The sequence below is a fragment of the Natator depressus genome, chromosome 25 (assembly GCF_965152275.1).
Source record: "Natator depressus isolate rNatDep1 chromosome 25, rNatDep2.hap1, whole genome shotgun sequence".
Lineage (NCBI taxonomy): Eukaryota > Metazoa > Chordata > Testudines > Cheloniidae > Natator > Natator depressus.
The window spans coordinates 3,352,541-3,413,488 of record NC_134258.1 but is presented as its reverse complement, the minus strand read 5'-3'; the positions used below and the strand labels follow the sequence as shown (position 1 = coordinate 3,413,488).

The 60,948-nt window shown below is 49.0% G+C and overlaps 1 protein-coding gene across 1 annotated transcript; it reads left to right on the top strand.

Moving 5' to 3' along the window:
• Nucleotides 1-892: 892 nt before the first annotated feature.
• LOC141977800 (mucosa-associated lymphoid tissue lymphoma translocation protein 1-like) lies at nt 893-16,112 on the top strand. The gene is made up of 16 exons (XM_074939485.1): nt 893-1,106; nt 2,679-2,845; nt 3,678-3,808; nt 4,234-4,384; nt 5,238-5,416; nt 5,716-5,812; nt 6,778-6,825; nt 7,172-7,210; nt 7,990-8,193; nt 9,683-9,860; nt 11,122-11,196; nt 12,514-12,641; nt 12,770-12,919; nt 13,495-13,652; nt 14,658-14,792; nt 15,753-16,112. Exons 1-16 carry the CDS (start codon nt 970-972, stop codon nt 16,110-16,112), a joined length of 2,337 nt encoding a protein of 778 aa, XP_074795586.1. The 5' UTR covers nt 893-969.
• The last annotated feature ends 44,836 nt before the right edge of the window (nt 16,113-60,948 follow it).

Here is a 60,948-nt window from a genome sequence, read left to right as displayed (position 1 = left end):
GAGAAGGAAGCAGGGAAGGAGCTGTGAGGGGCGTGGGTGGGGACAAGGTGGTGCCAGCTTGGAGGGGTCTGGGGGGCGCAGGGGAGTGGGAAAGGGACCAGATGCGACACTTGGGTCAGTCACATGCCCCCCCAAACCTTTAAATTGTGCCTTTCCCCCCAGAAAGAGTTACGGGTGGTCTCTGTCTAGCACCAGAGTGTAAGCCCCACGTGCCCAAGTCTTCAGACCCAGGCTTTGAGCTCGTTGCCGTGTGGATGTACTCTGTCTTCTGGTCTGCGCCCTACGGCCCCATCAGAGGGCTTGAAACTCCTTGGGTATCGGCTTATTTTGTGCTAGAGTGTTTTGTGCTAAAGTAGCTAGAGATCCTTTGATAACTTCTGTATCTCCTGAATGTACCAGCTAGGAGGAGTTTGGCATTTTAGCTGTCATGGCCTTCCAGAACAGGTAGTAAGTGGCAATGGACCTCATGTTCAGTCAGATTATTTTGTTGCCTTTTGATCATTCCTTTGGGGGTGGGGGACAAAGGAGGGAGGGGTTGTACCCCAGCAGAATGGGCTGTGGGTTCAGCCTCCTAACCCACGCTGCCGCCCTGTTGGCACTTCCCCTGGTTGCAGGCTTGCTTGACTCTCCCCCCTTGCGGGCCCCCGGGCTATGGGATAGGGAGCTGCTGCTCCAAACAGCCCACACTCCTGAGGGGCACTTTGATGGGCGATTTGTGGGAGCAGGGATGGGTGTCAGGCCAGGGAGGGCGGCTGCCCGTGGGAGATGCCTAGCTATTTTGCCCCCTGCTCTCAGTTCAGACAGGAGCTATTCAGGAGCCGTTGGCTGTGTTGCCCTCCTCAAAATGATTCTCCACCAATGCTCGCTGTGCTTTCTGTGCCCAGGTGGATGCTGGTTCGGGATCAGCGGGGAACAGGCCACCTGACACCTCCCAGGGCTTGAGGCAGAAGGAAGGGGCCAAGCGGGCCAATGGCTGATGGGAGTGTGCCCATCGGCACCCTGGGAGATGGTGCCTTGGCCAGGCTCTGTGAGCTCCTGGACAACTGCAGCCGGGGCTGGAGGAAACTGGCTGAAATTGCCGGTGCCGAGAAACGCTTCAAATGCAGGTGGAGGAAGTGTGGGGGCACAACAGGCTTCGGGCACCGATCTGGGCAGCGCATCCGCGGGCGACATGTCAGTGCAGCGGCCTCGCCAGCCTGCCTGTCCCAGTGCATGTGCTTGTGTGCAGAGGGGGCTGGTGTGGGGAGTGCACATGTGTGTGTGTACGTGCAGACGCAGGGGGGTGATGTAGGGAATGCTCCTGGGTATGAGTGGTCACACTCTGTGTGTGTGTGTGTCTGAGAGGGTAGGGGTGTCATCGCAGTGTAGGCTGTGGTATGAAGTGTGTGTGTGTGTGTATACAGTGTGCGCTGTTCCAGTGAAGGTTGTGGGGGGGGGGGAGTGAGAGAGAGAGAGAGAGAGAGAGAGAGAAAGAGAGAGCTGTCCCAGTGTAGGCCCCATGTGTGTGAATGTGTGTAGATGTCACAGGGCAGGCTGTGGGGTATGTGTAGAGTGTTTTCTGTCCCAGTGGAGGGTGTGTGCTGTCCCAGTTCAGGCTGCGGGGGGTATAGGTTGTGTGCTGTCCCAGTGCAGGTTCTGTGTGTGTGTCTGTGTGTGTAGGGAGTGCGGTGTCCCAGTGCAGGCTGTGGAAGGTGTAGGGTGTGTGCTGTCCCAGTGCAGGCTGCGGGGGGTATAGGGTGTGTGCTGTCCCAGTGCAGGCTGTGTGTGTGTGTCTGTCTGTGTGTGTAGGGTGTGTGCTGTCCCAGTGCAGGCTCTGTGTGTGTGTCTGTGTGTGTAGGGGGTGCGGTGTCCCAGTGCAGGCTGGGGGGGGTGTAGGGTGTGTGCCGTCCCAGTTCAGGCTGCGGGGGGTATAGGGTGTGTGCTGTCCCAGTGCAGGCTCTGTGTGTGTGTCTGTCTGTGTAGGGGGTGCGGTGTCCCAGTGCAGGCTGGGGGGGGTGTAGGGGGTGCGGTGTCCCAGTGCAGGCTGTGGAAGGTGTAGGGTGTGTGCTGTCCCAGTTCAGGTTGCGGGGGGTATAGGGTGTGTGCTGTCCCAGTGCAGGCTGGGGGGGGTGTAGGGTGTGTGCCGTCCCAGTTCAGGCTGCGGGGGGTATAGGGTGTGTGCTGTCCCAGTGCAGGCTCTGTGTGTGTGTCTGTCTGTGTGTGTAGGGGGTGTGCTGTCCCAGTGCAGGCTGTTGGGAGTGTAGGGGGTGGGGTGTCCCAGTGCAGGCTGCGGGGGATGTAGGGGGTGCGGTGTCCCAGTGCAGGCTGTGGGGGGTGTAGGCGCAGGATCTGATGGTCATGGTTGTGCCAGTGAATGTAAGTATGGGGTGAAGAGAAAAGGCCCCCGAGGTGCTCTAAGGATGGTGGGTGTCTCAGCCTGGATCCCCTACCCGGGAACGTTACCCTGGCTGTAGCACATCTCCTGCGTAGATCTCAAGGTGGGTTAGGATCATTATCCCTGAGACACAGGCCATCCCGCAGGGCAGAGCCGGGCTGAGCTGAGCACCTGGGTCTCCTGCATCCCCATTCCCCGCCCTCTCCACCAGACCACGCGGCCTCCCACTCAGAAGCTGAGGCTGTCTCCCCAGCCACAGGATTGAAAGGGTTAATGTTGTTTTGTGTTTGCTGTGGGTTCCCAGCGAGGAGGAGCTGGAGATGTGTTCCCTGAAGGTCCTGGAGCCCTGCGGGAGCCCCAGCCAGTGCCTCCTGCAGCTGCTGTCAGAGCGGGACTGCACCCTCAAGTACCTGCTCTGCTGCCTGGATAAGATGGGACACACCGAGGCCTTCCAGTTTCTCTCCAGTGTTGGTACGGGCTGGTGGTTGGAGCAGGGACTGGGGGTCAAGATGCTGGGGTTCTGCTCCCCGCTCTAGGGTGAGAGTGAGGCTTGGTGGCTGGGTCTGGGGGTCAGGGAGCAGGGGTTCTTCTCCTGCTCTAGGGTGGGCGTGGGGTCTGGTGGCTGGGTCTGGGGGTCAGGGTGTGAGGTTCTGCTCCCTGCTCTAGGATGGGAGCAGGGTCTGGTGGCTGGGTCTGGGGGTTCTGCTCCCCGCTCTAGGATGGGAGTGGGGTCTGGTGGCTGTCACTGGTGGTCAGGACTCCTGGGTTCTAAGCCCCGCTGTGGGAAGGTGTGGGAGGGCTCTGCTGGAGCAGGGAGCAGCAAGGCAGAATGGCTGGATTCCAGAGAGTGTGAGCTGATGGCTGGAGCTGGGAGCCAGGACTCCTGATGGTGGTTGGAGTGGGGGCCCCAGGAATTTACAGGTGAAGGGAAATTGTGTGAGGGGAGTGTAATGGGAACTATCTAAAACTACGGCAACTTACACACAAGCCGGATTCTTGCCCGAGGCTACGTCTACACCGGAAACGCTGCAGCCCCTCTAGTGCTTCAGCAGCAGGGGGTTCTCCCGTGGGGGAGCTAATCCCTCTCCCGCAGGGGCGGAGCTGTGTTGCTGGAAGAATTCTCCCCTTGGCTTAGCGCTAGCTGTGCTGGGTGTTTGGTCAGCTTCACTGTGATGCTCAGCGTGTGGATTTTTCACATCCCTGAGCAACGCAACTGGGTTAACGTCTGAGTGTAGACCAGGCCTGTGACATGTTCTTGGGGGGGGCCTGATTGCTCAGGGGTTTGTTCTTTCCTCTCTTGCAGTCCAAGAGTCCATCAGGATCGTGGTGCAGCCCGAATCTCAGGTGGTTACAGAAGGGACCACAGCGTCTTTCACTTGCTGGGCGACGGGGCCCCCGGGACTCAATTACCAGTGGTTCTGTGGGAAGCAGGAGGTGAGGCTTGGGGAGGGAGGAGGGAAAAGGGAAAATCTCCAGGCTTAATAAATTAATCAGTCAATAAATCTGCAGCAGCAGCATGGTCTAGTGGGAGGAAAACAAGTCCCAAGGCTTGGCTGTGCCACTGACACACTGAGTGGCCTTGGGCGAGTCAAATTCGGGGGGGCCCAGCTTGAGAGACAAAGGGCCAAGAGAAGCATCCCCAGCTCCAGCTGAAGCCGATGGGTGCATTGGTGCCTGGACAGTGCAGGCAATGCTCAGAGCTCTGTGTCAATGTTAGGTGGTGTTATTAGACCATGCAGCCTCCCAGCACAGCCCCCGTGGAGGGCGGGACACTTGGGGATGGATGGAGGGCGCAGTACCAGGAGGCTGCATGGTTTCTGCTCCCTTCAACCTGGCATGTTTTATTTTGTGCCTGTTAGGTGCCCGGTGCCACCTACCCTGAGCTGGTGATTGACCCAGCTACTCTGCAGACCCCGGACTGGTACATCTGCCGCGTTAACCACAGGGCCAGCTTCACGTTCTCCAGGTGGGCCCGGCTCCAGGTCAAGCGAAGCAGCAGCCCTGCCTCAGGTAGGAGGGCAAGTCGCAGGGCTGTTTGCAGCAGCGGCAGGGAAAGCAGCTGGCAGGGCCAGCCAGGCAGTTGAGCTGTCTGGGGGCAGCTCCAGTCTCGGCACTGTGTTGACTTGCAGATCCTGCCCTCTGGGCCTGGCCGAACCAGGAGGGCCGTGTACCGTCGATGTGGGTTTCATGCTTGTGCCTGGGATGGGCCTGCTGCCCAGTGGTACCAGCTGTGTCCTGTCCTGCAGTCCTTTCGCATGCCGAACTCTCATTGACTTCTGTGGGAGCTGTATATATGATCCCAGCCCTTAAACAGACTGCCTAACAGGCTGAGATCACCAGGGCCTTCCTGCCAGTGTATTACAGCTGGGGAAGGCAGTGTGGTCTAGTGGGTAGTGCACTGGACTGGGACTTAGGAGTCCTGGATGCTATTCCTGGCTCTACCAGTGGCCTGCAGGGTGACTTTGCCTCTGTGCCTCAGTGTCCCCATCTGTGGCCCACTGGGGGGCTCCTGCCCTCAATTCTTAAAGCACCGTGAGCTCTGTGGATATAAAGTGCTAGATAAGGGCTCAGGACTGCTGTTATGATGATTAACTGGAGGGGCCGGACAGTCTGGTCAATGCCCCAAGTGGTGCTGTGAGCAAAGGGCGATCTGGGTTCTGGTGTGACAGAGTGCGCCGCTGCTCAGACTGAGATGGGGCAGTGCCTGCTGGATATGTAGTCTCCACTGGCTGTGCCTCTGTATTGCCCACTGCAGCCTTGGCTGCCCCTGCTTGAGCCTGCCCTGGGGCCTGGTCCCACATGAGGACTCCTGTGCCTGTGTTGTCCTGCCCAGGCTAGCGCTCTGTTCTCCACCCCCCTCCAGCGAGTGGCTATTGTTCAACAATGGTGGGACTGCAGATCCTCTGTCAGCCCCAGCCCTGCACCTTGGATGAAGGGGATTCCCTCCAGCTGCGGTGCGTGGCCATCGGGAACCCACCACCCCAGTACCAGTGGTTCCGAAACGGGAGTCCGATTGAGGGGGCGCGGAACTCCCACCTCCAGGTACCCTCCCTTGGGGTCTGGGCAAGGGCTGCAGGCTGGGCAGGAGGCCTGTAATGGGTTGCAGACTCTCGGTAAGGGGCTGTGGGCTCAGCAGCCCAAGGTGGGGGGGATCTGCAGTGCAGGACAGTGAGCGAGGGGTAATCCCTGGTTCAGCTCTCCAAGCCTAGCCCACCCGGGCACATTCTATTGCATTCAGTGCCTGCAGCCCCCAGCTCACCAAAGGCAGATTCCTGGGGCCTCTAGCCCAGAGTGCAGGGTCCACCAGCTGGAGCTTGCCTCTTCCTTTCCCCTCGCTGCAGGTGAAGCTGGTGACAACCGCAGAGAGAGGCCGCTATGCCTGCAAGGTATTTAACCTCTTCCAGGAGCTGTGGAGCCAGGACACAGAGGTGGAGATTGGTGAGGACTCATGTCAGGACTCGGGATCTGTAGCCACCCCCACTGCAGGCCATTGGCAGGCTTGGAATGGGGGCCTTCAGAACCAAAGCTCAGTCCTCCATTACTCGAGCTAAAGGAGCAACTCTGTGCACGGGTAGCAGTAGTAGGCTGTTACCCTCTGTCGACCAGCCACTAGAGAACAGAAGCAACATTTTGCTCGCGTGTTGGACCCTTGGCACACTGAGCCTGCAGGCAGTCCCCACCCCACCACCCTGCCCTTTGCCCTCCAGGTTTGTTGCCTGTTTAACAAGTCCTCAGCAATCCCTGCAGGAGAGCTCTGAGGCTGCTGGGCAGGCTGTGAAGTGATGTGGTCAGTCCTATGTGAAAATCAGATAATCATGTGGGTTACATGCTAGTCACATGGCTTGGTGCAGCGAGGGAAGGTGCTTGATATCACAATGATGGGCCTAGGCTGCCTTTTAAACCCAGGGAGCTCAGCAGGGGTCTCATGAACAGGTACTGGGGGTCACGACCACACTGGCTTGCTCATATTGTTAAATGGATGGGCCCCAGCTGCGTCCTGGCTAGACTGCAAGCGGGGGTGGGGGAGGAGTTGGAGGCCCTTATTAAAATAATCCTCTGCCATGTTGGCCTGGAGTTCCCACCCCGGCATGGCCAGGGTCAGAGGGCACCCCCTGCCCACCCTGGGCATTCCTGCCTCTAATACCTTCCTTGAGGCGTTGTGCGGGGAGCGGTCCCACCAAGCCTCGCCGAGGCCTGGGGGTGGGGGAAGAGACCACAGCGCCTCCTTATGGTGCTTCCTGTGCCTGTCTGCCAGCCCTACAGGGAGGACGGGGTTTGGGGCAAGGACTGTGGCATGAATGATCTCGGGTGTCTGTGGCCCCAATCAGCAGCCGGAGCTGGTGCTCACAGGCAGCCCTGCTCATCTCACCAGCCTCACTGCTTCACCCTTTGTTTTGTTCCAGGCCCACAGCTGTTTGCCTCCGGAGGCTCCTGGCGGGAGGAGGACACAGGTAGGTGAGGCCCACATGGGTCCCACCCGGACCTAGGAGCTCCTATCTGAACACAGCTCCTCTGGGGCAGGTTAGGAGTTGTCATGGCAGGCGTGGCTTTTACATGTGCTAGTTAGTGGACTGGACTTCTTCTTTGTCCTCAACCAGCTTAGATGGCTGCTGGGGGCCGAGTGCCTGCCCTATGGCCCAGGGGAGTGCTGCTCTCAGCATCTCTCCATGGGCAAGGGAGCTCCTGGGACTTGTGTTGTGTTGCTGGGGTTCCCTCCCCGCCAAGGGGGGCAGGGTCTACCAGCCATGGTGCCTGTGTGGCGCTCAGAGAGGTGATCATGTGTCCCATTCTTTCCAGGGAGTGCTCCAGAGCACAGCGGCCCCAGCCAGCTGTACGGTAAGCGGCTGCATCCAAATCCCCAGGCCAGACCTCCACTTAGAAATGGATCGAGAGATACAGCTCTCGGCCTTCCCCGCTTCATACGTGGATCCTCCTCCCGGGTGCCAATGCAGGGACCCATTCCAGACTGTTCTCCCAGCCAGCCCCTGTCTCAGCTGGCCTGTGGAGAAACATGTCTCCCACAACCAGGTCAGCTGAGCCATCCTCACACGGGCTCCTCCCCGTGGATTGGGCATTGAACCAATGTGGATCCAGCCCTGCCCGTGGACGTGAGAGATGGAGAAGAGCCATCAGACCAGCCCTAGGATTGGCCTGGCAATGCAATCTCCAGGGCTCTGTCCATCTCCCACCTCCTCCACGACTTTGCAGCATGTCCTACTGCCCCAAAGATGCACCACCACCCCCCCCCCCCGCAGACCTGGCACCCACTGACAGGCAGCGAGGGCAGCGTGCTGGCTATTTTAGGCAAAGCGTGGCCTTCAAGGGAGAGCCAAAGGCTTGTCTGGAGGGATGAGCCAGCTGGAGGGAGGACTCTGCCTTCGTTTGGAGTAGAGGTTTAGGCCCAGGACTAAAACTTGGGTCCGACTAGTTACATCCCTGCTCTAGAGAGCCCATCCACAGCAGGTGGGGCAAGAAGCTGTCTGGGGTGGTGCTGAGCGTGAAGGGGAGATAGAAGCAGGGAGAGGATGAACATTCATCCCAAAGGGCCCAGGAGGGTTCCCCTCGTTCCCTCCCCATGCCCTTAACGTGTTCCTCTTGTCCTTCTCCTGGGGCAGCCACAGACAAAGTGGCCCTCCTGATGGGCAACATGAACTACCTGCACCACAAGCACCTGAAAGCACCCATGGTGGACGTACATGAGCTGACCAACCTGCTGCGCCAGCTGGATTTCAAGGTGGTCTCCCTGCTGGACCTGAGCAAGGACGAGATGCAGATGGCCGTCAACGAGTTCCTTCTCCTCTTGGACAAAGGAGTGTACGGTACAGAGGGAGCTCCCTATGTTGCTGGGTAGGGGTAGGAGAACCCCTTCTTTACTGGAGGAGAGGATGTCTATGTGGTGTACATTGGTCTACGCTGGAATAGGCCATTTCCTTCCGGGGCCCCGGCCCCTCTGGGCAGACTAGTGCAGGCTGGGAAGGGCAGGACTTCTTCACCAGTAAATACACAGGAAGGTTTTCATGAACATTTCAAAGTTTTCCCCCAATTTTAAACTTAAAAAATGTTACCCCCTCGGTGGAGGCACCCGTTTCCTACCCTTCTTGTGGCTGGGAGGTTGGGCAGCATCTCGGGGGCTCAGGCAATAAAAGCAGAAGGTGATACGGTGTGATAGAGCGGGTGTATTTTAGATAGTTGTACCATTTCTCGTAATCACCCTCATTCACTTGTCCAAGTGCCAGAAGGGAGTTAGCACTGAGTGATTGTCACCAACTTTAGACTGTCTGGGAGGTGTGGGATTGGTAACAGCCCGGTGGTGGTCACAGACTCACCATGGGGTGGCGAGGAGCACTGGTGAATGCCCTTCCTTGCTCTCACTAATGCTCAGCACTAGCCTGGCCCACTGCACCTGTTCAGCATGCCATGCAGCCCAGGGACTGGCGTCATGATAACTCAGCGTTATTATTAAACATGTCAATGGAGGTGGCGCCTGGGCCAGTGCTGGGCGCTGTACAGACATACAGAGGGTGCGGAGCTTACGGTCTGAATGACAGGAAGGTAATGGGGCCATAAGGAGAAGTGAGTGAGCAGGAGGGAGGGATGGGGCGACAGGAAGACAAATGTAACAAGAGCTGGGTATCCCCTAGCTCGACAGGTGCAGTGGTCACAGCAGCAACCTAGGAGATGCCCACAGGAAAGTGCCCCAGCAGACACGGGGGCGAGGAGGGACTTGGAGGGACCAAGGGATGGCTGGGTGCCTCCCCCTCGGGACAGGAGCGAGCACACAGATGCCTGTGGGAGAAGCCAAGCATGGGGTCCTGGAGGCTGGATTGTTAGCAGCTCAGTGGGAGCTGCCCGGAGATCAGGCCCAGCATGCTGGGTGAGGCCGAGCTGTGGAAGGCTCTGTCATTAAGGACAGGGTTTGGATTAGCAGGCGTTGGCGGGGTGGCATAGCCAGAACCTGGCTCCTGCTGAAGGCCTAAGGCAGGACATTTCTGGGCTTCTCCTCCTACAGTCTGGCCAAGAGAGGATCCCACAGTCCATTGCCGCAAGCAGGAGAGGGAACTCCAGTCAGTATGTCCCCAGGGACGGGCGGGAGGAACATGGTGAGCAGAGGAGGGTTGTGTGTAGGTCAGACGGAGAAATGAGTGGGAAGGAGGAGGAGAACCTGAGCCCCTCCGGAATGGACTTTGCAGCCCTGGATGCAGTGGGCTGCAAGGCCAGCATTAGGAGGGTGGCAGAGACGGAGAAGGTGTGAGAGCAGCACAGACCGGTGCAGGTTGACGTGCTCTGCTCCTGCTCTCCCTCCCCCAGGTTTGCTCTACTACGCTGGCCACGGCTACGAGAACTTTGGAAACAGCTTTATGGTTCCTATTGATGCACCAAGATCCTACACTTCGGAGCACTGCCTGTGCGTGCAGAGTGTGCTGCAAAGCATGCAGCAGCGGCAAACCGGCCTCAACATCTTCCTGCTGGACATGTGCCGCAAGAGGTGAGCACACCAGAGCCAGCCGCCCAGGAGCGGCAGGGCCAGGATGCGGCACTCGGCACGGTGCATACGCTTTCCCGTACCGCGGACGCAGAGGGGGGCACAGTTCTTGGCTGCCTGCTTTGAGGGCCTTGGCTGGAAGGTACTGTGTAAGTGCAAGGGACGTACACAGCACGGGCGTGTGAAAGCAGTCCTTTGGCTTGCCAAAACAGCAACACTCTCACATATACAGACACTGGTGCAAGCACACATGTGACCATGCTATCAGGTGTGAAATATTATAGCCACACACACTGAGGTCATGCACACCATGTGTGTCCATGTGCACATGTAGCTGCCTGCGGGCATGTGTATACCCAGGGGTTCCTACCCAGACGCACACAAGAACATGCACGCAGAGGCAGCCACCATGCATTCTCACCCACAGGTGCATCGCCTCACTGCCCAGTGAAACCAGCCGTGATTACTCATTGAAGGGGATGCCTGACAGAGAGAGAGAGAGAGGTCCCTTGTCAGAACTAACTCCAGTGCTTCCCCGGAGAGCAGCCATCCCCAGGGTAACCCCTGTGGAAAGGAGAACAGCAATAAATCCACAGCCAGGGGGCCAGAGTTCTTCTCCAGATACTCTGTCCTCTAGCCCAGTGTCCCGTTGGCGGCTGCCTGGGCTCCCAGCCCACACAGATGTTCTGCAAGGGCATGCCAGGCACCTGCTGTAGGGCACTGAGTAGCTAAATACTCTTGGCCATTGAACCAGCAGTGCAGCCTGGCTGCTGCTAAGCTGGCAAGTGCCATGTTGCCCCATCACTGGCAAATGACGCTATTCAACCAAGTAAAGACATTGTAGCCTCCAGGCGCAGACAGATTTAGATCTAGGCGCCCGCTTTTAGTATCCCGCTCGTTCGCCGATCTAACAGGTCTTCCCCAGCTAGGAGTACTGCATTGCTGCCAGTTGGTGTCTCCTTGCGTTGGCACAGTGGCTTAATGCTAACCAATCCATCGGGCTTGCATTGTTTCCAGCCCAGTCCACGTTTGTTCCTTACAGCATGTTTTGCAGGGCTTTGTCCTGTCTGGGCCTGGGGGGCCCAAGCAACAGGACTCCCACCTGAGGGACTAGTCCACTACCTCCCAGAGCTCACTAAGAGGCAAGGCTTTCCTCTGCTCTTCTGATCAGAGCCCATTGGCATGGCCCAAGCCCGGAGGTCCAGAGCGACCATGGACTGTGTAGGTTTCATGCCCCTTATGAGGTGCTTCCATTTCTTTCCAGGAACCTGAACGACGACATCATCCCACAGGTGGGGGCGCTGCAGGTCACGGCCAACATCGTCTTCGGCTACGCCACGTAGGTGCTCCCTGTCACCTCCTGCTGGCCACAGTCACTCCTCATCTGTGTCCTCCTGGGGCTTGAGTGGGGGAACGGGCGCAGGGTCCATTACAGGGAACTGAACCCACCAGTCACTCTGCTTTTGGAGAGCTGCTAGCAGGGATGTGTCCTGCATGGGCCTCCTGGGAAAAAGGGCAATAATGCAGCATACCTCCATATTGCCTCTCACCCCAAGCTCTCCAAGAGGCAGCCTGGTCTAGAGGTTAGAGCACAGGGAGTCAGCGTCAAAAGAGCTGGGTTCGGTACCCCATTCTGCAGCAGCTTGGGCATGTCAGGTCCCTGCTCTGTGGCTCAGGCTCCTTCCTCCATCTATAATGTGGCCGTAACAATTCTTGGCCACCTGCTTTGAGCTCCTTGGCTGGAAGGTGCTAAGGGACTGTGGCAGAGCACTTTTAATTCATTACGCATCACAGTCCTCTTTGAAGAAGGTAGAGTTATCATCCCCCATTTAGAGATGTGGAAACTGAGGCACAGCAAGCCAAGCTGGCATTCCACCGCCCACATGGCTAATCCATGCCAAGCTGGACAGAGAACCCAAGTGTCCTGCCTCCCAGTCCTGGGCTTCGTTCTCCAAACAGCACTTCCCCCCAGCTGCATGTGCTGTGTATTTTGTTCAGCTCCACGTCTCTGTCCCAAGCCAGAATTTCTCCCCTCTGTAACTTGAGGGGAGGGGGCAACTTTCTGGGGCTGCTGCTGCTTTGGGGGGGTAGGTACGTCTGTCTCTCAGGCCTGCTGAGCTCTCGTGGTGGGGAGCTGTGTCATGAGCAGGCTCTGCAGGAGTGGAGAGCAGGGGGAATCCCCCCTCAGACTGGCCTTGGAGAGCAAAGCAAGGGGCCGGCTCCGGGGCCGGGGGCTCCACGAGAAGCGAGGCTCTGGTTCCCATTGAACCACAAGGGCAGCAAAGTCCCTGCAGCCCTGTGAAAAACCCAGCTTTAGAACACAAGAGGATCCAAACTCTCTTCCCCCCTCATCTTAGCTATTAGGCTGCCTTGATAGGCCCTAGGCCCAGACCCAAACCTGAACTTCCCCAGGTTGTAAGGGTGTCTGGAGCCAGGGTCTTGGTTCCGGCCCATCTCTGGTGAGCCATCCTGCCTGAACCCGAAGCTTCCTCAGGAGTCTGAATCAAGCCAGCTGCTGTTGAGGCCAGGTTCCCAGGAGCAAAGTCTCAGTACATTCTGTGCTGAGTGGGAGAAAGGGAGCAGTTGGGCATAGAAGAGTCTTCACCCCTCCTATGAAGGAGCTCCAGGCCTTAGCTCTCTTCCGTGCCCCTCTCAGATGTGTGGACGCAGAGGCCTACGAGCTGAGCCAAGGGGAGCTGTTCAACGGCATCTTCGTCAGCTTCCTGAAGCGATGGCTGCTGGAGGAGGAGAAGATTACGGTGCTGCTGGACAAGGTGGCGGAAGGTGGGTTATCCAGGGGCGAGGGTAGAATGGCTCTTCCAGGCCAGCCCGTCTCACCTCAGGACTGTCTGCGAGCAGCTGACTCACCGCTGTGCTGAAGTCATTTGCCTGGCCCTGGTTGTGTCTTCCAGACATGGGAACCCTGGAGATCACCAAGGGCAGGCAGGCGCTGGAGCTGCGGAGTAACCTGTCCGAGCGACGAGCCCTCACCGATCCAATTAAACCATCTGAGGGCCCAGAGGAGTTCTCTGTCAGGAACCTGCAATGGGCCAAGGCCCATGGTGAGCATCATGGCCCCATTATCCCTGCTGACAGAGCAGTGGTGAGAGGCAGACAGTGAGAGAGGCCTGTCCTGGAGCTGGGGGGAAGGGGGTTACTCAGGAAGCCCCCAGGGATTGCAGTGACTCGGGGAGGTCTCAGCCTATGGAGCAGGCATTGCAATGCAGTTACCCAGAAAGCACGGGAGTGGGCAGAGTGCCGTCACTGCAGCCAACCATGGAGAGCCAGAGCACGAGGGGCGCACAGCTGGGCCCAGCAGGAAGCCTAGATCTCGTGAAACTTCTGCAAATGGCTTTGCTGCTATTGGCCCAGCTCTGATCAGGACAAGCACTGCTGGGATGGTCTTAGTGTCACAAAGCAGCTGCCATCAGGGAGCTCCACACTGAGCCTGGGGACAGGACCCAGAGCCTCCTCCGCTCCCAAAGCGCAGGCCCCTGCCATGTGAGCTGAAGGAGAATCTCCATTAATAGTGTTAGTAGAAGAGGGGCCAGGACACACGGCTGAGCCGTTCTCATTCTGACCAGTGGGTGGCAGTGACACACACACGCGTATCATGGCCCCATTTCTTTGTTTGCAGTGCTTCCCGAAAGCCGATACCTCCAGTTCGACTGCGGGGCTCGGGTACAGCTGGGTTTCGCAGCTGAGTTCTCCAACATCTTGATCATTTACACCCGCATCGTCGAGATGCCACAGGAGATCACACGATGTGAAGCAAAACTCACAGATGTCCCGGAGGTGAGAGGCCCAGTGCCAGAGCCTGCCTGGCTCAGAGACCTGGCTCGGGATAACCGCAGGGTTGGGGGTTCAGCGCTGTGAACAACGGGGATGCCCAGGCCACAAGTGAGAGCAAGCGCTCAGCTAGGCCCATTCCCACAGGGGCGTTTTCCCTTCGCACCAGAGAGTGGCTCAAGCAGCAAAGTCCCAGCTGCAGGGTAGCCCAGTTGGAGAGGTACTGCCTGACCAACTGTCCCGGCTCCTACTCCCGCTCTACAGGACACCGGTGAGACCCCAGAAGGTCATGCAGGGATGTCAAACAAGGGGACGGTACAAAGAAACTGCCCCTATGGCAGGAGCCAGCCACAGTTTGCAGTCCCTGACACGGCTCCCACTTAGCAGCTAACTGGCCTTTGGAATTCTGCCTTCACGCCTGGCACCGTACTAGGAGAGAGGGCAGAGGAAGGCGCACCAAAGAGGAAGGGGTCAGGCTGACAGGCAGGACCCTACCTCTCAGCTCATCACCCCCTCCCTGCTCTCCCCAGAGGGAACAAGAAGCTTGCCTTATATAGTCCCACCTTTCCCAGCATTCCTTGCTGACCCCCCCTTCTGGACTGAACACAGAAAGAGGCTGTGCTGTGCTCGCAGCCTCCCTTTGAGGCAGCTGCCTCTTACAGGCACAACATCAGTGCCAGTGTTGCCAACTCTCACGATTTCATTGCGAGGCACTGGCATTGGGTGTGTTCCTTGAGCCCCAGCTCCTGGAGTCATGTGAAGATGCAGGAAGCTCACCTTTCATTTGGCAAGTGAGGACATGTCTATCCCTCCTGGCCACAGTGAAAACGTGACCCTTAAAGGCTCTGAGCACGGAAAGCAATGAACCAGACCCCCACCATTATTATTTTAAAAATCTCATGATTTCGGGGTCGCTGACTCATGATTTCAGACCACATGGGGTGGGCGGTTCCACAGCCTGATGCTCTCTTGTGCCTTGGCTGCCTTTGATGACAGTGCTGTCTCTGGCAGGAGCTGGACGTGGATTTGAAATTCACCAACAAGGAGAGCCCAGAGGAAATGGGGAGCAGCCTCGCCCTGGCCTGGAGCCTCAGTTTCCCCGATTGCTGCCTCTACAGCCGCCTCTGCAGCCTGCAGAAACTGAGGGTAAGTGCTGCCCCGCCCTGTCGGTGCTGGTCCTGGTGAGACCACTGGCTGTGTAACCACACCCAAGGTGGAATGGACTCCAGCTCCCTCTCCTTTGGCTGCACAGCTTTCGCAGGGCCAACAGGGGCTAAAGGCGGGGAAAAAATAATGACCCTGAACATGCAGAAGGAGGCCAAATGAAGCCCTAGTGTACATGGGCTGGCTCACTCCACTGCCTTCGGGGGACTCCTGCGCCCTGACACTGGGGTTTGGATCCTTCTCAACAGGGCACTCCAGCTCTGGACCCCCTGGGGAAGGATTGCTAGGCTTTGCTGGAGTGAGTGACTGTTACCTTTGGGGCAGGGACTGTTTGTTCTGTGTTTGTACAGCGCCTAGTGCAGCGGGGTCCTGGTCTGGGACTGGGGCTCCTAGGCGCCCTGGCAATGCACATAATGAATAGCAGCCTCAGCGGGCAGGAGCTCCCCATGCTACTACTGCATGTTATAGTGAATGGATCCAATGCATCCCTCAAGTAACGCCCAAGTTATTATCTAGTGGCACCTAGAGTCGCCAGCTGACAGAGGGCCCCATTTCCTGGGCAATGCACAGACAGTCCCTGCTCACAGACACACGCTAACAGGAGCCAGACAAAGGCATTGTATAGCTGGAGAACTAAGGGGGAGAGAGGTGAAGTGATTTGCCAAGGGTCTGTGGCAGAGCTAATTTGACCCAGGTCTCCGGGTTCCCAGGCCAGTGCCTTCCCCACAAGTCCATCCTGAATGGTGCTGAGCCCCCAGAACAGAGTCCCAGCAGGATGGAGTTGGCACCATCAGGAGTCAACGGACCAGCTTGGACCTTGTGACTGGTGGTTAAGGAGAGGGCAGTGGGGAGTGTGATGTAGATGTCTTAAGGTGATAACAGTGTCACACGGTCCTGTCACATGCCCACCTATGGTAACCGCGGTTCGTGGTGTCGTTGCAGAAGGAACTGGTCTTCACCATCTGCTTGCAGTACCAATACCAAGGACTCGATGACTTCATTGAGGAGAGCCAGTCAGTAAATATCGGGAAGCCACTGATTGCAAAGCTCAATCTGTGTGTCAGCGACGGGCCAGGGACAAACACCCCACTGGCCCATGCAGACTTGTGTGCAGATGCCTTGACCGGCTCATTCCAAAGCATCAGGAGCATGGAGACCCCCAAGTCACCAGCTGTGTCAGAGGCCTACCAGAGTCTGCCTTGTGACTCGCACCTTGGCAACTGGTGTTCTGAGGATGGCCAGTGGGTAAACACCCCAGAGGAGAACCTGAGCCCTGAGTTCCCAGGCTCTCACTCCATGTAGCGCTCGGGGTCTGGCATAAACGTCACCGTCCACTTCTTTTCCCAGTGTGGACCAAGGGAAACTGCTAGGGTCAGCTTCTGCCTTGGCCTCCACCCCACGCACAGTTGGGGGGGAGGGATAGCTCAGTGGCTTGAGCATTAGCCTGCTAAACTCAGGGTTATGAGTTCAATCCTTGAGGGGGCCATTTAGGGATCTGGGGTTAAAATTTGGAATTGATCCTGCTTTGAGCAGGAGATTGGACTAAGTGACCTCCTGAGGTCCCTTCCAACCCTGATATTCTATGATTCTCTGATCTGGGCCTGAGAACCTTTGGTGGGACCCCAGTGCAAAGAACTGTAATCTGTGGGGGTTCTTGGGGCAGTTGGCCTTTACATGCCTCAGCTCATTACATTTAAAACATCACCCAGCTGACTCATCACTGGGGTGAGGTGGGTTGCTGGAGGACAGTGTGGTGGGACGATAAGGTGTCTGGAGTGTTCCTTGGGGTGTAGTTGAGGCCTTGGGCTGCCCCCAGTAGTAGGGTGTGATCTGAAGGTGTCCCTTCTGGTATCCGCTCCAACTGCGACCAGGGTTGTTCCTCTCTCCTCCCTCCACCTGTTTTGTTCCGGGTTGCCCTGCCTATCTGGTGGTCTGGGACTGCTCATATTGATCAGCATAAGAAGCAAGACTTCCTGCTGAGTCCATTTTCTTATCCCATAAACACTGTTTTATTTCCTCCTTGGACATATTCAGGAATTGCTCCTGTATCATCAAATCCTGCATTCCTCCAAAGCTAGTTACATCCCATCCTTTGAGCCATTTATCAAACAGATCTGTCATCTAGTTTACATAAGCTACATTACTTAGTCCAGGTCCTCTCTTAAGGGCTATAAATTTTACTCTGAAAGTTTCAGGTGTAACTTGAAATTGTTTTAAAACCAAATCCTTGAAATTATTATAGTCAGAAACCTCCTCAATAGGCATCTTATTGGCCATGTCCAGAGCTCTTCCAGTCAATTTTGCGACCAATGTGGTCATCTTGTGAGCTTCAGGAATTTGATGGAGAGTGCACAGTCTCTCAAAGGTGAAAAAATATTCAGCGATATCACTGGATTCATTATACTGTGGACATAGTCACTCCCATTTGTGGATTGTTGGGGAAGGATTGTTCGGGTTATTGGGTATATTCTGCTGAGCCTTTGCCTTCTCTATCTCCAGTGCATGATTCCTCTCTTTTTCCCTTGCCTCCATTTCTTTTTCTTTTGCCTTCATAGCTCTCTTGTGGGCAGCTTCTTCTGCCTCCACCCTGACTTTTTCTTTGGCTGCTTGTGCATCATTCTACCCACCTTTCATGTTCCTTCTGTCGTTCCTCAGCTTCCAATCTGGCTAATTCCAGTTTCTGTTGGACATTTTATTCTGTCATGCTAACCTCTCTGTGTTTAACCTAGCTATACCTGAGAGTTAGAAAGAAAAAAAAAAAAACCTGGCTTGCAAAATTTTGCTGTGGTGTAACCTGATAGCTGTTCTCAGCCTACAGAAAAATCCTTTTATTATGGAGCTGCTCTGTCCCCAAGGCAGAGACAGAAAAAACTCTAACAGCTTTCAGCTTAAAACCTGCTTCCAAGCAGCCCAAAGGGAAAAAAAAGTGTCCTTTTAAAATCCTACTGTGCTTCTGGTTCAAAATGAACCCACCACTCTGCCACCATGTCAAGGTTCCTTCCCCACTCTGAACTCTAGGGTACAGATGTGGGGACCTGCATGAAAGACCCCCTAAGCTTATTTGTACCAGCTTAGGTTAAAAACTTTCCCAAGGTACAAACTTTGCCTTGTCCTTTAACAGTACGCTGCCGCCACCAAGCATTTTAAACAAAGAACAGGGAAAGAGACCACTTGGAGACGTCTTCCCCCAAAATATCCCCCCAAGCCCTAGACCCCTTTCCTGGGGAAGGCTTGATAATAATATCCTCACCAATTGGTAACGGTGAACACAGACCCAAACCCTTGGATCTTAAGAACAATGAAAAATCAATCAGGTTCTTAAAAGAAGAATTTTATTTAAAGAAAAGGTAAAAGAATCACCTCTGTAAAATCAGGATGGTAAATACTTTACAGGGTAATCAGATTGAGAACATAGAGAATCCTGCTAGGCAAAATCTTAAGTTACAAAAAGACACAAAAACAGGAATACATATTCCCTCCAGCACAGTGAATTTTACAAGCCCTTAAATAAAAGAAAATCTAACGCATTTTCTAGCTAGATTACTTACTAACTTTAGAGACGTTGGAAGGCTGCATTCCTGATCTGTTCCTGGCAAAGCTATCCCACAGACAGACAAAACCCTTTGTCCCACCTCTCCAGATTTGAAAGTATCTTGTCTCCTCATTGGTCATTTTGGGTCAGGTGCCAGCGAGGTTACCTTAGCTTCTTAACGCTTTACAGGTGAAAGGATTTTTCCTCTGGCCATTTTATAGCACTGTATACAGAAAGGTGGTTACCCTTCCCTTTATATTTATGACAGGAGTGCAGCAATTACAGCAAAAAACAATGCAAATCACCATTTTTGGTGCTCATTGGTGCCAGGTGCTGTTCATCAGCTCCTAACAGGCCTGACAAACTCACTAAACCTAGTGCACTGTTTTCATGGCATTTATCCAAAACTGATGTCATGGGAGGTCTCTAATGAAAGCTTATGACATACTGAGCCTCATAATCAGTGAGATGTATGTATGGTTGATATTTAAGAAATTGTGTATATGTATTAATTTTAAAGTCTGTGTCTAAGGCAGGGTTGACAAGCAGGTTTTTGCCAGCCAGAGGATGTATGGTCACCTGGCTGCCTCAGTTCACATGTCAATTAAGCATTGTAGCCCAGCAAAATGGAAGCCCTGTTTGCATAAGAAGTCAACATGAGGACGTGAAGTCAAAATAAAATCAGCACACCAGAGAATAAACCCTGGGGCAGGGCATCATTCTGACTTTGGGGGCCAACAATGAACTTGGGGGATAGAAGGAGAAGTCAAAAGGACACCTCTTTTTTATCCTGCGCCTGAGGAAGTAATCAAGCAGCCAGGGTTGGAATCGCTGCAAGCAGGCTTTGGGTGAAAATGGACAGCTGACAGGTGGTGAGCCTGGTAAAGTTAAGTTTAGTCTCTAGAAGGTGACTATTGATGTTGTGAATGTAACTTTTCTGTTTCCATTATCCTTATTCACTATCTCGCTAATCTTTTATAATAGACTTATGATTGTTTTCACTATTAATATATCCCAGTGCTGTGGTGTTATACAGGAGCTGATCCTCAGTTGAGTCAAACAAGCTTGTGTGTGCATTGTCCTGTTAGGGATAGCAAACCTGGTATTTCTGTGAGTAGCCAGTGACAGGGACTGGATATCACAGGAGAATGTGTCAAGGGGGCTCAGGGACTGGGGTACAGCTACAGTTAACCTGCAAGGCGAAGACAGGGCTGGCATAGCCCAGAGAAGAATGTTTGAGTGGCTGAAAGGCAGGTGTTGTTAGGGAGCTGACACTCAGCCAGGCACAGGCAGGACTTCTTCACAGTGGAAGCAGGGGCTAACAAGGTGACTCACTGTCCTAGGTACCCTGAGAATCATCACAAGATCATGCCTTGATCACATTTATAGTATGCAAATAAAGTCCAGACCAGTGATATACATATGTGGTGCTTTAAAAGGGCCAGTTTCTCAAAGCTGAAAACAATGAGCCAAATCAGTTGGGAGGAAGAATTTAATCAGAAAAATGTGAATGATAATTGGGAATTGTTTAAAAACATTTTATTAGATGCAGTAAAGTCACAATCCCACAACTGATAAAGATGGCCATATTGGTTAAAAAACTGCGCTGGTTTAGAGGGGAAGTGAAGACAGTTATTAAAAAAATAAATAAATAGTATATAACAAATGGAAGAAAAGGAAAGTTGATAATAATGAATATAAATCAGAAGGTAGGAACTGTAGAAATTGACAAGGGAAGCCAAGGGACACAAGGCAAAATCTACATCCAGAAAGTTAAGGTTAATAAGGAGTTTTTAATGCACATTAGGAACAAAAAGGATCCTGACAATAGCTTGGTCAATTAGGAGATGGAATTTGTAGAATTATCAATAATAACAAAGAAAAGGCCAGTCAGCCCGACTTCAATGCCTGGGAAGCTACTAGAGCAATGTATAAAACATTCGATTTGTGAATACCTGGATGATGAAGGGGTAATTACTAGCAGCCAGCATGAATTTATTAAGAACAAATAATGCCAGACTAGCTTGATTTTCCTTCTTTGAGAGGGTAAGTGATTTGGTGGATAGGGGCAATGCGTTGAACGTAATATACCTGGATTTCAACAAGGCTTTTGACAGTCATGGAATATCAGGGTTGGAAGGGACCTCAGGAGATCATCTAGTCTAACCCCTTGCTCAAAGCAGGACCAATTCCAAATTTTCACCCCAGATCCCTAAATGCCCCCCCCCGGGTTTAGCAGGCCAATGCTCAAACCACTGAGCTATCCCTCCCCTGCAGTCCCACTTGGCATTCGGATAGCTAAGCTGGAGAAATGTGGGCTGAGCAGACCTACCATTAGGTGGCTACATAATTGGTTAAACAACTGCAAACAAAGAGTAACTATTAATGGAATGATGTCAGATTGGAAGGAGGTCTCAAGTGGGGTTCCACAGGGATCTGTTGTTGGTCTGGTGGTGTTTAACATCCTTTTTAGTGACCAGGATGTAGGAACAGCGAGCATACTGACCAAATTTGCAGATGACACACCGCCGGGGAGAGGGGGAGTTTGCCAACGCTTTGCAAGATAGAGCTAAAATTCAGAGGGATCTTGATAGATTGGAGAACTGGGCTACAGACAACAAAATGAAATTCAACAAAGACAAATGTAAGGTGCTACACTTAGGGAAGAAAAACCAAATGCAAACTGAATGGGGGATAAATGGCTTGGCAGCAGCACTGCTAGGAAGGATCTGTGAATTGTGGTGGATCACAACCTCAAGATTTGAGTCAACAATGTGATGCTGTTGCAAAAAAAGCAAATGCAATTTTAGGTTACATTATCAGAGGTATAGCATGCAAGTCACAGGAGGTGATAGTACTGCTCTATTTGGTGCTGGTTAGCCTTCAACTAAAGTACTGTGTCCTTTTTTGGTCACCAACATATAGCGAGGAGGTAGAGAAACTGGAAAAGATCGAGAGGTGAGTGACAAAGATCAAAGGGATGGAATGCGAGCCATATGAGCACAGGCTAAAGGAACTGTGTTCGTTTAGTTTGGAAAAGAGGAGATTAAGAGGAGATATGATCGTGGTTTTCAAATATTTAAAAATACATTAAAAAAGTGGAGAAAAGTTGTTCTTTCTTGCCACAGAGGGCAGAACATGAGACTAAAGCAAAGCAGATTTAGATTAAATCTCAGGAAAAAATTCCTAACTGTAAGAAGAGCAGGACAATGGAACAGACTGCCCAGGGATGGTGTGGAAGCTCCTTCACTGGAGGTTTTCAAAAGGAGGCTGGAGCCATCTGTCTGGGATGGTTTAGACACAACAAATCCTGTGTCTTGGCAGGGGGTAGACTAGATTACCCTTGCAGTCCCTTCTAATCCTATGATTCTAAGACAAAAGTGTTCAATAAATATAGGTGTTCGGTATGTGGGGGGAAAATATGATGTAGTCATTTCATATGATGAAAAGGAGCATAAGCTTTCATGAGCTACAGCTCACTTCATCGGAGGCTGTAGCTCACGAAAGCTTATGCTCAAATAAATTTGTTAGTCTTTAAGGTGCCACTATTACTCCTTTTCTTTTCGCGAATACAGACTAAAATGGCTGCTACTCTGAAACCTGTCATTATGCAAGGCACTCATTTCATATGATAACACTCTTTCCATTCCATTAGTATCTCAGGCGCATGTTAAACAGCAGTGGCTAAACTTAAGCATTTTTAAATCAGCAGGTCCAGATAACTTGCATTCCGAGAGTTTTAAAAGAGTTGGCTGAGGAGCTTGCTGAACCCTTAATTTTGACTTTCAATAAGTCTTGGAGCACTGGAGAGGTTCCAGAAGACTGGAAGAAAGCTACTGTGCCAATTTTTAAAAAGGGTAACTGGGATGACCTGGGTAATTACATGCCTATCCATCTGACATCAGTCCCTGGCAAGATAATGAAGCAGTTGCTATGGGACTAGATTAATCAAGAATTGAGGATAAGATAATTAATGCCAATCAACACTTCTTTTTGAAAATAGATCCTGTCTTGATATCTTTTATTGAAGAGATTACAAGTTTGGTGGATAAAGGTAATAGTGTTCATGTGATAGGATAGACATTTGACTTGGTACCATACAATGTTTTGATTAAAAAATAGAAACTTAGAAAATTAACACCGACACATTAAGTGGATTAAAAGCTGCCTAAATGATAGGTCTCAAAATGTAATTTAACATTTTTATTAATGACATGGAAGAAAACAAAATAATCACTGATAAAATTTGCAGATGACACAATAATTGGGGGAGTGGTAAATAATGAAGACGACAGATCACTGATTCAAAGTGATCTGGATTGTTTCGTAAATTGGGTGCAAGCAAACAATATGCATTTTAATATGGCTTCCTGTAAATGTAGACATCTGTAAAAAAGAAGGGTAGCCATAATTACTGGTTGGAGGCCAGCATTTTTTGTGGTACCACACTATTTCTATTTTTTCCATTTTTCTCAAGTTTTTAAAGTGGAAATATTCATTTTTCCATTTTATTGCAACTCCCCCCACACACACTTTTATCATACAATACTGTTGTATACGATCAGTTGCTGATCACTTGCTGTTCAGACTCCCTGTCTCTATAGACTGGTAAGCCTTTGAAATGGAGTCTACTGAAAAGTAAAACCCAGACCTAGCTTCTCTGGCCTGCTGGATGTAGACATGCTGTCTCTTCCCCCACTTGTTAGCTTGATAGCTTTATTTATCTGGCATGCCAAGGTGTCTTCATTGTCTTTGCCTGCTGACCAAAGTGGTCCACACATGCTGACCCCCCCCGAATAACCTTGTGAGGTTTGATGGTTCTGTTTAGCAAACATGTAAATTGCAATTCCATTGTCTCTGGTTGACCCTGCTTCATTTGTAGTCAAGACCTGTGCAAACCTGTTTACCAGCTCCCCCTGACATGCCTGGCTAAAACACACTTTAGTCATAATTCCAGTGTATGTCTTTTACTCTTAATACACATTTCATGATGCCTCACAAGGCATATTTTGTACAAACATTATTACAATGGTGTGTACGGCGTGAATACTGGGGTGCTTAGTGTCACAAGGCATATGGAAGTTGCTGCCACTGGATCCTTGAGGCTGGCAGGGGTAGTTGCTTGCCACCACATCTGGATCCTTGAGGCCCATGGGATGGAGTGCAGATGGCCGTGGTATGCCACCATTGGATCCCCGAGGCTGGTAGAGGTAGGTGTGGGAAGATGGATGCTGTTGCCACAGGATTCTTGAGGCCTGAGGAGAGGGTGTGTTGGGGGGGGTGGAGATAGCCAGGTGCCACTGCCACAGGATCCTTGTGGATCACAAGGATCCAGTGATGGTAGTATCCAGCTGCCGCCACCACCGTGGCTGATCTCAGCTATCCAGTGGTGGCAGAACCCTGCAGCCCTCACCTGGCCCCAGTGTCACTCTCAATGATCCAGTAGTGGTGACGCACAAGTGCCTCCTACCCTGCCCCTAGGGATCCAGTTGTGCCTCAGGGATCCAATGGTGGAGGCACCTGGCTGCCTACCCACACCAGCCTTAGGTATCTAAGTCCTTGGCTGCTGAAGGTGGCCACCATAGGCTCCATTAGGACAACAGGAGGACTTGGCATTCTGATAGCTAAGCTGGAGAAATGTGGGCTGAGCAGACCTACCATTAGGTGGCTACATAATTGGTTAAACAACTGCAAACAAAGAGTAACTATTAATGGAATGATGTCAGATTGGAAGGAGGTCTCAAGTGGGGTTCCACAGGGATCTGTTGTTGGTCTGGTGGTGTTTAACATCCTTTTTAGTGACCAGGATGTAGGAACAGCGAGCATACTGACCAAATTTGCAGATGACACACCGCCGGGGAGAGGGGGAGTTTGCCAACGCTTTGCAAGATAGAGCTAAAATTCAGAGGGATCTTGATAGATTGGAGAACTGGGCTACAGACAACAAAATGAAATTCAACAAAGACAAATGTAAGGTGCTACACTTAGGGAAGAAAAACCAAATGCACAAATACTAAATGGGGGATGCCAAATCCTCCTGTTGGCCTAATGGAGCCAATGGTGGCCACCTTCAGCAGCCCACACCCCTCTGTCAGCCTCAGGGATCCAGTGGTGGTGGCACCTGGCTGTCCACCTCACCCCCTGCTGGCCTCAGAGATCAAATGATATGGAGCATCCAGCCGAACACTCTAACCTCAGGAAATAATCCTGTTTGGTGGCACCTGGTTATCACCCACACACTCCACATTCACCAGCCTCAGGAATCCACTGGCAGTGGCACCCATTTGCATCAACTCCCAACCCAGGGATCCAGTGGCATCAGCCACCACACTCCTGGCTGCGGCAATGCTCCAACCAGTGCCAGTGATCCATCCCCAGCCCCCACCTTGCCAGCCTCAGCAATCCAGAGTTACCAGTCTCAGAGATCCAATGGCACCTGACCACCTTCCAAAACTGGTCTCTGGGATCCAGTGGCCATGGCACCCAACTGCCTCCACTCACAAAATGGCCTCAGGGATCCAGTAGCAACAGCACCTGATTGCCCCCATACCCCCCAGCCTGGCCTTAGGGATGCAGTGGCAGCAGCATCCAGCTGTCCCTCCTGCCTCAGGGATCCAATGGCTGTAACACCCAGCTTCACCAAATATCATGTTCCTGTACCAGATCTGCCCTGGCAAGAGTGCTTGCTAATCCGCACCAGCTGTGTTCCTCATCAGAGCCTTTGATTCTCTGCTAGGTATGGCTGAGACAAGGTGGGTGAGTGTGATGGGATCCCCAGGGTACAACCTGGAACTGGGTACTGCTGTGCCCCCTTAACTTTTCAGCCTATGCTGTCACTCACAATGCCTTGCTAGTGACAAGCAGCAAATCCCTCTGAGTGCTGTTATCACTCAGTACAACAGAATGTGGAGCCCCATACCCAGCTAAATTGCATGAAAGCTTAAGACACTCACAAATCACACAGAGAAAGGCACCAACAAATCTTCCAAGCTCCCAGCCTTGCACCCGAGAACTCTACCATCTTGCCCTGGTCAGAAGCCTGACTAGTATAAGTTCATTACCCAGTCCACCCCTCCACCCCTTGATGTGGAGAGGACACACACTAGCCTTTGGGCATAAGCTTTCGTGGGCTAAAACTCACTTAATCAGATGCATGGAGTGGAAAATACAGCAGAAAGGTATAAATACACAGCATATAAAAAGATGGGAGTTGCCTGACCAAGTCGAGGGGGTCAGTGCTAATGAGCCTATTCAATTAAGGTGCAAGTGGGGTATTCTCAACAATTGAGAAGAAGAGGGTAGAAATCACTTTTGTAGTGCTAATGAGGCCAATGTAATCAAGAAAAGAAAAGGAAGTACTTGTGGCACCTTAGAGACTAACAAATTTAGTTAAGCATAAGCTTTTGTGAGCTACAGCTCACTTCATCGGATGCATTCGGTGGAAAATATAGTGGGGAGATTTATATACACAGAGAACATGAAACAATGGGTGTTACCATACACACTAACCAGAGTGATCAGGTAAGGTGAGCTATTAGCCGCTGGAGGGAGGAAAAAAAACCTCTTGTAGTGTTAATCAAGGTGGGCCATTTCCAGCAGTTGACAAGAACGTCTGAGGAACAGTAGCGGGGGGGAGGGGGAATAAACATGGGGAAATGGTTTTACTTTGTGCAATGACCCAGCCACTCTCAGGTTTTATTCAAACCTAAGTTAATTGTATCCAGTTTGCAAATTAATTCCAACTCAGCAGTCTCTCGTTGGAGTCTGTTTTTGAAGTTTTTTTTGTTGAAGAATTGCAACTTTTAGGTCTGTAATCGAGTGACCAAAGAGATTGAAGTGTTCTCCGACTGGTATTTGAATGTTATAATTCTTGACGTCTGATTTGTGTCCATTTATTATGTTAGGTAGAGACTGTCCAGTTTGGCCAATGTACATGGCAGAGGGGCATTGCTGGCACATGATGGCATATATCACATTGGTGGATGTGCAGGTGAACGAGCCTCTGATAGTGTGGCTGATGTGATTAGGCCCTATGATGGTGTCCCCTGAATAGATATGTGGACACAGTTGGCAATGGGCTTTGTTGCAAGGATAGGTTCCTGGGTTAGTGGTCCTGTGGTGTCGTGTGTGGTTGCTGGTGAGTATTTGCTTCAGGTTGGGGGGGCTGTCTGTAAGCAAGGGCTGGCCTGTCTCCCAAGATCTGTGAGAGTGATGGGTCATCCTTCAGCATAGGTTGTAGATCCTTGATGATGCGCTGGAGAGGTTTTAGTTGGGGGCTGAAGGTGATGGCTATTGGCGTTCTGTTATTTTCTTTGTTGGGCCTGTCCTGTACTAGGTGACTTCTGGGTACTCTTCTGGCTCTGTCAATCTGTTTCTTCATTTCAGCAGGTAGGTAGTGTAGTTGTAAGAATGCCACTTGGGTTTCATCAAAGACAACTACAGGATCCTTTAGCAGTAACCTGTGGTTATCATTGTATTTTTTTTTTAAACAACGTAGTAGAGGATTATCTTTTGATCGCATTTTAAAATTGTACACCAATGATTTACAAGAAAATGAACACCTGGTAGTACACTTTGTAAAAGGGAAAAGGTGAGGCATGCCCAGTCTTGTTTCAAACATGTTTCAGCATGTCCAAAAGTGTTTGCCTTGTCGTGAGTTTAAAGAGGGGCATCAATAAAGCACACCTTGAATTTTGTTTAGGTCTTTTATTTTACACCGTTAACCATGAGATTTTTCGTTTTTTAGAAGGGGTGCTGCTACTTATGGCCTTGACAGGCTCTACCCGTGTTTTTAGACGTTCTAAAAACTCTTTGTTGGTAACATGCCCTGCAACAGACATAGGCACGTTCAGCTCCGCCAAGGCTTTCATAAACACATTCCACCCCTTAGGAGTCCTTTTGTTAGCAAAAGAATAATTGCCTGTGACCCCTGTGACAAAATCGAGCATGTGAGACTCCTCGATCGTTTCCCCCCAGTACACAAAATTGCCATTATTGGCCCAAGCAGAAACAGCTTTACGCTGTTTGAGTTTATTTAACAATATTTCAGCTTTTTACTTTTATAGCGAGGATTTACCCCCTCCAATAGCTCCTGAACGACAACGTCCGATGAACCCGACCCCAGACCTTCAGGAGGTCGAATTTCCTCTTGCTCTTGCTCGGGGAGAAAGAGATTTATTTTAGTCTTTTCCATTTCACCATGCTTGGCCAATACCAGATATCTTTGCAGAACCCCCTCGTGAAGTTTAGTCTCCTCATAATTTTTGAAAGTTTTTTTGAAGAATGTCTTTCATTTCTGAATCCAGCTGGCGTGTGGTTGTGGTTCTGATATTTTCTTCTCCGCTAGAAGCACGCTTTATCTCTTCTAACTGATGGCTAGGAACGAGGTACAATTATTCAGTGTGTTCCATTATCTGTTAATTAAAAGGCCTGACAGTAGAGGGAGTGCAAAGCTTAGCAAAGGTCCGACAAAGCCCCCAGCCTGTTTCATGTGGCTAGACATGTTTGTAAGGGGGGTTACTCTGGAAGTTGGATAAAAATAACTATTTTTTATGGGATTTTTTTTAAAGGTGTATACAGAGGGCCAGTCTGGAGGAAAAAGACCTGTTCTTAACCTGAAGGCTTCAGGCGCTGAAGCGTTTAAATCCACCAACAGATACCCGTAGGGTTTTTTGGTAGCGTCCTCAAAAGGCTCCAAAAAGAATTGTCTTTCACCAGGGTACATTTGCCGGGCCAGCGTGGAGATTTGCAGTTTATCGCGTGGGTTTTTAAGAAGAACCATATATTTGGTATTTAAATTAATCAGTCGGCTTTTTTCCCCCTGACAGAACATGTTTTGCACAATGTACATAATAACACTTAGGTTTATGTGGGGTACGTATTTTGTAAAGGCATTTTCAATTTCAGACGCAGACTCCGTTAGATCATCTATAATAACCATATTTACTTTATTACTAGGAAATAAATGTTCATCATTAAAAGTATTAGGTAAACCTTCCAAGAACATAATACATGGACATTTTTGCAGCAACTCTTTATACAACGGTTGCCAACAGCTATAAGAGCACACAATATTTTCAGGCGTACAGGATAACAACTTATTACCATTTCTAACAATTCGAGGGGCCACAAAGCAAACGTGGCTTTTCATAATAATCAATTTAGGGTACAGCAAGGTTTTAAAATCCACTTCAAGGGCTCTTTTGTTATAAACGACTTTTGGATTTTTTTTCAGCGTTCTCGTTTCTATCGACCAGTGCTTTTTTACCCTTTCGAGTCCTGGCTGCTGTACCACAATTTCCCAGACGAGTTCTTTTAAGCTTTCAAAATTATTTTTTTTGCTATTCCCTGAGTTGAGCGTGATCCCTTTTACTTTCATACAGATCTCACCGCTGAATAGTTTGTACCCCGTATGTTGTAGGCCCAGCGGACACAAACTCCACGATATGTTCATCTGGTGGTATTTACCTGGTCAGATCCCCTGAATAATCCCCTAGGAGCGGGTTCCTCTCCCCTTCTTTACTCACAGAAATCACAGAGTCCGTATCGTGATAAAGACACCGCTCCTGTAAGTGGTCTAGCAGGCGGTAGAGCTCTAGCCTGGCATAACTGGTGGTAAAGCACGCTATAGACACGTTAGTGTTGCTGGAGTGGGTGCAGCTTTCTTTTGTGTACTTCCAAGACACCACAGCCATGTCATCGTCGATAAACTCGCACGCTGACACGTTGTAATAAGGTACAAAGTCGTACTTGAAGAGCTCGTCGGGGTCAGTTACTATACTGGTGTTAGTCAAATTTGTTCGCTGACCAAATTTCCCCCCCAAGGAATTTAAAAACAGCTTTGAGATTTGCCTTTTTGTGGGGTTTACTTTAATTTTGTTTAGACGCAGACACACGTCTTCTCTTTCACGGTACTCTTTAACGTACCGTTTTTTTTAACTTGTCCGTACACCAGTGAGGGAACTCCGAGGCCTCTTGTTTCTGTCTCAGGAGTGTTTTAATGTAGTTTGAAAACAGGGCATCTGAAGAACCGTTAAAATGCCAGACTTCATAAATCTCAGCGATTCTGTATCCTTTGTCTAAAGCCTCCACCAACTCTACGGTGCACCAAGTTCCTGTTAAAGCCCTCTCCTCCTGACTGTGCTCGCAGGGGTCCTTTTGTTTTGTTTCTGCACAAAGGGCGCATGGGGGAACATGAGTCTTCCACCGACCCTGTATGGTAATATGGGGAAATACAGGGCTCTTGGAGGGTACACTTTAACCTTGGTGATGACAGAGTACTGTCTGATAGCCCCAAAATGCTCATACACAATACTGGGGTGTCCCACAGGGTATCGTTTATTCTTGTTAACAAAAGAGTAAAGGCCAGTAAAATCGTAGTAATGAATCTGCTCCCCGGGCTGCGGTTTGTAATAAAGGCAGATGGCGTTCGTTCTACCCCCGTAAAGGGCGTCTTTAGGAACCAAAGTTTGTGGCAGTTTTTTTTCTCGTCAGAAGTCCCCCACCCGGTTATCGTTAGCTAGCATAGCCTGCCATTCGTGTTCCCACACGGCCATTACCTCAAACCCCTGTCTTTTTAGAAATTGCGCCTTAATCAGGGTTCGGTTGTACAGGTGTCCGTAGGTCGCATTAAGCAATGGATTGTGGTCATTTTCACATTAGCAGATGGGGCAGCCGTGAAAAAAACATTCGTTAAATTCAGAGGCTGTGGATTTACCTGCTATGACGGCGTAACCATCCAAAAATAGGACCCCCCCCCCCACTCCCCAAAGCGTGTTGGATGTAAATGGTCTCAGTGTGGGCTACTTACAGCAACCATTGAATGGCCGGGGTGGAATATCTCTTCTGCTGTTTGTGGTAATTGTCTAATGGCAGAAGGGCTGTGGTTCGCGGTTTTAAAAAAATTAAATCGGTACATGGCCATCCAAATCGAGGCTAATGTAAGGTACTGAAAGGGGTCTATACACTTAGTGACCACCTCCTCATCATCCTGTCCTGGGTTTTTAACAATCTGCTTTTCTGTCATTTTTATAACTTTATTTTTGAACCGGTCGCAAGCCTCTCGCAAAATTTCAACATCTTTTTGACAATAATAGCGCAGATCTTTTTGGAGATCGAATTTGTTTTGGCGATTGTGTTGGTACCAGTTCAGAAATTCCTTTTTTTCTTCAGGCAGCATGTATTCTACTCCAAAGTACTCTATCCCGGGCATAGGCCCCACATAGTTCTGATTTGCAACAGTGTTTAAAAAAAGTGCGGAAAGTACCCCTTAACTTCCTCCAACCCCATAGCTTTGAGGTAACTTGCTAAGTTTCATGGGAAGAAAATTTAAAGAAGCTATAAATCTAATGTCTAAGTCCATCACCGTTACGCACATTCGTTTCCCCCCTTGCTTTTTTTCTTTAATCAACTGTCTAAGGATAAAATAACAATCGTGCTCTTTAGCATTATGAGCAATGAATGTGTATCCCTTAAAGCATTTGTCTACAAAGGTTCAAACAAACTCGCTAACGCATTCTTCTCCCTTAAATTCCCAGCTGGTTTCTTTATTTAGATGCAAGGCATAAACATAATTTGGCACACGTAGCCCATTTCTTGGATGCATTAATAATCATAAAACACATAATCCTTCCCCTCTTCTGGAGACCAAATATTATGTATATAACACTCATAACCCTCTATGTTGTCGGTCTTCTGATAGCACTGGGGACATTTTTTGCTTTTACACCTGTGATTTTTAACCTTGTAGAAGCCGCAATTATTGCAAAGACTTCTGTATTTTACCAGAATCAGCTTTACCGTCTTTTGCCAAAGCGTTGTGCCTTTCTAAACAGGCCTCGGACCTGCAAAATAGTTTAGAGCTGGGGCATCTCTTTTTTTTAGTGGCCACTTCAAGGCACTCGGCGCTATTCCACGTACGGCAGTGATTTTTACAGGCTTGCTGATGTTTGTGGCTGTACGTGGCTTATCAGTAGTTGCACAAATACGGCGCGCCTATAAAGGCTTTAATATTTAGGATGCCATAATAATGTTTGTCATGTAACAGAACAAAACCAGTTTTGGGCGGTGTACACCAGCCATTGTAAAAAAGTGCAAGTTTCCATTTTCATGATACATAACGGTCTACCCCTAAGCGCTCTTCAAAAGCGCTCCCGTCTGCAAAGCTAATCATTTTTTTGGTCCGAAAACCCCAGCTCCTGATGGAGATGACTGGCTGCCTCTAATAGTTGGATATCTGTAAGTTTTTCATCTGATAGAAGACCCAGCACGCTACCGGCAAAACACAGTTTGTTACCTTGGTTATGTAAATCAATTAATTTTTTTCTTTTTTTCCAATGATTTTACTGTACATGATAGTTTTTAAGGGCCCCCCCCAACACCACCAGCCCCGTTTCTAGTATGTTTATGTTTTTAGGTTTCATGTTTAGTCACACCCTCCCTTCCACCTTTAACACACTTTCCAAGCAGTGCACGGGTCTCTGTTATCTTTTGGTCTAAAATCACCCTTTCGTCTGGAGCACTTTGCTTTTGAAACACCTCAACGATTAGCTTCGAAAACTTTTTATCTATTAAACGCTTCAGAGATGTACAAACACGAAACAGCTCATTACAAACAACAACTGATGCAGCAAGACCTACAGGGAGGTTTTTACTTGTAGCTGAGATTTTGCTTTGCCCAGAAGCCGGGGGGCGGGCCTCTTGACTCTGCTCTGCTCTGCCCTGGACACAGCTGCTGCTACAAGATTGTTTGCCTTTACCCTTCTCAAAGCTGGTTCCTTCGGGGCTGTAAAGGCTTGGAGCTGTTGAGCACTAGGGGTTTTAGTCCCTTTGGATTGCTTACCAGTGTCCCCGGCCCTGCAGAGGTAGATTTTTTTTTTTGGCCCTGGTGGTGCAGGGCAGATCAAAATGGGTGGGTAAACCCCCTTGCTCCCATATGCTGCTGTTTCGGTGGTAGATTTTTTGGCCCTTTTTAAGGATGGCTGGTTCTGTGTAATGAGGTTTTGGATGTGCTCAAAATCAAAGTGTCTCATACCCTCGCTTCCAACTGTCGCTGATTCAGAGGGAAATTTCTTGGTCCCCTTCAACGTTTCTTCCTGAGGGATAACACTCGATAAGTCTGTCAATACACATAAACAAAATGTTTTTAGCACCTAAACCTGTATGTTCTTTTTATTAACAGCCACAAACATATCCCCGACATACATGTATTCCACATAACCAACCTCTTCACGCTAAAGACCTTTAGCTATTATGCCACACGGTGGTAGTACAGCTCCAAACTCCTCAACAACAACCCGCAAAACATGTTTTTAGAGTACAACCTTTGGGGCCAAGCTGATTTCTCTTTTTACTGACAACAACAAACCCCTAGAAAAAATGTCCACTATTTCAAACACATATTTAAGAACAAATCATATCGTCTTCTGTCATTTCAGGAAACGCTGTCTGTTGGTTTTGACTTCCATCTTGTTCTAAATTTTTAAAAATAAACTTCTTAAAACCATTTTTTTAAAAAATAAACCATAAACGTGTAACATATGAAGCCGCTTACCATGATTTAAAACTTCTAGTGCGGAATCTGGTATGTCAAGAGAAACGGCCTCGTACTGTTTGAAAAAAATATTAACTTTTAACTAAGCACAACACAGGCAGAGAACAGGGGTAACACACACCATAGTCATTTTCTTGTCATGTCGTTGCGTCCCATCAGCGGTGTTTCTTTAACAGCCTTGTCCAGTTTTCTGTCCCTATTTATAGGTTAACACCTGTTGAAAAAAGGGCTTGGGGCCCCTAAAATTTAAAACCATGGGGGTGTAAGGGTCATTTTTTTCTAGAAAAAAAGATGGGGGAGAAAGGGGCTACATACTTTAGCTTTAATGGTTAAAAAGTTCTTATGTTCTATAGTAAGTGTGTTTAAACAGTTTATAAAAAGACACTGTAAATGGTAATATGCTCATTAACATACCTGTAACCAAAAGCTACAACCTTTAGTCTTTAATTAAATTGTTTATCGTATGTTTTGGTCAGCATTTGTTACAGGGTCCTCTTCCTTTAAATAAGAGCAGAGCAAGCGGCCTCTAAAGGAAAAAAAAAGCGGGAACCCTAGGCTACATTCTTTACCTCTAATGGTTAAAAAGGTTTTATTTTTATACAGTGAGCTTATTTACAGTTAAAGTTACTGTTCTTTTTAGTACAAGTCTTTGGTATCATTTTGTTTTAAAAACAGGCCTTGGGCTTTCTTAGTTCTGATCACAATGGTTTCTTTTTTCACATCGTTTTTACTGACCATGTTAGTCTAAAACTTTTTTGTGTTTTTAATTCCTGAACTGTTTCTGCAAGGCTTACCTTTTATTAAAACACTTCTGCCCATGGGGCTAAATAAAGGAGTGTTTCAGAGTAACAGCCGTGTTAGTCTGTATTCGCAAAAAGAAAAGGAGGACTTGTGGCACCTTAGAGACTAACCAATTTATTTTTCGTGAGCTACAGCTCACTTAATCGGATGCATTCTGTGGAAAGTATAGAAGATCTTTTAATACACACAAAGCTCCTCTACAAAAGAAAAAGGACACTAAACTTTCTAAACTACTACATGCCGCAAGGGGCGACAGCAATGGTTCCCTCAACCCACCCAGCAATATTGTTAATCTATCCAACTATACTCTTAGCCCAGCAGAAGCAGCTGTCCTCTCTTGGGGCCTCTCCTTCTGCCCCTCCACCCCCACGAACATGATGCAGTTCTGTGGTGACCTAGAATCCTATTTTCGACGTCTCCGACTCAAGGAATATTTCCAACACACCTCTGAACAACATACTAATCCACAGAGACCTCCCTACCAACACTACAAAAAGAAGCATTCTAGGTGGACTCCTCCTGAAGGTCGAGACAGCAGACTGGACTTCTACATAGAGTGCTTCCGCCGACGTGCACGGGCTGAAATTGTGGAAAAGCAGCATCACTTGCCCCACAACCTCAGCCGTGCAGAACACAATGCCATCCACAGCCTCAGAAACAACGCTGACATCATAATCAAAAAGGCTGACAAAGGAGGTGCTGTTGTCATCATGAATAGGTCGGAATATGAACAAGAGGCTGCTTGGCAGCTCTCCAACACCACTTTCTACAAGCCATTACCCTGTGATCCCACTGAGAGTTACCAAAAGAAACTACAGCATTTGCGCAAGAAACTCCCTGAAAAAGCACAAGATCAAATCTGCACAGGCACGCCCCAGTAACCCCGACCTGGGATATTCTATCTACTACCCAAGATCCATAAACCTGGAAATCCTGGGCGCCCCATCATCTCAGGCATTGGCACCCTGACAGCAGGATTGTCCGGCTATGTAGACTCCCTCCTCAGGGCCCTACGCTACCAGCACTCCCAGCTATCTTCGAGACACCACTGACTTCCTGAGGAAACTACAATCCATCGGTGATCTTCCTGAAAACACCATCCTGGCCACTATGGATGTAGAAGCCCTCTACACCAACATTCCACACAAAGATGGACTACAAGCCGTCAAGAACACTATCCCCGATAATGTCACGGCTAACCTGGTGGCTGAACTTTGTGACTTTGTCCTTACCCATAACTGTTTTACGTTTGGGGACAATGTATACCTTCAAATCAGCGGCACTGCTATGGGTACCCGAATGGCCCCACAGTATGCCAACATTTTTATGGCTGACTTAGAACAACGCTTCCTCAGCTCTCGTCCCCTAACGCCCCTACTCTACTTGTGCTATATTGACGACATCTTCATCATCTGGACCCATGGAAAAGAAGCCCTTGAGGAATTCCACCATGATTTCAACAATTTCCATCCCACCATCAACCTCAGCCTGGTCCAGTCCACACAAGAGATCCACTTCCTGGACACTACAGTGCTAATAAACGATGGTCACATAAACACCACCCTATACCGGAAACCTGCTGACCGCTATTCCTACTTACATGCCTCCAGCTTTCACCCTGACCACACCACACGATCCATTGTCTACGGCCAAGCTCTGCGATACAACCGCATTTGCTCCAACCCCTCAGACAGAGACAAACACCTACAAGATCTCTATCAAGCATTCTTACAACTACAATACCCACCTGCGGAAGTGAAGAAACAGATTGATAGAGCCAGAAGAGTTCCCAGAAGTCACCTACTACAGGATAGGCCTAACAAACAAAATAACAGAACACCACTCGCCATCACCTTCAGCCCCCAACTAAAACCTCTCCAACGCATCATCAAGGATCTACAACCTATCCTGAAGGATGACCCATCACTCTCACAGATCTTGGGAGACAGGCCAGTCCTTGCCTACAGACAGCCCCCCAACCTGAAGCAAATACTCACCAGCAACCACACACCACACAACAGAACCACTAACCCAGGAACTTATCCTTGCAACAAAGCCCGTTGCCAGCTGTGCCCACATATCTATTCGGGGACACCATCACAGGGCCGAATAAGATCAGCCACACTATCAGAGGCTCGTTCACCTGCACATCCACCAATGTGATATATGCCATCATGTGCCAGCAATGCCCCTCTGCCATGTACATTGGTCAAACTGGACAGTCTCTACCTAAAAGAATAAATGGACACAAATCAGATGTCAAGAATTATAACATTCATAAACCAGTCGGAGAACACTTCAATCTCTCTGGTCACGCGATTACAGGCATGAAAGTTGCGATATTACAACAAAAAAACTTCAAAACCAGACTCCAGCGAGAGACTGTTGAATTGGAATTCATTTGCAAATTGGATACAATTAACTTAGGCTTGAATAGAGACTGGGAGTGGCTAAGTCATTATGCAAGGTAACCTATTTCTCCTTGTTTTTTCCTACCCCCCCCCACCCCTCCTCAGACGTTCTTGTTAAACCCTGGATTTGTGCTGGAAATGGCCCACCTTTGATTATCATACACATTGTAAGGAGAGTGATCACTTTAGATAAGCTTTTACCAGCAGGAGAGTGGGGCGGGGGGAGAGAAAACCTTTTGTAGTTGTAAACACCCATTTTTTCATGCTTTGTGTGTATAAAAAGATCTTCTATACTTTCTACAGTATGCATCCGATGAAGTGAGCTGTAGCTCACGAAAGCTCATGCTCAAATAAATTGGTTAGTCTCTAAGGTGCCACTAGTACTCCTTTTCTTTTTGCGAATACAGACTAACACGGCTGTTACTCTGAAAAAAGGGCAGAGTCCTGCATTTAGGATGGAATAATCGCATGCATTGCTACAGGCTGGGGGACCGACTGGCTAAGCGGCAGTTCTGCAGAAAAGGACCTAGGGGTGACAGTGGATGAGAAGCTGGATATGAGTCAGCAGTGTGCCCTTGTTGCCAAGAAGGCTAATGGCATACTGGGCTGTATTAGTAGGAGCATTGCCAGTAGATCGAGGGAAGTGATTATTCCCCTCTATTCGGCACTGGTGAGGCCACATCTGGAGTATTGCATCCAGTTTTGGTCCCTGCACTACAGAAAGGATGTGGACAAATTGGAAAGACTCCAGTGGAGGGCAACAAAAATTACTAGTGGGTTGGGGCACATGATTTACAAGAAGAGGCTGAGGGAACTGGGCTTATTTAGTCTGCAGGAGAGAAGCGTGAGGGGGGATTTGATAGCAGCTTTCAACTACCTGAAGGGAGGTTCCAAAGAGGATGGAGCTCGGCTGTTCTCAGTGGTGGCAGATGACAGAACAAGAAGCAACGGTCTCAAGTTGCAGTGGGGGAGGTTTATGTTGGATATTAGGAAACACTATTTCACTAGGAGGGTGGTGAAGCACTGGAATGGGTTCCCTATGGAGGTGGTGGAATCTCCCTCCTTAGAGGTTTTTAAGGCCCAGCTTGACAAAGCCCAGGCTGGGATGATTTAGTTGGGGTTGGTCCTGCTTTGAGCAGGGGGTTGGACTAGATACCTCCTGAGGTCTCTAAAAACCCTAATCTTCTATGATTTTATTATTCTATTACCGGTCTCCTTCCCACATCCTTGGACAAGTTGGGTGAATGAGGTGCGGGATATACGAAGTGTTAGTCCACCTCTCCTGAGTCTGCTCCCCAGCCTGGGGCATCATGTCGCCGGGCAGTGGCTGCCTTGCACATATGGCTCCTTTACCACCAGGGTCTGAAAAAGGGTGTGAGAAAAAACGGGAGTCCCTTTCCTCTTCCCCCAATAAACAGCCCCAGAGGGTGTATAAGAGCGATGGGAATCTACTGCTGCATTCTGGGTGCAGGCGGGAAGTGCCGGGGCGGGGGCGGGGGGGTGCAACCTCTTAGCTAGTCTGTTCCAACAATTAACTTCAATAAGCTCCCCAAGCTACAGTGTGAAGGCAGAGACTCAAGCCAAGGGACGCTGCAGGCTGTCTGGCCCACACCCTGCAGCCTGTGTGACCGGTGCAGAGCCAGAGGGCGCAGCAGCTCCCCAGGACCTGCAAGAAGCTGTAAGGGGTCAAGACAAAAGAATGTTGAATGCCCTTCATTACACCTTCTGTAGCCCCTCCGCCCCTGCTCCTGGGCAGGCTGTGTGGTCACAGGGACTGGAGAAGGGACAGGGCTCCCTTGGCTGAGGTGGGACATGCCCACCAGGCGGTACAAGGCAGTTAATGCGCACTGTGCTTTCTGGCTGCTCCCTTTGATGCGCGCCTGGCACTGCAGTTGTTAAGCAGACAGTGCTGTTTGGTCTGGCCCGGACACAGCCCTGCTCTGGGGGCCTGGCCAGAATGTGGCTGGAATCCATTTGAAGCAGGAGGCAGGAGTTCAGACAGCACCGGGCTGTACTCCATCTCGGAGAGTGTGGGGGATCCAAGTGTGGAGGGGCTCAGTGTGGGGGATCCAGGTGTGGGTTGAGAGGGTTCTGGGTTGGGCAATCTGGGTGCTGGAAACTCAGTGGGAGATCTGGGTGGGGGAGGAGATCTGGATGCACAGGGGCTTGTTGGGGGGTTCTGGGTTCAACAGTAATGGGGCTCTGCAGGGGGGTCCAAGTGCAGCTAGTTGGGGCTCAGTGGGGTGGGGATCCGGATACAGGTGGCTCATCAGGGTGGTCCAAGTGCAGAGGAATGGGGCTCATCAGGAGGGGGTTCTAAGTGTGGAGGGGTGAGTCTCAGCAGGAGGGTCTGGGTATGAGGGGATCTGGATGCATGGGGGTTGGGCGGATGGAGGAGCAGTTCCCTGTACAGGGATCCCTCCCCTCCTGCAGGGAGCTCTGGGCTTTAATTAAACCCTTCTGTTTGCAGAAAGATCCTAGCGAGCTGAGAGAGCCAGTTTGATCAGCCACAGCCTGTGCACCTGGTCTGGAGCTGTATGTCCCATGGTCTTTGCTTCACTACCTCAAAGGGGACTTATGCGGGACCTGTGCTACTCTGGGAATAGCCCCTTTTTGTGTAAATCACTCTGGCAGCTTAGAGAGGAAGCCAAGATCTTTTAGAGGCTACTGCAGAACTAAACTACTGACTGTTACAGGAATGCTCTGGCTCTTTCTATGTACAAACAGATCATAGATAAGATGCCAGCTGATGGGTTCAATAGTAGGTAGCATAGTTTGTGGGGCTTGGAGGACCAAAAGTACTTCCTGGGTTAAGCCCTTGAACCAACACTACAACAGCAGAGAGGCTAACAGAGGGAGTTTGCCTGGGATCTGTCTGAGAGGAGATACGCTAAGGGCTGCATAAGGGAGGCTGTGTTGGTGAGTATCTGAGTGTCTGTTGTGGGGACAGTTTGATAGTTTGACCATGTGCTTGATTGGTTGTTTGAAAAGTGTGAATTGGGAGTGCTTTGTTCCAGGTGAGCCTTGAGTGGGCCTGACTGTTATAAAAAGCCAGTCAGCTGTGAACCAGCTGAGCGGCGAACAGCAGAGAGGCTAACAGAGGGAGTTTGCCTGGGAGTTCACCCGGGGAGAGCCCACTGAGGCTTACATCTTGCCGGCTTCTCTGAGTAGTTACTACAACTCCTGAAGAAGCTCATAGAAGGAAGGTAATATGGATGGGGAGCGTTCAGCTGTTGTGACCTGCACTGGATGTGCCATGTTTGTCTTTCTTCCACAGGACAGAAGCGACTTTGTCTGTACAAAGTGCAAGCTGGTCTCCATATTGGAACAGAAGGTTCAAGGTCTGGAGCAACAGGTATCGACGCTGCATTGCAGAAGAGAAACTGAAGATTTCCTGGACAGACGTCAGGATATGCTTCTACAGGCACAATGTTCTGAAGATTCAGAGCAGGCTGCACTGCGGGGACAGGAGGACGGTGAAGTAATTTGGCAGCATGTGACCTCCAGAAGAAGAAAGGGGAGCATCCATGTACCAGCAACGCAGATACAGATAAGCAACTGTTTTCATGTTCTCCCCACAGGTACTAATGCAGAGAGTGGACTAGATGATATGTCTGAGGGAAGGGAGCAGAAGGAGACTCCGCCGATTGGAAGGCATGAGATGCACTGTCCTAGGGATGGGGGTTCCACGACCACTGCTCCCAAGAGGAGGAGGTGGGTGGTGGTGGTCAGATCACTGTGGACTACGTGGCTCTGGGAAGAAGGATAAAGGAGTTTGAGGCACAAGTGATGTTTTCGTCCATCCTCCCCATAGAAGGAAAAGGCCTGGGTAGAGACCGTCGAATTGTGGAAGTCAACAAATGGCTACGCAGGTGGTGTTGGAGAGAAGGCTTTGGATTCTTTGACCATGGGATGGTGTTCCAAGAAGGAGGAGTGCTAGGCAGAGACAGGCTCCACTTAACGAAGAGAGGGAAGAGCATCTTCGGAAGCAGGCTGGCTAACCTAGTGAGGAGAGCTTTAAACTAGGTTCACCGGGGGAAGGAGACCAAAGCCCTGAGGTAAGTGGGGACGTGGCATACCAGGAGGAAGCACGAGCAGGAGAACGCAAAAGGGAGAGCTCCTGCCTCATACTAAGAAAGCAGGACAAACAGCAAGTTATCTCAAGTGCCTATACACAAATGCAAGAAGCCTGGGAAACAAGCAGGGAGAACTGGAAGTCCTGGCACAGTCAAGGAATTATGATGTAATTGGAATAACAGAGACTTGGTGGGATAACTCACATGACTGGAGTACTGTCATGGATGGATATAAGCTGTTCAGGAACGGCAGAAAAGGTGGGGGAGTTGCACTGTATGTAAGAGAGCAGTATGACTGCTCAGAGCTCAAGTATGAAACTGCAGAAAAACCTGAGAGTCTCTGGATTAAGTTTAGAAGTGTGAGCAACAAGGGTGATGTTGTGGTGGGAGTCTACTATAGACCACCGGACCAGGGAGATGAGGTGGACGAGGCTTTCTTCCGGCAACTCGCAGAAGTTACTAGATCGCACGCCCTTATTCTCATGGGAGACTTCAATCAGCCTGATATCTGCTGGGAGAGCAATACAGTGGTGCACAGACAATCCAGGAAGTTTCTGGAAAGTGTAGGGGACAATTTCCTGGTGCAAGTGCTGAAGGAACCAACTAGGGGCAGAGCTCTTCTTGACCTGCTGCTCACAAACCGGGAAGAATTAGTAGGGGAAGCAAAAGAGGATGGGAACCTGGGAGGCAGTGACCATGAGATGGTCGAGTTCAGGATCCTGACACAAGGAAGAAAGGAAAGCAGCAGAATACGGACCCTGGACTTCAGAAAAGCAGACTTTGACAACCTCAGGGAACTGATGGGCAAGATCCCCTGGGAGAACAACATGAGGGGGAAAGGAGTCCAGGAGAGCTGGCTGTATATTAAAGAATCCTTATTGAGGTTACAGGGACAAACCATCCCAATGTGTAGAAAGAATAGTAAATATGGCAGACGACCAGCTTGGCTTAACAGTGAAATCCTTGCTGATCTTAAACACAAAAAAGAAGCTTACAAAAAGTGGAAGATTGGACAAATGACCAGGGAAGAGTACAAAGATATTGCTCGGGCATGCAGGAGTGAAATCAGGAAGGCCAAATCACACCTGGACTTGCAGCTAGCAAGAGATGTTAAGAGTAACAAAAAGGGTTTCTTCAGGTATGTTAGTAACAAGAAGAAAGTCAAGGAAAGTATGGGCCTCTTACTGAATGAGGGAGGCAACCTAGTGACAGAGGATGTGGAAAAAGCTAATGTACTCAATGCTTTTTTTTACCTCTGTCTTCACGAACAAGGTCAGTTCCCAGACGGGCAGCACAGCATGGGGAGGTGACCAGCCCCCTGTGGAGAAAGAAGTGGTTTGGGACTATTTAGAAAAGCTGGACGAGCACAAGTCCATGGGGCCGGATGCGCTGCATCCGAGAGTGCTAAAGGAATTGGCGGATGTGATTGCAGAGCCATTGGCCATTATCTTTGAAAACTCCTGGCGATCGGGGGAGGTCCCGGACGACTGGAAAAAGGCTAATGTAGTGCCCATCTTTAAAAAGGGGAAGAAGGAGGATCCGGGGAACTACAGGCCAGTCAGCCTCACCTCAGTCCCTAGAAAAATCATGGAGCAGGTCCTCAAGGAATCAATTCTGAAGCACTTAGAGGAGAGGAAAGTGATCAGGAACAGTCAGCATGGGTTCACCAAGGGCTGACTAATCTAATTGCCTTCTACGACGAGATAACTGGCCCTGTGGATGAGGGGAAAGCAGTGGACGTGTTGTTCCTTGACTTTAGCAAAGCGTTTGACATGGTCTCCCACAGTATTCTTGCCAGCAAGTTAAAGAAGTATGGGCTGGATGAATGGATTATAAGGTGGATAGAAAGCTGCCTAGATTGTCGGGCTCAACGGGTAGTGATCAATGGCTCCATGTCTAGTTGGCAGCCGGTATCAAGTGGAGTGCCCCAAGGGTCGGTACTCGGGCCGGTTTTGTTCAATATCTTCATAAATGATCTGGAGGATGGTGTGGATTGCACCCTCAGCAAGTTTACAGATGACACTAACTTGGGAGGAGAGGTAGAATCATAGAATCATAGAATATCAGGGTTGGAAGGGACCCCAGAAGGTCATCTAGTCCAACCGCCTGCTCGAAGCAGGACCAATTCCCAGTTAAATCATCCCAGCCAGGGCTTTGTCAAGCCTGACCTTAAAAACCTCTAAGGAAGGAGATTCCACCACCTCCCTAGGTAACCCATTCCAGTGCTTCACCACCCTCCTAGTGAAAAAGTTTTTCCTAATATTCAACCTAAACCTCCCCCACTGCAACTTGAGACCATTACTCCTTGTCCTGTCATCTGCTACCACTGAGAATAGTCTAGAACCATCCTCTTTGGAACCACCTCTCAGGTAGTTGAAAGCAGCTATCAAATGCCCCCTCATTCTTCTCTTCCGCAGACTAAACAATCCCAGTTCCCTCAGCCTCTCCTCATAAGTCATGTGTTCCAGACCCCCTAATCATTTTTGTTGCCCTTCGCTGGACTCTCTCCAATTTATCCACACCCTTCTTGTAGTGTGGGGCCCAAAACTGGACACAGTACTCCAGATGAGGCCTCACCAATGTTGAATAGAGGGGAACGATCACGTCCCTCGATCTGCTCGCTATGCCCCTACTTATACATCCCAAAATGCCATTGGCCTTCTTGGCAACAAGGGCCCACTGCTGACTCATATCCAGCTTCTCGTCCACTGTAACCCCTAGGTCCTTTTCCGCAGAACTGCTGCCTAGCCATTCGGTCCCTAGTCTGTAGCTGTGCATTGGGTTCTTCCGTCCTAAGTGCAGGACCCTGCATTTATCCTTATTGAACCTCATCAGGTTTCTTTTGGCCCAATCCTCCAATTTGTCCAGGTCCCTCTGTATCCTATCTCTGCCCTCCAACGTATCTACCACTCCTCCCAGTTTAGTATCATCCGCAAATTTCCTAAGAGTGCAATCCACACCATCCTCCAGATCATTTATGAAGATATTGAACAAAACCGGCCCCAGGACCGACCCCTGGGGCACTCCACTTGACACCGGCTGCCAACTAGACATGGAGCCATTGATCACTACCCGTTGAGCCCGACAATTTAGCCAACTTTCTACCCACCTTATAGTACATTCATCCAGCTCACACTTCTTTAACTTGCTGACAAGAATACTGTGGGAGACAGTGTCAAAAGCTTTGCTAAAGTCAAGAAACAATACATCCACTGCTTTCCCTTCATCCACAGAATCAGTAATCTTATCATAGAAGGCGATTAGATTAGTCAGTCATGACCTTCCCTTGGTGAATCCATGCTGACTGTTCCTGATCACTTTACTCTCGTGTAAGTGCTTCAGGATTGATTCCTTGAGGACCTGCTCCATGATTTTTCCGGGGACTGAGGTGAGGCTGACCGGCCTGTAGTTCCCAGGATCCTCTTTCTTCCCTTTTTTAAAGATTGGCACTACATTAGCCTTTTTCCAGTCATCCGGGACTTCCCCCGTTCGCCACGAGTTTTCAAAGATAATGGCCAATGGCTCTGCAATCACATCCGCCAATTCCTTTAGCACTCTCGGATGCAACTCGTCCGGCCCCATGGACTTGTGCACGTCCAGCTTTTCTAAATAGTCCCTAACCACCTCTTTCTCCACAGAGGGCTGGCCATCTACTCCCCATGTTGCGATGCCCAGAGCAGCAGTCTGGGAGCTGTCCTTGTTAGTGAAGACAGAGGCAAAAAAAGCATTGAGCACATTAGCTTTTTCCACATCCTCTGTCACTAGGTTGCCTCCCTCATTCAGTAAGGGGCCCACACTTTCCTTGGCTTTCTTCTTGTTGCCAACATACCTGAAGAAACCCTTCTTGTTACTCTTGACATCTCTTGTTAGCTGCAGCTCCAGGTGCGATTTGGCCCTCCTTATATCTTTCCTACATGCCCGAGCAATATTTTTATACTCTTCCCTGGTCATATGTCCAACCTTCCACTTCTTGTAAGCTTCTTTTTTATGTTTAAGATCCGCTAGGATTTCACCATTAAGCCAAGCTGGTCGCCTGCCATATTTACTATTCTTTCGACTCATCGGGATGGTTTGTCCCTGTAACCTCAACAGGGATTCCTTGAAATACAGCCAGCTCTCCTGGACTCCTTTCCCCTTCATGTTAGTCCCCCAGGGGATCTTACCCATCTGCTCCCTGAGGGAGTCAAAGTCTGCTTTCCTGAAGTCCAGGGTCCGTATCCTGCTGTTTACCTTTCTTCCCTGTGTCAGGATCCTGAACTCGACCATCTCATGGTCACTGCCTCCCAGATTCCCATCCACTTTTGCTTCCCCCACTAATTCTTCCCTGTTTGTGAGCAGGAGGTCAAGAAAAGCTCCCCCCCTAGTTGGCTCGTCTAGCACTTGCACCAGAAATTGTCCCCTACGCTTTCCAAAAACTTCCTGGATTGTCTATGCACCGCTGTATTGCTCTCCCAGCAAATATCAGGAAAATTGAAGTCACCCATGAGAACCAGGGCGTGCGATCTAGTAACTTCTGCGAGTTGCCGGAAGAAAGCCTCATCCACCTCATCCCCCTGATCCGGTGGTCTATAGCAGACTCCCACCACTACATCACTCTTGTTGCTCACACTTCTAAACTTAATCCAGAGACACTCAGGTTTTTCTGCAGTTTCGTACCGGAGCTCTGAGCAGTCATACTGCTCCCTTACATACAGTGCTACTCCCCCACCTTTTCTGCCCTGCCTGTCCTTCCTGAACAGTTTATAACCATCCATGACAGTACTCCAGTCATGTGAGTTATCCCACCAAGTCTCTGTTATTCCAATCACGTCATAATTCCCTGACATCACCAGGACCTCCAGTTCTCCCTGCTTGTTTCCAAGGCTTTGTGCATTCGTATATAAGCACTTGAGAGAACCTGCTGATCGCCCCTCGTTCTCAGTATGAGGCAGGAGCCCTCCCCTCACAGACGTTCCTGCCTGTGCTTCCTCCCGGTATCCCGTTTTCCCACTTACCTCAGGGCTTTGGTCTCCTTCCCCCGGTGAACCTAGTTTAAAGCCCTCCTCACTAGGTTAGCCAGCCTGCTGGCAAAGATGCTCTTCCCTCTCTTCGTAAGATGGAGCCCATCTCTGCCCAGCACTCCTCCTTCATGGAACACCATCCCATGGTCAAAGAATCCAAAGCCTTCTCTCCGACACCACCTGCGTAGCCATTCGTTGACTTCCACGATTCGACGGTCCCTGCCCTGGCCTTTTCCTTCCACGGGGAGGATGGACGAGAACACCACTTGCGCCTCAAACTCCTTTATCCTTCTTCCCAGAGCCACGTAGTCCGCAGTGATCCACTCAAGGTCATTCTTGGCAGTATCATTGGTGCCCACGTGGAGAAGCAGGAAGGGGTAGCGATCCGAGGGCTTGATGAGTCTCGGCAGTCTCTCCGTCACATCGCGAATCTTAGCCCCTGGCAAGCAGCAGACTTCTCGGTTTTCCCGGTCAGGGCAGCAGATAGATGACTCAGTCCCCCGGAGGAGAGAGTCCCCGACCACCACCACCCGCCTCCTTCTCTTGGGAGTGGTGGTCGTGGAACCCAACCTCAGGACATTGCATCTCATGCCTTCCAACCAGCGGAGTCTCCTTCTGCTTTCTCCCCCCAGACGTATCGTCTGTTCCACTCTCCGCAATGGTACCTGTGGAGAGAACATGAAAGCGGTTAGTTACCTGTGTCTGCGTTGCTGGTACCCGGACATTTCCCCCTTCTTCTTCTGGAGGTCACATGTTGCCAAGCTTCTTCACTGGCCTCTTGGCTCCGCAGTGCAACCTGCTGTAAATCTTTAGAGCTTTGCGCCTGTAGAAGCATATCCTGACGTTTGTCCAGAAAATCCTCAGATTCTCGTATGCAACGCAGGGTCGTTATCTGTTGCTCCAGACCTTCAATCTTCTCTTCCAATATGGAGACCAGCTTGCACTTTGTACAGACAAAGTCGCTTCTGTCCTCTGGAAGAAAGACAAACATGGCACATCCAGTGCAGGTCACAACAGCTGAACCCCCCCCCTTCCATATCACCTTCCTACTATGAGCTTCCTCGGAGAAGTTGGCAAGATGTAAGCCTCACTGGGCTCACTCCAGGCGAACTCCCAGGCAAACTCCTGCTGTGTGCTGCTCTGCTGTCCCCCGCTGCTCAGCTGGTTCGCCGCCGCTCAGCTGGTTCGCGAAGCTCTGGCTATTTTTAAACAGCCAGGCTTTCACATTTAAAGCCCCACCTTACTCTTGTGGGAGGTTTTAGTGTGTGCTTAGGAGTCGGGCTGGGGCAGCACTCAGGTTACACTTTCACATCAGTGAAGACAGGAGTTTTGTTGTCCTCCCTGGGATTTGCTCTCCCTGACTGCAGTTTACAAGGTGTTTCCATCTCCAGAGTTGTCTTTCCCCAGGCACTGTTGGTGTCCCAGTGGTGCGGCCAGGAAGGGCTCCATGTCCCAGGAGGAGAAGGAGAGGTCTCTGTATGTTCAGGGCAGGGGCAAAGCTCCAGGTTTGTGGGGGAACCCTACTTCCAGCTCCTCATCCACTCCTCACGTCTGTCTAATTTCAACAGGCCTTCTGCCCCTCCCCCGCTGAGCCCTTGTCAGCTGAGCGACAGTCCTGGCTATGTGTTCTCCAGGGCTCTGCCCAGCCCAGCTGTCATGTTACCACCATGTCTCACCTCTCAGGGTCACAGCAAATCAATTACCAAGGGATTAAGTGATTTCTTACCAGTTAGTCAATTGGATTATTTCCAGAAATCCATGTTTTCTTGCCAGCCATGCGCCTCTGCCAGAATCCCACTGAGAGGCCAGAGCTGAGCAGGAACACAAAGTCCCTGTCTGGAGCTTTTCAATTGACAGTGGCATGTCTGGGGCAGCTGGGAGGGACATGCAGGCACTATTCAGTGAGCAGGGACGGTGACTTCTCACAGCCATGAGGGTCACTGATTTCCCAGGGGCTTTAGGGGAAGAAACACAGAGAACACAGGACAAGAGGCAATGGGTTCAAACGACAGGCTAGCAGGTTTAGATTAAATCTCAGGAAAAACTTCCTACCTGTAAGAACAGCAGGACAATGGAACAAACTGCCTCGGGAGGGTGTGGAAGCTCCTTCACTGGAGGTTTTCAAAAGGAGGCTGGAGCCATCTGTCTGGGATGGTTTAGACACAACAAATCCTGCATCTTGGTAGGGGGTTTTACTAGATGACCCTTGTGGTCCCTTCTAACTCTGTGATTCTATGATTCTATTATTCTAAGGAAGTTACAGAACCTCGGGGGCTGGTTTAAAGCTTGCAGAGGCTGAGGCAGAAGTCAGTGAGAGAGGAGAGGAGAGGCAGCACGGGGTCTGGAGTACTGACTGTTCCCAGCTCTGACCCTGACTTGCTGGGTGGCCTTGGGCAAGTCCCTTCTCCTATCTGTGCCTCCATTTCCTTTCCTGGCCTTTATTAAGCTCTCTGGTGGCAGGGACTGGCTCTCACTCGGTGTGTGTGTACAGTGCCATGTACAATGGAGCCCTGGGGTTTGCTGCAGCCTCTAGGTACTACCACAGTACTACTAATAAAGGGCAGCAGCTCTCCTGTGCTGCTGGTCTAATTTGTATGTGGCTTTACAATGCTTTCATATTGCAAAGGAAATCTATTCTGATTAAAACAATGTCCCCTGTGGTGTTTGCCATTTTCTCTTGTACATTTGTGACTTTTGCTTAGGGCTGGTTTAAAATCTTTCATCAAAACTATTTGTACATCTTCTATAATGAACCAGGTCTGGGGACTCCCATGATGCACTGTGGTTGCTCAGCAATTGGGGAGATAGTTGCATTATGGGAGATGTAGTCAGGCCATGGCCCCCACTTATGGGCCTGGGAAACCAGTGTGGATTGGTAGGAAAGGATCATTCTGCAGGCCTCGAACTTCAGGGTGGGGAGGATGACCTTTTTTTGAGATATGTGCAGAGAGAATCAACATGGAAGCTGAGCACCCCAGAGTGTTACTGCTCTCGAGCCAACCAATTCAAAGCGGGGGATCAGCTCCTGGGGCCATCCTCAGATAGGTCTGCTATGCCAGTGGTTCTCAATCAGGGGTACACAGAGGTCTTCCAGGGGATACATCAACTCATCTAGATATTTGCCTTGTTTTACAACAGGCTACATAAAAAGCACGAGCGAAGTCAGGACAAACTAACATTTCATACAGACAATGACTTGTTTATATGGCTTGATAGACTATACACTGAAATGTAAGTACAATATTTATATTCCAATTGATTTATTTTATAATGATATGGTATAAATGAGAAAGTAGCAATTTTTCAGTATTACTTTGCTGTGACACTTTTGTATTTTTATGTCTGCTTTTGTAAGCAAGTAGTTTTAAAGTGAAGTGAAACTTGGAAGTACACAAGACAAATCAGACTCCTGAAAGGGGTACAGTTGTCTGGAAAGGTTGAGAGCCACTGGGATATGCCATTGATAAGGTGCTGTCTAGCCAGGTCCTACAGCTGGGTAAGGCTCAGGAGGTCATGGCTGAATTTATAAACTCAGTTCTATTGAGATGAATGGAGGAAGGACTGTTTGCCCCCCAGGAGTACTGTGGACATTAATGGTGTGGAGGCTGATCTGGTTATTCTGGAGACCCAGCTTGTCCTCTGATGCCCTGGTTAGTGAAACTATGCACAGGCCTCTTGGACAGAAGGAAGGAACATTTAACTATCGCAGAATGGTGGTGGAAAGTGCATTTGGCTGTTTGAAAGTCAGATGGTGCTATTTATCAAATAGGTTGGAAGCAGCAGAAAAAACATCCCAGCCTTTATAACTGCATATCGTGTTCTACACAGTATTGGTGAGAGCAATGAAGAAAATCTTAACAATGGATAGGAGGCTGAGGTTCAGAGACTTGCTTGGCAGGTCAAGCAGCCAGCCTGGTGCTAACACCCCGGGGAATATTATCAGGGATGCCTATTATTCATATTTTGAGTCTCAGGCCTGAAGATGTGCAGCTGTTAGCCCATGGAGCCGGTGTCAGGATAGACACATTGTGAGTACTGGGGTGTTGCGTATAGGTGGTAGAAGTGGAATGTTCCCTAAGTATTTTTGTAAAACCCCATGAATTATTTCAGCTTTATTTAAAGGATTTTTGAGTTAAATGCAATAATGACTCATAGTGGATGGATTGTGAATGGTTTTTATTATAAATAATTTTTTATTATTCTTTGCTTCAGTCTTCACGGCTGAGGATGTGAGGGAGATTCCCAAACCTGAGCCGTCTTTTGTCGGTGACAAATCTGAGGAATTGTCACAGATTGAAGTGTCACTAGAGGACTTTTTGGAATTAATTGAGAAACTTAACAGTAACAAGTCACTGGGACCAGATGGCATTCGCCCAAGAGTTCTGAAAGAACTCAAATGTGAAATTGTGGAACTATTAACTATGGTTTGTAACCTGTCCTTTACATCAGCTACTGTACCCAGTGACTGGAAGATAGCTAATGTAACGCCAATATTTAAGAAGGGCTCTACAGACCTTCTAGCGTCAGTACCAGGCAAATTAGTTAAAACAATAGTAAAGAATAAAATTGTCAGACACATAGAAGAACATAAATTGTTGCACAAAAGTCAACATGTTTCTGTAAAGAGAGATCACGTCTTACTAATCTATTAGAAAAGGAGTACTTGTGGCACCTTAGAGACTAACCAATTTATTTGAGCATAAGCTTTCGTGAGCTACAGCGGATGTTGCATCTGATGAAGTGAGCTGTAACTCACGAAAGCTTATGCTCAAATAAATTGGTTAGTCTCTAAGGTGCCACAAGTACTCCTTTTCTTTTTGCGAATACAGACTAACACGGCTGTTACTCTGAAACCTAATCTATTAGAGTTCTTTGAGGGGGTCAACAAACATGTGGACAAGGGGGATCCAGTGGACATAGTGTACTTAGATTTTCAGAAAGCCTTTGACAAGGTCCCTCACCAAAGGCTCTTATGTAAATTAAGTTGTCATGGGATAAGAGGGAAGAGCCTTTCATGGATTGAGAACTGGTTGAAAGACAGGGAACAAAGGATAGGAATAAATGGTAAATTTTCAGAATGGAGAGAGGTAACTAGCGATGTTCCCCAAGGGTCAGTCCTAGGACCAATCCTATTCAGCTTATTCATAAATGATCTGGAGACAGGGGTAAACAGTGAGATGGCAAAGTTTGCAGATGATACTAAACTGCTCAAGATAATTAAGACCAAAGCAGACTGTGAAGAACTTCAAAAAGATCTCTCAAAACTAAGTGATTGGGCAACAAAATGGCAAATGAAATTTAATGTGGATAAATGTAAAGTAATGCACATTGGAAAAAATAACCCCAACTATACATACAATATGATGGGGGCTAATTTAGCTACAACTAATCAGGAGAAAGACCTTGGAGTCATCGTGGGTAGTTCTCTGAAGACATCCACGCAGTGTGCAGTGGCAGTCAAAAAAGCAAATGGGATGTTAGGAATCATTAAAAAAGGGATAGAGAATAAGACGGAGAATAGCTTATTGCCCTTATATAAATCCATGGTACACCCACATCTTGAATACTGCGTATAGATATGGTTCCTCATCTCAAAAAAGATATACTGGCATTAGAAAAGGTTCATAGAAGGGCAACTAAAATGATTAGGGGTTTGGAACGGGTCCCATACGAGGAGAGATTAAAGAGGCTTGGACTTTTCAGCTTGGAAAAGAGGAGACTAAGGGGGGATATGACAGAGGTATATAAAATCATGAGTGGTGTGGAGAAAGTGAATAAGGAAAAGTTATTTACTTGTTTCCATAATATAAAATACTAGGAGCCACCAAATGAAATTAATGGGTAGCAGGTTTAAAACAAATAAAAGGAAGTTCTTCTTCACTCAGCGCACAATCAACCTGTGGAACTCCTTGCCTGAGGAGGTTGTGAAGGCTAGGACTATAACAGGGTTTAAAAGAGAACTGGATAAATTCATGGAGGTTAAGTCCATTAATGGCTATTAGCCAGGATGGGTAAGGAATGGTGTCCCTAGCCTCTGTTTGTCAGAGGGTGGCGATGGATAGCAGGAGAGAGATCACTTGATCATTACCTGTTAGGTTCACTCCTTCTGGGGCACCTGACATTGGCCACTGTCGGTAGACAGGATACTGGGCTGGATGGACCTTTGGTCTGACCCAGTATGGCCCTTCTTCTGTTCTTCTTATAAAGGAACAATTCCAGAACCAAAAATAAAGTTTTAATTAAACCAATGGCAAAATAACAATATTTGAAAATATATTTTAACCAAACAATCTACTAACTAACCAACTATAAAAAACCCTTTAATTAAAGCAATAGTTCAAACAAAATGGAAATTGCAACAGTATGACCCATGCAACAGAGCAAGGTTGTGGTGTGTGGATGGGTGCTTAAAGTAACAGGCAGCATGTGTTCACCTTCCCTCTGCCTCTTCTTGTCCATGTGGTCTCTGGGGTTGAGCGCTGTGGCTCAAATTTTTCAGGGGCACTGTTGGGCTAAGCAATGCTGGGCTCCCAGGATCCAGTGTTCTCAGGTCCCAGGCATCAGTTTTGAGATGGAAATTGCTGCTGGTGCACTCCTGTGGGGGTATAGTGTGGAGGAGTTGGGTCTGGTTCCTGTAGGCAGTATTGCCCAGGGGTTGAGGGACATGACTGAGTCCTAAATTTTGGGATTGCAGGGCTCTGGCCGAGCAGGAACGTGTTTTGCAGGAGAGCATTCTGGCTCAGGATAGCCTCTGCATCTCCCTGTTTTTCCCATGCTCTCCTTGGCCATGGTGATGCTGTCCCTGGCCACTGCTACATTGTCCTTAGCCACTGCCATGATCTCCTGGGAGAGCTGCATTTCCTTGTCCCTCTGAGTCCCCATGTACTGCCTCCACCCCTCCACCAGTCTGGTTTCCCTCTGGGATTCTGCCTTGAGCTCTACAAACATGTTGTCCCAAGTCTTCTTTTTCTACCCCCTCAAGTTTGCCCTTCTCAGCAGCAGACAGAGGCCCTGTCCTTGACAGTCTGGCCATTGCCGGTGCTGTGGCTTTGAGAGTAGAGAAAAACAGCAACTAGTCACTTACCATCATATTCCAGATGGGCCATGATAGCATTTCTTATATGTTTATGGAACTTCACCTCCCCAAGACTCTTCCGAGTCCTGGGGGAACCTCAGAGAAGGTAAGTGTTCTGTGTGTGGGGAGGGGGCTGGTGACTGGGGATTTCTGTCTCATCTGTGGGCTGTTAGCTGGTTGGGAGGTTGAGGAGTGAGGTGAGCTGGAGCTATATTCCCATTTGGGTTTTGAAGTTTTGTTGGTGGGCTGGGGTGCTCCTATGATGATGGAGGTTTTCGGGAGAATTGAGGGGCAAGCTGGACTGAAGATTTTTAAATCAAGATGGGATTTTTTCTAAAAGTTCTGCTCTAGGAATTATTTCAGGGCAGTTCCCTGGCCTGTGTTACAGAGGAGGGCAGATCAGATGATCACAGTCAGGGACGGCCCTAGACCAAATGGTGCCCCAGGCGAGGAGTGTGTCCCTCACCTCCATTTGTTAAACTTTTCAATAATTTATTTTTTATTGCATTGGTAGCCCATTTCAAAACTTTGATGCACGATTTGCATGCGTGATTTATCCCTGTCATAGAAGACAATAAATTTGCAATCTAGGATCTATAAATCTGTATTTATTCATGCCATATATAAGCAAATAAAAAAAATGTTTCCTCTAAGCTTATATAAACTTTTTAATTTTAAGAATAACTGAAATGTACTAACAGCAAGAAATTGAACTGTGCACCAACATTGGGTGGACCAGTATTAAACATGTTTCAGAGTAGCAGCCATGTTAGTCTGTATTCGCAAAAAGAAAAGGAGTATTTGTGGCACCTTACAGACTAACAAATTTATTTGAGCATAAGCTTCCGTGAGCTACAGCTCATCGGATGCATTCGATGGAAAATACTGATGCATTCAGTGGAGATTTATATACACAGAGAACATGAAACAATGGGTGTTATCATACACACTGTAAGGAGAGTGATCACTTAAGATGAGCTAATACCAGCAGGAGAGCCGGGGGTGAGGTGGGGGCGGGGAAGAAAACCTTTTGTAGTGATAATCAAGGTGGGCCATTTCCAGCAGTTGACAAGAATATCTGAGGAACAGTGGGGGCGGGGAATAAACATGGGGAAATAGTTTTACTTTGTGTAATGACCCATCCACTCCCAGTCTCTCTTCAAGCCTAAGTTAATTGTATCCAGTTTGCAAATTAATTCCAACTCAGCAGTCTCTCCTTGGAGTCTGTTTTTGAAGTCTTTTTGTTGTAATATTGCGACTTTTAGGTCTTTAATCGAGTGACCAGAGAGATTGAAGTGTTCTCTGACTGGTTTTTGAATGTTATAATTCTTGACATCTGATTTGTGTCCATTTATTCTTTTAGGTAGAGACTGTCCAGTTTGACCAATGTACATGGCAGAGGGGCATTGCTGGCACATGATGGCATATATCACATTGGTGGATGTGCAGGTGAACGAGCCTCTGATAGTGTGGCTGATGTGATTAAGCCCTATGATGGTGTCCCCTGAATAGATATGTGGACACAGTTGGCAACGGGCTTTGTTGCAAGGGTAGGTTCCTGGGTTAGTGGTTCTGTTGTGTGGTGTGTGGTTGCTGGTGAGTATTTGCTTCAGGTTGGGGGCCTGTCTGTAAGCAAGACTGGCCTGTCTCCCAAGATCTGTGAGAGTGATGGGTCATCCTTCAGGATAGGTTGTAGATCCTTGATGATGCGTTGGAGAGGTTTTAGTTGGGGGCTGAAGGTGATGGCGAGTGGTGTTCTGTTATTTTCTCTGTTGGGTCTGTCCTGTAGTAGGTGACTTCTGGGTACTCTTCTGGCTCTGTCAATCTGTTTCTTCACTTCCGCAGGTGGGTATTGTAGTTGTAAGAATGCTTGATAGAGATCTTGTAGGTGTTTGTCTCTGTCTGAGGGGTTGGAGCAAATGCGGCTGTATCGTAGAGCTTGGCTGTAGACAGTGGATCGTGTGGTGTGATCTGGGTGAAAGCTGGAGGCATGTAGGTAGGAATAGCGGTCAGTAGGTTTCCGGTATAGGGTGGTGTTTATGTTACCATCGTTTATTAGCACTGTAGTGTCCAGGAAGTGGATCTCTTGTGTGGTCTGTTGTTGAAATCATGGTGGAATTCCTCAAGGGCTTCTTTTCCATGGGTCCAGATGATGAAGATGTCATCAACATAGCGCAAGTAGAGTAGGGGCGTTAGGGGACGAGAGCTGAGGAAGCGTTGTTCTAAGTCAGCCATAAAAATGTTGGCATACTGTGGGGCCATGCGGGTACCCATAGCAGTGCCGCTGGTTTGAAGGTATACATTGTCCCCAAATGTGAAATAGTTATGGGTGAGGACAAAATCACAAAGTTCAGCCACCAGGTTTGCCGTGACATTATCGGGGATAGTGTTCCTGACGGCTTGTAGTCCATCTTTGTGTGGAATGTTGGTGTAGAGGGCTTCTACATCCATAGTGGCCAGGATGGTGTTTTCAGGAAGATCACCGATGGACTGTAGTTTCCTCAGGAAGTCAGTGGTGTCTCGAAGAGAGCTGGGAGTGCTGGTAGCGTAGGGCCCTGAGGAGGGAGTCTACATAGTCAGACAATCCTGCTGTCAGGGTGCCAATGCCTGAGATGATGGGGCGCCCAGGATTTCCAGGTTTATGGATCTTGGGTAGCAGATAGAATATCCCAGGTCGGGGTTTCAGGGGTGTGTCTGTGCGGATTTGTTCTTGTGCTTTTTCAGGGAGTTTCTTGAGCAAATGCTGTAGTTTCTTTTGGTAACCCTCAGTGGGATCAGAGCGTCATGGCTTGGTGTTGGAGAGCTGGTGTTACAATGGGTGACAGCCGTGGAATGTTAACCTAGCCCTTTAGTGCAAAAGGTTGTTCTTCTAGCCTTTGCCCTTGCAAACTGAAACACAGCGTCAGAGAGATCCCAAGACTGGCCAATGGCCTTTTCAAAATAGCAAGCCATATCAATCTCTCATTGGCCATTGTTGATCGAAGACACGTTTTAATCAGCCTGAGCTTTGAAAATCTGCGCTCAGGACTCACAACTGTGATCAGCAGCGTGAGCAGAATCCTCAACACTTTCCACACATCAGGAAAAGTGTCCTTCAGCTCTGCATCATGCACGAATTGGAGAACTTGGAGTGGAGAGAGCTTCCCATATTGCAAAGTGGGATGGCTGTTGTCCAATTTGACATACAGGTCTTTATCATTGACATTGACGTATTCCCTATGTGTCAGCGTCCAGTGAAGATCCATATAATTGTTCAGGAGTGTTTTCCTGTCCACCGGCAACTTCATAGAATCATAGAATATCAGGGTTGGAAGGGACCTCAGGAGGTCATCTAGTCCAACCCCCTGCTCAAAGCAGGACCAATCCCCACCTAAATCATCCCAGCCAGGGCTTTGTCAAGCCTGACCTTAAAAATATCTAAGGAAGGCGATTCCACCACCTCCCTAGGTAACATATTCCAGTGCTTCACCACCCTCCTAGTGAAAAAGTTTTTCCTAATATCCAACCTAAACCTCCCTCACTGCAACTTGAGACCATTACTCCTCGTTCTGTCATCTGCTACCACTGAGAACAGTCTAGGTCCATCCTCTTTGGAACCCCCTTTCAGGTATTTGAAAGCAGCTATCAAATCCCCCCTCATTCTTCTCTTCCGCAGACTAAACAATCCCAGTTCCCTCAGCCTCTCCTCATAAGTCATGTGTTCCAGTCCCCTAATCATTTTTGTTGCCCTCCGCTGGACGTTTTCCAATTTTTCCAATCCTCCTTGTAGTGTGGGGCCCAAAACGGGACACAGTACTCCAGATGAGGCCTCACCAATGTCGAATAGAGGGGAATGATCATGTCCCTCGATCTGCTGGCCAAGGTCATAGGTCTTTTAGTGGTCTTTTAGGTCTTTTTGTGGGGCTTCATTTGTCCAAAAATTTCTTCAGTGGACACTGAAGCAGTGTCACCGAGCGAGCAAAAAAACTCCCTCTTGAATTTTTCTTCTCAGCTTCCCATCACTTTATCTCTGTCCTCGTAACCAAACTGTCTCTTCTTCGAGTTTCCCCTCCAGGCTGTCCTGAGTCTGAGTGCTGTTACAATGTGGTGGGTGACTAGGAGACAGAGAATGGACTTATTCCAAAAGGCAAAAGACAGCTCAGTGAGATAAGCTGTGAAGTTATTCACCGGGAAGGTCCTCCCAGAAGGCTGCAGGAGTGGAAAGGGCTTGCCAGCTATGCCAGGGAGCTGGGCATGCAGCTTTTCACTCCAATTGGCAAAACACAATTGAGCAATTTCCCAGTCTTAAGTTCTTCTATAGCTCCCCTGCAGACATGGAGACAGTGCAGAGAAAACCAAATTGGTGCTGCAATGATTGTCAGCTAGAATGTGTGTTACAGGGCATCCGTACCTCAGCAGGGAGCAGCACATGCCTTCACCGGGCATGCAATCTCTGGAGTCATTCAGCCCAGGATTGGGACTTGAAATGCACATTTCGGGACTGTTCTGCCCAATTAGGGACAGGTGGTCACCCTACTTGTGCGGCTTCTAGAGTGCTATCGCAATTGTACCACCAGAATAATGATACACTGGGATCCAAGAGCAAATGAGTAAAATCTGTCTCTACGTCAGGTTTTTAAGGGGGGAGGGGATGTCCTTGGACTTTGACACCAGAGCAGGGAAGGGCACACTGCTACCAGATATGTCTGTTACTTTGGCGTATGCTCATTTATTAGGGTTACTCTTCTGGGTTTTCTTTAGGCTAGACAATAGGAGCTGTGTTTCCTTCCAGGGAGCTCACAATGCAACTAGGCTGCTTCAGTATTTTGGATATCAATCATGGATTTATTACTAGAATTGGTCTGATATTTGCTGAGCTGGGTGTGTGCATAGAATCATAGAATATCAGGGCTGGAAGGGACCTCAGGAGGTCATCTAGTCTAACCCCCTGCTCAAAGCAGGACCAATCCCCAATTTTTGCCCCAGATCCATAAAATGGCCCCCCTCAAGGATTGAACTCACAACCCTGGGTTTAGCAGGCTAATGCTCAAACCACTGAGCTATCCCTCCCCACCTGCAGGCGTAGGTTCATTAACATCTGGAGCAGAGATTCTCATGATGCAGTGCGTCCCTGCTTTTCTGGTCTCAGAATTCAGTGCGGTTCTCTGTTCTTCATTCTTTATGCTAATCCCTGTCCCATCTTTCATGCAGATGAGGCTAGGGGAGCTGTCTCTGTTCTTCATTCTGTATGCTAAGGGAGATGTCTTAATCTTGTCACCCTTGTCAGGAGGGGTCTAGGTGTGTCTCCCAACGCCCTTCACTGCTCTCTGCAAGCCTTTTCTCTGATTGGTTTTGGTTCAAGCAGAGACTGGGGAAGGGGGAGGTGGTGTCTTTCATGAGTCAGACAGGGTAGATACTGTGCCCTGGCTCCCCAAAAACACAGAGCTGACTGGTATCAACACAGGTAAAGAGACTGGTCAGTAATAGGCAATGTGCAAAGCACTATGGGATAGCTATTGAAAGCATGCAAAAAGTGGAATGCAGCAATTGTGTCCACATGAACAACAGGCTAAACTTATTCAATTTGAAACAAACCTGGTCCACTTTGCAAGAGGACTCCAGTGTTTGGTGTAAATATGGAACTAGTACACAATGGTGGATTCTCTCATGTGTATGCAAGCATTTTCAAACCAGATTAACTTCATTTGATCTGGTTTAAAACCCCAGTTTAGATAAGCTCTTATTTTGTGGCAGGCAGAACATGTAGTCAGTTGAGGCTTATAGGGAAAAGACAAGAACAGCAGAAAAGAAGAGTGATTTAATTCTGTCAGCCTGGCTGCAAACATATCAAGGGAAAAGGAAGTGCCAGAGACCCCAGCTTCATTAATAAATGAGAAAGAGAATGAAATTACAGAGGACTCCAAAAATGACTTAATTTGTCAAAGCCTTTTTAAAATCTGTTTTAAAAAAGCAAACTACAGAAAAGAAGTTTGAATGATTAGTAAGGATGGGAGCCCTGCAAAAGCACTATTGATACAGAGCCTGTCATAAACATATGGCTAAAGTAGCATAAAATCCCTCCTTTACCTGTAAAGGGTTAAGAAGCTCAGATAACCTGGTCGGCACCTGACCAAAAGGACCTATAAGGGGAGAAGATACTTTCAAATCTGTGGGCGGAAGGTTTTTGCTTTGTCTCTTTGTGTGTGGTCTCTCGGAGACAAGGAGAGAGACCAAGCAAGTAATCTAGCTCCTACTGAACGATGCATCTAACTTACAGAAATAGTAAGTAATAGCAAAGAAATGCGTTAGAGTATTTTTTGTTTTAGCTTGTGAATTTTCCCTGTGCTAAGAGGGAGGTTTATCCCTGTTTTTTGTAACTTTAAAGTTTTGCCTAGAGGGGAATCCTCTGTGCTTTGAATCTTATTACCCTGTAAAGTTACCTTCCATCCTGATTTTACAGAGGTGCTTCTTCTACTTTTTTTTCTTTATAATAAAGTTCTGTTTTTTTAAGAATCTGATTGGTTTTTAGTGTCCTCATTATTGGTCTCATTATTAATTAAGGCTCAAACAAACAAATGAGTTGTCTGCCCTACAAGTGTCCTAAAAACCAAGGGTCTGGTCTGTGCTCACCTGGTTTACCTATTTGGTTGGTAGATTATTCTCAAGCCTCCCCATAAAGGGGGTGAAGGAGATTGGGGGGGATATATTAAGGAAACCGGAACTCCAAGTGGTCCTTTTCCTGAATCTTTGTCTAACTCACTTGGTGGTGGCAGCAGTACCCATCCAAGGACTAGGAAGGATTTGTGCCTTGGGGAAGTTTTTAACCTAAGCTGGTAGAAATAAGCTTAGGGGGGTCTTTCATGCGGGTCCCCACATCTGTACCCTAGAGTTCAGAGTGGGGAGGGAACCTTGACATTGAAAGGGTACTTAGAAAATAAGAACCTACTGTCCTACTGAGACCCTCTATAGAGGAGTGAGGGCATTAGCTAGCAAGTGCACTTTTCCACTGATAATTATTTCTACAAATAACCCTAGCCAGGTGGGAGGGGCCTGAAAGGCTGGAGAAAAGGAACTGTAACAACTTTCAAAGGAATGAAGAGGTGTGGCTGAGGAAACTAGGGTTATTTAGTCTGCAGAAGAGAAGAGTGAGGGGGGATTTGATAGCAGCCTTCAACTACCTGAAGGGGGGTTCCAAAGATGATGGAGCTCGGCTGTTCTCAGTGGTAGCTGGTGACAGAACAAGAAGTAATGGTCTCAAGTGGCAGTGGGGGAGGTCTAGGTTGGATATTAGGAAACACTATTTCACTAGAAGGGTGGTGAAGCACTGGAATGGGTTACCTAGAATGGTGGTGGAATCTCCATCCTTTGAGGTTTTAAAGGCCTTGCTTGACAAAGCTCTGGCTGGGATGATTTAGTTGGGGTTGGTCCTGCTTTGAGCAGGGGATTGGACTAGATACCTCCTCAGTTCTCTTCGAACCCTAATCTTCTATGATTCTATGTGCGATCCTGGCAGCTACTCTCCTGGACATCTGATTTCTCGATGTAGTCAGCAATATTCAGAGGACTTGTTAAGGCCAAAGTACAGGGATGAAATTTGGGCAACTGGATCAGTGGCCTGATCTTAACTGAATGTCTTGCTTGCTGGGGTGTGAACAGCTGGTTTTCTAAACTGCGTGGTTCAGATTTTTCTCAGATGATCACGATGACAAACAAACCGAGGCAGACTGGCTTTGGATCCATGACAGGCTCCATCCCAAGGGGCAGCATTCGTTCCCCCAGTAAATAAACTGCAGTGTGCAGACACCACTTGTCTCCAAAAGACTGAGCCAGCGGAGTGGTTACATGCTGCAATGACGGCGTTTCTCTGCTTGCCCCTTATAGAAAGAAAATATTGGGTCTGATTCTCAGCGACTCTGGTCCTGGCCGTGGGGCAGACACGTTGTAGCGGGGGTGGGGACAGGATGGCCTTAAGGCATCTTTAAGCTACCCTCGCACTCACTGTCTTCTGGGGCTGTACATGGGCCTGCCCAGTCCCTCTCTGATGCCCCTGTATGCTGCCAGAAGCACTGTACAACTGAAAAGCAGGCCCATTGTTCTCGTTTCTCTCTGAGGGGCCGGCCCATAATCATTCTTAACAAGGAAAACTGTGCCTGAATCTTCCTATAAGCCAGGAGAATGGTGCAGCCCATCTCAGCACAGGGCAAAGAACTCAGCATGGACCACAGACCATCCAGCCAGTGCCTGAGCTCTGGGGAAGGGGCAGCCTTCTGCTCTCCCCTGTTCGGGGGGAGCTAGTGCTGGGCAGGGCTCTCTCCACCCATAGGCCCTGGAGATTGATGTGACTCTTACACATAAATAAATCCTGGATTGTTTTCCTGGTGAGGGTCAGAAGTGAGGCCGGGCCGAGGAAACTGAAATGCCAATGTCCTCCTCAATACTGTGACCCAACAGATAAAGCTGCTTCTTCTGGCATCGGGGCCGGGGGGGAAGTGGGGGAAGGGGCCATTAAAATCTCGCCAGGAATGTTCTGTGGCCCTTGAGAAGTATGAGCTGCCTGTCTGTTTCCCCCATGTCCTGAGTCTGGCTACTCTGCAGGGCTCACAGCGAAATCCACAGAGCAGTGAAAGGTGCTGCAGTGAGCTGGGCCACTAGGCAGTGTGCTGCTGTGTGCCTGTGGCATCAAATATGGGGACTCAGACGAGATAAAGAGGCC

Excerpts from the sequence above, each read along its gene's own strand:
- LOC141977800 (XM_074939485.1), top strand. The coding sequence starts at position 970 with ATGGCTGATGGGAGTGTGCCCATCGGCACCCTGGGAGATGGTGCCTTG. Across the intron at positions 2,846-3,677 it reads CCAGTTTCTCTCCAGTGTTG|TCCAAGAGTCCATCAGGATC; the intron begins GTACGGGCTGGT and ends CCTCTCTTGCAG. Across the intron at positions 5,417-5,715 it reads CGCGGAACTCCCACCTCCAG|GTGAAGCTGGTGACAACCGC; the intron begins GTACCCTCCCTT and ends CCCTCGCTGCAG.